This window comes from Convolutriloba macropyga, chromosome 6 (genome assembly GCF_964194025.1).
Source record: "Convolutriloba macropyga chromosome 6, txConMacr16.3, whole genome shotgun sequence".
Classification (NCBI taxonomy): Eukaryota; Metazoa; Xenacoelomorpha; order Acoela; family Convolutidae; genus Convolutriloba; species Convolutriloba macropyga.
This window is the reverse complement of record NC_134473.1, coordinates 72442566-72514654: the sequence shown is the minus strand read 5'-3', so window position 1 is coordinate 72514654 and position 72089 is coordinate 72442566. Positions and strand designations below refer to the sequence as shown.

Genomic DNA, 72089 nt, shown 5'->3' with positions numbered 1-72089 from the left:
TGCTCAATACTGTGATACTGGTATTTATCCGCGTAAAAATTGTCAAACAGCAAACTTTTGAACTAAACCTAGTTGAAAAAATTAACATCAATGTTTTTGATACTGAGCAAAGTTAGACCATTTTTGTTTTCTAGTTTAAGTTCTCTTGTCAATTTAGGTATAAAGCGCCGGAATTACCTTCACTAACGTTTTTTAAACTTTTTTTATTGGATAATAAGCAAAATCTTGAGGCTGTACAATTTTGATTCCAGTATAGCACAACTGGACATTTCAAACCTCTCGCAAAAGACGATTCAGCATGCTCTTGATAATGAAAAATTTCATGGTCTCAAAGAGAATCTAGCTTGTGAGAGAGAATCCGCCCGACTTCTCTCATTTTCTGTTCGACATGCCGAAGCTTGGTTGTTTGCTCCCCCCATTCCAGCTCTTGGTCTTCATATGGCACCAAATGAATTTAGAATTAGTGCAAAGTACAGGTTGGGTATCCCTGTCTAGGACGCCGAAAGTAAGTGCTCGTTCTGTAAAGCAGGAGTTCTTGACATCTATGGGGATCATGCCATTGCGTGTCACGGTCGAGGAGACGCAATTGCAAGACATGACCGGATTCAAGATAAAATAGTGCCTGCTTGCTCATCTGCGAATCTCTCACCAGTAGTGGAAAAAAATAAACTAATTCCAGAAAGCCAGTCACGCCCCGGAGACAGCTTTGTCCCGACTTGGAAAGCGGGGAAACCTGTTGCATTTGATGTAACTGTTACTTCGTCGCTGCAATACAACTCTCTCACTAATGCGGCTACAAAGGCAGGATACGCACTTGATTCAGCAGATGAAAGAAAATATTGTCTCTACGACGATAACTGCGCAAAAATGAGAATCACTTTTGTTCCCCTTGCAATTGAAATCCTTGGCGGGATATCGGCAAACTTCAAGAAAACACTCAAGCGGTTGGCTGTGTTAAGTGACAATTGTTCCTTCCAAGCACAGGGGTTGTCTGTAGCTTTCTGTAACTAATGCAATCCTTGTCAATCACCGCTATTCGGGGATCAGCGGAAATGTTGCTGGCACGGGCTCCCTAGTAGAGTATTTTGCTTTTTGGGTGCTCGACCGCTCGGAGGGGAGATGGTTGATCCAGTACTAATGCAATCATTGTCGACAGGTTTGATCAAGAGGTCTGCCTCAATGATTTTGTCACGCTCTTTTTGGCCAGATTTAACCATTTCAGAATAAGAAGAGTCCAGATTGGTCCTTTAGTGAGGAGTGGCCAAAACGATTGCAACAAACAGGAAATTTATCAATGTGCAGTTCTAGTATTTTTATTCTTACCTGACCAAAGTAAGGAGAATAAAAACATACATTTTACATGTGAAAAATGAAAATGCCGATGAAATGAGATTCATAAACTGTTGATCTGTTGTATTGACAACCACGTTTTGTTAACCGAGTTAATTGTTTTTTAATTTAATTTAAGTTTTTCCAAAAAATTTTTTTTGATAACACGTAAATTACCTACGAAATATTATAAGTGTTTTCGCAATTGGATTTTGTATTTAAAAAGTTGTGAAAAGATTAAAAGATTCCTTGAGAGCTCTCTTCATTTTTCTATAAATTCTTGACTTTCTATACAGAATGTTGCCCCATGAATTTTTGTTTGAAGACCTTTTTTCTGGAATAATTTGAACTGATGAGTTTAAATTTTCTTGATAGTTTTTTGTGCTTCATTGATTTTGATTTTGAAGTATAAGAAAATCTAGGATAGCAGTGCACAAATGAGCCATAAATACCACTATTGTGTGTCAAGTTTCACTAAATTTTCACTAAAGTCTCACCATAGACTAACACAATAGCTTAGACTTTAAAAAAAATTATATCTGTAGTAACATTCAATATCAATCAATCTAAAGTAGACAACATAGAAAAACAGACCTCAACAGAAACCAGAAATTGAGTCTTTAAACACTATTTTCATCGATTTAACGTTTGTCGAAATTATGAAACGTGATTTTTTTTTCGATTTTGGCGCTTCGGATGCTGTACACGTGATGAAAGGCATCTGCTTCCCTTTCAATTTTGTCGAGGGTTCGGTGGAACATTTTTTTTAGTTCTTAACGTCACTATAAACCCACTTGATGACTAATAAAAAAAGGGAATCACTTTTCCGCAGTTTTTTGCCTTTGCAAGACCTGGAGGACGTAAGACAATTCACATATGTCTGCGGTGCTTACGTAAAAGGATGACTCAATGGTAAATTTTATTTTGGGTTTATTTGAATCGAAATTGCGTTGGGTTTGTTTATACCTGAAATTATGTGTCTCGGAATATGGATTATCGTTGCCGATGAAGACAAGCTTAATTACTTGACGGTACATGTACATGAACGCGAATTTTAAACTAGAAGCTTTTTTTACTTTTTTGTCAATACGCGTACATGAGCGGGAATTTTAAGCTAAGAGAATTTAAACTTTTTTTTGTCAAATAATTCAAACTTTGAGCCTAGTTAACTATTGTATTGGAATGGTTATACATGTGATAGACCGTTACAGATAGATAGATACATGTTTGCTTATTCAATAGCGAATTGTGGGAATACAAATTGTTGGTGCGGTGGTTAGAAAGTGGTATAAATGAATGGAAAAATGAATGAAGGCAACTGCTTCCCGTTATGTTTTCCTCAATCCATGCCGCCGAGTATGAAAGCTCTTGTGTACGCACGTATACGTCCGCATGAACAAACATGTGTGAATGTATGTGTATGTATATGTGTATATGTGTGTGTGTGTGAGCAAGTGTGTGTGTGTGTGTGTTTTGTATGCTTTGCTTTATTCCATAATATTCCCAGTGAATGTTGGATGGAAAAAGGGGACAAATTGGTATAGTAGCTATAGCTTTCTAGCTCTGACTCAGAATTCAAGTTTTTTTGTAACACGCTTGTATGCCTCCATTGCCTACTTTATGTACCATTCAATTCGTTCACTCGTTCCCTCTCTTTTCCATAAATTCTTTCCCCTTTTGCCCACGTGTTCGCGCGCGTCAACACATAGTTCTTTTCGTTCGCTCGATCAACATAACGGAGCAGTTGTGATTACATATACCACAAAATCCTCAGTTTAGCCGTGCCTGGTTGCAAAATAGTCCCCCAATTTCTGCAAGTGTGGTAGGAAAACATTTCTAAAACCGGGAAACAATCCCTATCCCTAAAAGAACAAAATGTGTAATTTTGGAGAGAATTACTTACACGCCCTTTTCGGACTGTTATTACACAGCGCGCGTGCCCCTAGTGTGTGACGTATGTGTTATGGTAATCAGCAACCGCTATTCATTGATTGGTGCATATATTTTGGGCATACTGTCTACCTCAAAAATCCAATATCTGACTAAATGACGTATATTTTTTCAAAAATATAGTTATTCCTGCATTATAGCTATTCCTGGATTCAATAATTTCTTCATCAGTTAAATCAAGTTTAGCTATCGACAATTTTTACATAACCACAAAATGGCTTTTACCTGATGTAAAAAGTTACCGACTGCCAATACTAGTCATCTATTTTCTTTTCGGATAAGTATTATAACCACGGTTATAACAATAATTGGTTATTCGCATGCTGGGGTTTTATATGAATGAGTTATTGTTCTATTAGCAGACGATGAAGCTTCTTAGATAGTTCCTGATCGAAAGAAACTATGAAACGAGGAAGCGGTGGTAAGTCCCAATTCAACTGAACAAAATCGCTGAAAAAATTGAACAAACTCGAATCCGAATGAATCATTGTCATTTCTCATTATTCGCTTTGATCCACCATTTACTGATATCAATTATTAGTACTGAACAGTTTTTTAAAGTCTAATCTTGAAACTGTATGTTGCAACAACCTTACTGAGGTATTGGTCAATTTCAGTGGTCATCAAATAATTTCTGCAGTTTTAAATGACTCCATTATGGAAACAGAAGCTGTAGTCCAAAACCGACGGTTAATTTTAAAACGTTTTCCAATCTTAACAGAATATTGCGAAATACTTGCATGATAACCTTTTTTTGCAAGACCCTTGCCACAATCTTTTAAGATTCTTACCAGATAACTACCTGTCTCTTTCTAATTAAAAAATGGTCTTAACCTTGATAGCTAACTTGCTGATTTTTTCTTACAGAGCTGCTGTCCGCGAATCAACTGGCGATATTATAAGTAATGGTTAAGGGACTCTGCTTGAAGTCACTGAGAACTTTTGGCGTATTTAGTCAGAATTTCGAAGTGACTTCTGCAGAGTCACTGAGAACTTCTGGCGTATTTAGTCAGAATTTCGAAGTGACTTCTGCATAGTCACTTAACCATGCTTAAAACACGAAATGCGCACGTTTTAAAATGACCAAAGTCAACGGAATCAACTTCTGGCTAAGTAGCAACTTCTGGCATTTTGACTTCTGGCACTGCAGACTTTCGGTTTTTTAAAATGTGTACTTGAGTGTTTCAAGTATAACATTGCAGCTCTTCTAACAAAACCGAACTGCAAAAACCAATAGATGAGTGACATCTCGTTGAATTTGGATAAGTCAGTGTTTATATAAGCAACTATGCTGTTGCCCTCTAGTCTACTGTTTTACATTACTTAATCGCCCAATCAGAGCGGAGATTGTTTGAATCATTGTCACCTGATGAGTAAGGATATTGATAACTTTTACATACTTTTTTTCTTATCTAATGAGCGGGGGAGTAAAAATTAACTGAGCAGTGAAGTACAATACAACGGACGGAAATTGGAGAGGTCAAGTGTATGTAAAATCAAATTTCATAATTAATAGGCCGTCTCAAACGTCATTAAACTCTTTTAAGAACTTTAGGAGCCCCGTAACTAATTGTTTATTGTTCCTTTTCATCTGAGTGATCAAAATTTTGTAAACCAAGTTGATTTAAACTGATTTTCTATGGGGTTTTATATAGGCAAGGATAGATTTAGAGAACAGTTAACAGTTGAGAGTTAAAAGTCAAACTGAAAGTTTTATCAGTAAGTTACCACTGCAAAAATTCCACTCACTATTCCTCGACAACCTTTTACAAATAATTAGTTTAAAATTCACTCTCAGCAGAAGTTGTTCTGAAAAATGAGGATTTTGACAAACGAGTTTCTATAATAACATTAATCAAATTAATGCTGATCCCTCAGTGGTGAAAAAAACCGTTCATCTTGCAAGATGTTTGCTAGCTTCTTTCAAGATGCCGACTTATTGCAGGTTCTTGCAAGATAAAGGTGTATAGCAAAATGTGGTATGATAGTAATCATAGGAATGTAATACATATTCTTTTTCAAGATTTTTTCCAAGGTTCCGAAATCCTTTTTACTGAGTTATTAATTATGCCGAGAAATTTTCTAAATACTATGTTGCATCAAAACTTCACAGAACTTGCATTTTTCCAATTTTTTAAACCTCAAGCTAAGTTGTGATGAACAATATCAGCAGAAATGAAATTCGGCATGAAATACTTTGTATCGAGACGAAAAATCACACATATGATGAAAAAATTACAACGCATTTACGATTTGTTAAGAGAGGAATCAATATTGTTGAGATTCTGGCTTCCTTAAAAATTATCTACGGCGTTCATAATTTAGTAGCCAATCAATTGATTTTTTAAACAGTGTGATATTTGCTATTGGAAATCGCACACGTTTTCCGAGAAACTGACTTTAAAATACTTATTCGACTTTTGCAACTTCCGAATCACTTTCTGATCCAGACTTTATAACTCTTGTATGTTTCTTTTATTAAATCCTATGTTAATGAAAATTTCCCAATTGAACAATTTTAGGTTCTATTCTGTTTCGGCCTCTCTAGTGTTTTTTGTGACCCCTATAACAAGTTATGTGTTACATAGAAAGTTGTCCACTAGAAAAATAGCGGGTGAGCATAAAGGATTAATAGTTTTGTGATGTAAAAGTTATATTATATAGAATCCAGACCCAAATTTCATTGAGAAACATCTGACAATGATTAAATCAGGTGCCTTTACAGCAAGTTTAACCAACTGAAAATTTGCCTTTAGTGCAATACAGTTTTTTTGTAAAACTCGATGAACTGTAATTTTGAGCAAAAACTAACAATCTTGTTGCAACCACAAAAATTCCCGGAAGTATCCCCTGTTATTAGAAGTTGTAACAACTTCTACACTCAATTAGGTTATGTATTTCTCTAATCACATATATCAATCGTTTTTTGCAATTTTAAGAGTAATTTCTGAAGACTAGATGATGCACTAATTGTTACAATTTTTCAACATTTTTAACATCTTGATTTTAACGAAGAAAAACAACGGAATTTGACGAATATTGTAAATTGAAAAATAAATCAATAAATCAAAGTGCATTTTTTCATTCTATTCAAACTCTTTTGTTGTTCTATTGTATTAATTTGTTGTTCTTAATTTGGATGAACTGAAAGAATGAGGTTTAGTTTCAAACTATTCTGATACCAATTTTGGACATAATTCGGAAAGCTATTTGATGTCAACCACTGGTCGAAATGTAAACGGTTTTGAATAAATAAAAAAGCGAGAATACCTGTGACTGCAAAAAAAAATTATATACGAACATGTTGCAAATTTGAATCTAATTTTTGGAGGTTCTCTTTCAAAACATGCCCACTACAGTTAAAAGCATTTCTCACATAAATGCAGTACCTTTTCTGTGCCGGTAAATTTTTGGCAAGTATTTTAGGCTAAAATTCGGCTAACAAATTATTGTCAATAGAAAGTTCCAACTGTTCGGTTTTTTTTCTTTTTCTTAAAGGCAAATACAAATAGAAATAAACACTAATGTCCTGAAAACGAAATTACAATATTTTTGTTTTATGTCCACAGTAGGATAGAAACATACAAATTTACTTTTGACTGTATGACACTTCTCTCTAAATTTCACGGAATGTGTCACAAACGAATTTTTCGTTTCTTCTGCAAAACTCTGTGAACAAATTCTTTTGTTTATTTGCTCGACAATGATGAAGTATACCACACCTACAAATGATTGATTGATTATAGATTGATTGATTGGTTGGTTGATCTGTAGAACCGCATTTATCATTCTTACCTCAAAATTTTCTTAAAATTGGGTTTGGATCTAAATGGCGTCAGGCTGTATTTAGAAAGTTCTTTGGTTTGACATTGGTTTAAGAGTTTCAAATCATAGTAATTAAAGGTCAACAAAGTTTATCTTTGCGAGTTTTGCATATTTCTGAGTTACTTTTCAGAAACCTTAGAAACTTAGCTTAATTTTAAGCCATTTTATCAGTAGTTTCGTCATAATTGTCAAATTGGCAAACGAGGGTTAGTAAATTAACAAATTTCTGTAAATTAGGAGACAGATTGAAAATGAAGGAAAATTTGTTCAAGCCAATTTCAAGACTCAATACCTTCTAAATCAACATGTTTCATAACTAAAAATTGCATTTTTAATTTTAAAAAATTCGGCAATCAAACTCAAAATATTCTTGTAAAAGTACACTATACTCCAATACAGTTTGTTGCATTTCAATATTGTTATCACTAAGCTATTATTTATGGTGGATAATTTGTTTTCTGTTGTTGCTCGCTAAGATTTTGAATATTTCGGCAGTTTTTTTACCATGACAGAATTTACGAGGGAACAAATAAAAATTGTCATCAAGGCAGCACGGTTTTTTCAAAGCTGTGAAAAATTTTTGTTGGTTTCCCGTGATCAGAACTAACCAAGATCTCATTAATATTTATTAAAAAAGATTGAGGTTGTAAGCTCTTGGTAAGCTGTTTAAAGTTTTTTTTAAGTTGAAAGAGAATTTGAGAACATGCATGTCTTGATAAGGTGCAACAAATTTGGACTCTCTGGGACACTAATAAAATAAACAACTTGTATATATCCAAACTACAAGTTTTTTTTAACTTTTACTTGTTTGCCGAGAGCTGAAAGCTTAAAAATTGTGCAAATTAAAAAATAAAATTTTTTACTAACTTGTTTAAGTTCGAATGCCTTCTGATGAAAAACTAAATATCGCGTTATGGTTAAATGATTATAATTATTTTGCTGTTGATTATTTTTTGTTCCCAAATTAAGCTGCCGGTGGGAAGGAACAGTGTCCTGCTTTTTCACTCCCATCTGTTGAGCCTCTTATCTTTTCAATCCCATTAGTTCGCCCCTCTATTATAGCAGCTCACTAATCGTTTCGTCATGCCGCGCGGGTCGTGGCCAAGCCTCGCTGACCCGTGAGACTTGGTATAACACTATCACAGCCAAACACGGGAATAACTTATCCACTGAATTAGGAGTGACGCTTTCAAACTCAAATGCTTAATTGTAGGAGAAATGATTGAGGGATGAGATATTTTTGATAACATATGAGAAGTTAATTGAATCGGGGTGTAAATACGTAGAACCTGAAGAGACATTTTTGCTCCTTTTCGTTTCCTACGACCTTTCATATAATTTAAGAATAGAGCAAAAAGTAGTATTTCATATTTGAAGATGGTCTTGAGAAACATAATCAACCGGGAACGAGATTTTTGGTAACATTACATTTTTTATGGTAATGGTTTCTCCTAATTTTTGATTATCATTGTAGTCTTTTTTCAATTCCGTATTTTCTTAAAATCTTTTGATTTCACTAAAACTTTGCCATGTTTTAGAGATTAAAAATCTGTTTTGTATACTTTTCAGTTACTTTTCAGAAACCTTAGAAAGTTAATTTAATCTTAAGCCATTTTATCAAGATTTTCGTCATAATTGTCAAATTGGCGAACGAGGGTTAGTAAATTAACAATCATGAGACAGATTGAAAATGAAGGAAAATTTTTTCAACCCAATTTCAAGACTCGGCTTATTTCATTTGGTTGTATAATTGATTAGTGCCCATGATTGAAAACCTTCTAAATCAACATGTTTTAAAATTTCAATATTGAGTTTTTAATTAAAAATTTCGACAGTCAAATTTTTGTGATAAAAGTACGTCATACTCCAATTCAGTTCGGTCAATATTGTTATCACGATTTTTTATGGTAGATAATTTGTTTTCTGTTGTTGCTCGCTGAGATTTTGAATACTTCGGCAGTTTTTTTAGCAAGACAGAATTTACGAGGGAGCAAATAAAAATGCCATCAAGACAGCACAATTTTTTCAAAGCTGTGAAAAATTTTTGTTGAATTCCCTTGATCGGAACTAAACAAGATCTTATTAATATTTATCGAAAAGACTGATGTTTTAAGCTCTTGGTAAGACTAATAAAATAAACAACTTGTATATACGCAAACTGGTAGTTTTTTTACTTTTACTTGTTTGCCGAGAGCTGATAGCTTAAAAATCGTTCAAACTAAACAATAAATTTTTTTTACTAACTTGTTTTAATATGAATGCCTTCTGATGAAAAACTAAATATCACTTTATGGTTAAATGATCATGATTATTTTGCTGTTGATTATTTTTTGTTCCCATATTAAGCTGCTGTTGGGAAAGAACAGTGTCCTGCTTTTTCACTCACAACTGTTTAGCCTCTTATCTTTTCAATCGCAATAGTTCGCCCCTCTATTATAGCAGCTCACTAATCGTTTCGTCATGCCGCGCGGGTCGTGGCCAAGCCTCGCTGACCCGTGAGACTTGGTATAACACTATCACAGCCAAACACGGGAATAACTCCGCTGAATTAGGAGTGAACATGCTTTTAATTTCAATTGCCTGATTGCAGGTGAAATGATAGAAGGATGAAATATTTCATTAATATCATATGAGAGGTTGAATAAATCGGGGTGAAAATCAAAAGAACTCGAAGAGGTATTTGCCCCTTCTCCTTTCTTACGAACTTTCATACAATTCAAGAATAGAGGAAAAAAGCAGTATTTTATATTTGAAACTTAACCTACCGGGAACGAGATTGTTGGTAACCTTATTTTTAGATGGCAATAGTTTGGTCCAAATTTTTATCATTGTCGTCTTTTATGTCATTTCCGGATTTTTAAAAAATTGTTGACCTTTTTATGATTTCACCTAAACTTTGCAATTTTTTTTGAGACAAAATCTGCAAAAAAAAATTTTGCTTCTCCGATAATTTGAAAACCTCCTTTCCTATCTTAACACATTCACGCTGTCTCTCCGCCTAACAATTTAGGATATCTGAGTGCTAAATATTCTACGGTTTTCACATACACTAGCACTCGTTTCAGGGATATTTTGAAAGTCATTATTTTTTAAACATTTTTTCTATAGTTGAATATCAGTTGGATATCTATGTTACTCATATTTCTGTATATCGCAGCCTGTTTCACTGTTGTATCTAGTTATGAGTATTTAAAAGCAGATATTTGATTAATATATACTGTCTGCTTTGCGCTAGCTTTAATAAACACTGCCTTCAAAAGTCAATCCCCTCCCAATCCAGATTTCTGGACAATGTGTTTTTCCTTTCAACACTATGCGGATCAAATTTTTACTAATTGATTTTCTGAGCCTACATTTTTAGTTGCCATCTTTTTATAGTTGCCATCTTTTAACGTTTCATTTCAAGTATTTCAAAAAATTTTTTGTACAACTGAAAAATGTAGTAAAACAAAAAAGCTTAAAAGTGTAGAAAACAATTTTTTTGCGTTAATTAAAGATTTTGGGAGCCAGCTTAATCGGATGTGTTCATTCGATGAATCTAATTTTTTTTTGAGAAAAATATTCGAATTGGATCTGCGCATTGCAACATTGTGAATAGATTTTAATGCGGTTGCGGAAAAAAAACTCTAGGAAAAACCCCCACTTCATTTTAGATAGGAAATAAACCCCCACGGAAATAAACCCCCACGGAAATAAACTCCAATTTACTATTAAAAAGCTGAGCATTTAGCGTGTTTGCCAATGCCTTGCGGGCCATGGCAGAGCCTTAGGGGCCCGTGGGAGTTGATATGAAACTATCTCAACCAAACAAATTATCACCACCGTAATACAATTTTAAATTGGGAGTTTATTTCCGTGGTGGTTTATTTCTGTGGGGCTAAATCCGTGGTTTTTTTCCCCGGGGTTTTTGTCCCATCTAAAGGTTTTAGGTCAAAATATCTAATCAAACTGTTTTTTTTTTCAGAATGCATCAGATTTATATTTTCAAAAACGAAAGCTCAAATAAAAATTTTTTGTTATGAAGTTTTTACTACCTATTCCTCAATTTAAATACAATCAAATGGATTTACCTCGGATTAAAGTGTCTAAAATGTAACGTTTCTATAAGACAAAAAATGTTTTTTGGACATTTTGTTTTTAAATTTTGAGAAAAATAGCGAAGAAATGGTAGTCTTTTCAATGTAAGCGTTCCTTGTACATTTAGTTATCTATGTCATGGCACAGTTAAATAATGATAACACGAGCGTTGGACCGCATTCTAATGCTCTCAATATTGATTGAAACAAATTATAAAAAGTTTTTTTTTCACCTATTTCATTTCTTGCACTAATGAATTTGGTTAGATTACGGTCATAGTCAAGTTCCAGGCAGCCATATTTTTTTTGTTCAATTTTTTGGCTGTTCTTCGCAATACTATTTTTAATATATTGGTAAAATCGACCCATGGCCATTAAGGTCGACCTAAAGTCTGATCATATCCTTTATCGGTCGACCACTGTCTTTCCATACCTAATATCGGTCGACCACGGTCTTTTCATAAGCCGAACTCTCAACAGGGGTACTTAATACCTTAGATTTATATTTGGTTTCAAGTCACTTGCAGGGCTTTAGTATGCAAAATTTTGAGGAATCCATTAGATTTTGTTAGCTTGCTGCTATGAGTCCATTGACTCATTAGAGCTATTTGCAATAAAATGCTTAAATATGTAATCTTCAAACGCATTGATGTGCCTCATTTTCTTTGTAAAAATGATATTTGTTTTTGGCTTAATGAATATTATTTATTAAATTGTTCAAAATGACTTCACATACCAAAACTGAGAGAATTGGTTCAGTGGGTTTAGCGATAGGGTCAAAAGATCTACAAAAAACATTGTTTCAGTTGGGCTTCCGGTGAGTCTGCCTGTGGGTAGCTCTCGACCCCGAAGCTGTTTACCCGAAACAACCGTCACGTCCCGACAACGCCACAATCTAGCCCTAGACGCGCGCCAACTATTCCCCCCACCCGCTCAACCTCGCGCCCAACACGCAGTCTGTGGAAGTCCAGCCGCCTCTGGGGCTGAGACTGGGGAAGGCGGTGGGAACGGCGCTGCCGGCTCTCAGGGTGCTTGTGAAAAGGGGTTGTCCAAAGGAGGAGGGGTGGTGGGGAGTGGTCCCGGATCGGCCCCATTCTCCCAACCCTGTCTGCCTGTGAAAGACACGGGGCCCACTAGGATACTACCGTACCTGTTCCTGGGGTCATACCAGGTTATAATTCGCTCTTTGTTTCTTGCTAGTTTTTATAGTTCATTGAAGTGGTGAGCTCTGTCTCATTTAGGTGCTATACCCATTTTTTGATGCTAATCCCTCAATACGGAAATGATTCTCCATTGATGGAAAATTCTCCATCTTTTCTATCAAAATATTTCTTTTTAATTGAACTTTCAATAAAAACTCAAAATCTCAGATCTCAAAAAAAAATAATAGTTTTACCTAAATTCCCAGGCTGAGGTCCCAGACTGAAAGTCGATATGTCCAGACCGAAATGAACGCACAAGGGGGGTGTCGTGCGTTCAAAATTACACGGTCTGGAAACACGAATGAACGCACGATAGTCTAGACATAGGCAACTTTGAACGCACGATAGTCTGATCATAGGTAATTTTGTACGCCCGATAGTCTCGACATAAGCAACTTTGAACGAACGATAGTCTGGACATAAGCAACTTTGAACGCACATAAGTCTGAAAATAGGCAATTTTGAACGAAGGAAAGTCTGAGCATGATGGATCTGGAGCGCAAAAAAATTTTTTGTATGGAAACAAGAATGTCAAAAACTGATGAGTCCATGTTTGACTAAACACTCCTACTAGAGTGCTCACTGATGTGAAAGCTTTCTACCAAGAAAACTTCAACTCACTTGAATTCAAAAGTTACAAAACATCGAACGCAGGAAAGTTCGCATCCAACCTTTTGCTTTGTTTTAGACAATTTCACACCTAGAATTATACCCCCTTGCTGAAGTTGCAAAACAAATCATGCTTTAATCACTGGGTCGGTCGCTGTCAACCCCTTCAGCCAATACATTCATCGAGGCCAATACTTCCAATAAAAGGAACGCTTCCAACTGCTAGGGCACTTCACCACAACCATCACCCTAATATATCTATACTTAAAAAGAATACATTATAAAAACATAGTCTGAACATGAACGCACGAAAGTCTGGACATACCTATTTTTGAACGCACAAAAGTCTGGACATACGCACTTTTGAACGCACGAAAGTCTGGACATAGGTGTTTTTGAACGCACAATAATCTGAACATGAACGTACAAATGAGAGCACGGATTTTAATTTGGAACCTAAATTAAACCCTGGTCATATAAGTCTGGTCAAATTCAATTTTAAGTAAAAAGTTTTCTTCTAAATAACTGTTTTTTTTCATTTATTGTTCTGACTAGCTACCGCTTACAGCTCGGGCCTTATGCCAAGTAGTCGATATCAGTACTGCAAAAGTTCAAATGAAAGTCAGCTTTCTTTTTCACTAAGGAGTAAGTCTTGACAAGTCTTGGTTTTTTCAGTACGATCCTGCCTTGTTCAAGACCTTGTAAACACTACAAAGTTAAATCCCAGTTCTAAAACAACTTTTTGAAAACGTTCCGAAAAGTAGTGTTTCAAACAGCCACTTTTTCGGGATAATTTTAATGCAATTTCAGCATTGTTTTCAGAATTTTTCAGCCAAATTTGCCGAAGGTTGTTCCAATTTTGGTGTAAAGTTCAACAGGCAGTCAAAAATTTTGAGATAGTCCAATAACTGTGACTCAGCTGTGGCTCTTCTATATACTTCTTCTGATTGAGTCATTTCATGACCCACAGAAACTGTGAAGCACAAATTTTTATTTCTTTACAATTTTTAACAATTTTTTCTATCATTTGTTCACTTTGGTTTGTGATCAGATTTAAGCTCTGCCTGTTCAGTTAAAATCGACAAATTTCGGCTAGCTCAGAAACGTTTCGAATCAGATTTTAGAGCCTTCAAAATTAAGTTAAGTTTTGTTAGATTTTAGCTCGCTTTTAAAACGAGCGCTGTTGCGTTTTGTTTTGAAATTGCCTTGTGTCTTACCAACAATGGTGGGTGCAAGGTCGTCTACACTCTAAATTTTTTTCGCGTAAGATAGCATAAAAAATCATGTGCCAACACAGATAAAAAGTGACACACGAGAAAAATGCAATTTACGTGATTTTTTGTGTAAAATCACACGAATCTCTCGGGTTGGCCTTCACGAGTTTTCATGTGATTCACACGAGTTTTCACGTAATTTCTCATGTAAATTCGCACGATTTTTCATGTGAGTCTACGTGATTTATTGGGGGATTTACACACGAAAAATCGTGTATTTTTTCTTAAAATTTTGCGCGATTTTTTTTTGCAAAAAACGTCCGAAAAATCATGTGAAAAACCCCGAAAAATAATGAGGGCTCACAATAAAAATTGTGTAATTTTACATGACAAATAAGATGAAAACTCGTGTGGATCGCATAAAAACTCGTGAAGGCCAACCCGAGAGATTCGTGTGATTGCACACGAAAAATCACGTAATTTGGAATTTTCTCGTGTGTCAGTTTTTAACTGAAAAATCGCGTGTTCGCACATGATTTTCTATGTAATTTCACACGATAAATCATGTACTGCACTTTTTTAAAACTCATTCAAAAAAGGCGCGGTCGCCCCAAAAGCACTTGTTGTTATTGCTGTTAGGAGAAATTTTTTTCATTTACGTCTCTAACGACCTACTAAAAATACAATTTTAAATCTTTCTTGATTTGAAAGTCTCATCACTATAGCAAACAACCAAGTTTTCAGTTTTCAAAGGTTTGTTTTCAAATAACATCAATCAACGAAGTCTCTTTTTATCCTCAGACATTTAGAGTGTATGATCGCAAGTAATGTCGAGTATTGGCAAAAATTTTCAAAGACTTCTCCCGACAAAATGATAAAAGATGCAGTATAAGAGATCCTGTGCCTATTTTGTAGGATTATTGCTAAAAATTGTCAACCTAGTAATAGTTAAGGAGGACGCTGTTACGGGCGGAGAGGAGAAAGACATAAGATGAGAATAGTAAGCGGCCTGTGGGACTTGATATGAAGCTATCACAGCCGAACAAAAAAACACAACCAATAATGCTATGCGCTGAATATAGGAAATGAAAGCTTAAATCTGATTGGCCATACGCAGCTTGAATATTTTTTCATTCTATTGTCCCAATTTTTGCTTTTGATCTACTTAATTCGGAATTTCTTACATTTACTGTTCTTTAATTTAAACCAATCAGGTTATTTGGCCAATCAAATTCAAGCATTCGGCTCTGAATCTCTTTTTTTTCCATTCCGCTCTGCGGCTGTTCGGCTCCAATTCCTAGCACCAATAGTTAAATAGTAGTAATGAGGGCGCTAGTGAAAATGGCAGACGTACCAAAATATAGAAATTCTATTGCTGCCCAATCACAATTGAGAAAATTGGAGTATTGTTTTCTGATTGGCTGATTGCTCAACAAATTCTCCATGTTTTAAAATAGGATATGAATGTTAACGTAAAGTTGCTCATAAATCGCGATAAGCCGAAAGAGAAAAAATAATTTATTTTGAGGGAAACTGGTCTCGAAGTTCGGTTGTGATAGTTTCATATCAAGTCCCACGGGCCGCTGAGGCATGGCCATGGCCCGCGAGGCATGGCCAGATGCGGTAAAAGATATCATCTATAATTAGGCTATGTCCAACTTAGGCTAATTGAACGCATAAAGGTATAGTGTTTTAAATTTGTCAACCAATCACATCCGTTGAAAATTCTATATTTTGGTACGTCTATTTGTTAAGACGTCACCATTAATGAGGCGTGGTAGGTAAATAATGTTTGTGTTTATTTGTTTGTGTTTGTTTAGGATTCTCTGAATGAGCGTGAGCTGTGCAGCCTGGGCATTAACTTTGTGCTGAACGTGTCAAGAGGGACAATCAAGCCCAACTGTGTCTCAGAGGACTGTTTCATGCGCATCCCGGTGGATGACAACTACGACGCCCACATCACCCCCTACTTCCAACAGGCATTCCAGTTCATTGGTAAGATCACATACGAACTGTAACCCTTTTATCTTCTTCACATATCGCTCTCTATCGCTCCCTCTTTAAATGTATCTATAATTGATAGGCTCTTTCCATTAAAACATTGAAACTCCACACCCACGTCGAAAGCGAATGATCATCTAAGAATCTTGAATGATAACTATTTGTCGGCTCTTTTCTGTTATTGCCCCCCAGCCTTATATAGCCAGTCTATTTGCACCCCCCAAATATGTACTTTTGGTCCTTAGAGATACCTTATTTCAGTCATAATAAATTGCCGGTACCGGTAGACGAATGGATGAATTTTTGTTAGCGGTTGTCAAAAAAATCAGTGCCGTAAAGCTATTCCTGTGAAAGAAAAGCGCAAAAATATTAAAAACACGCATTATTCTTTGTCTGCTTACATTATAAGCAAAGTTTAATTACCGTATGCTTCTTAATTTCAACACTTAGCAGCATAATTAAATTGTAAATGCCGTTTGTATATAATTGTATATGTAATTGTATGAAATGAAACCAATATGCTATAGCATGTATAAGTGGGGGGTGCAAATGGACGTGGGGGGGGGCAATAACAGAAAAGAGCCTATTTGTCTTGCAAGAATCTTACATGACAACCATTCGTCTTGCAAGAATCTTACATGACAACCATTCTAGGATCTTTTCTGCAAGCGCCCCCCCAGCCTTATATAGCCGTTAAATTTGCACCCCCCAAAATCTAAGTTTTCGCGAATTATGAGAGCGATATTTGCATTTCATTGAAACAAAGGTGTCTAGGTAAATTGAAGGCACTTTTAGAATAGTTTCCTTAAAACGTTTCAAAAACTCAAGCCCTTATTGTAGCCGATAACACCAAAAATGATTTAATACAGAAATTTTTATTTATGCTTACGTTATATGCAACAGATTTTGGTTGAATACGTAATACTTTCAAACCATAGCTGTGCTAGCTTTTAGTAAATGCATATTGCTCATATATGTTCACGTATAAGATTACTTAGCTTTAACAATATGTTTACACATTTATAAATGGGGGTGCCTAACTAAGCGGGGGGGGGGGGGCGCTAGCAGAAAAGATCCCCATTCTATCCAAAGATAGCCATCCCGATTTTGGCTCGTTATTTACAAAGTTTTAACTCATTGAGCTGTGTAACGTGAACTCAAAATAGTCTCACAAAAATAGAGAGGACTAAAATATTTTTTCAATTCCGCTCATCCATTTTGTTTAACTTACAACTGATGTAATTGCAACGAGGGTTATTCAAAAACCCGGTTTTTGATCAAAAACCTTACGAGTTTGATAATTTATGGATGGGGATAATGTTAGGGGGTCTATGCAGGTGCAACTACTGTGAAAATGGACCAGTACTGGATTGGAACCAGCATCTCTTACTTGCAAGCCTAGTGTGCTATCCATTTACACCAACTGGTCTTAAGCTCTCGAACTGGGGTATCTGTTATAACCCGTTCTCACGTTCTTTCTTGTTCCTCAACCCGAGTCGAGGTCCTATAGTTTTATGCCCAGACAACACGTTGTCTGGGATGGGGAGTAAACACTGACCTTTTTATAAATGGTCTGGAAGAATTTTGTTGTCTGGAAACTGTATGGTAATAAGTCTGGGAGGTCTGGACATAGATCTGCTAGGTCTGACCATGAGTCTGGAATTTAAGGCTTCATTTCTCTAGCCAAGTATACGTTGAACAAGTAGAGCTTCTTGTCAATCTATGTCAAGCTTATCTTATGCACAATTTACATTAGGTTGTTCTCTCTCAACCTTCTAACAGATACCAACGGCCTGCTGATATTCATTGCAGTCTAAGGGGCACCATTTGAACTTTTGTAACTGTGTTTTAGATAGAGCCAAGAATAGTGGAGGGTGTGTACTGGTCCACTGCATGGCTGGTATCTCCAGAAGTGCCACTGTTGCCATCGCTTACTTCATGCGAGAGCACAACTGCACCCACGAGGAAGCCATGAGGTTAACACTCCCACCTTTTGCAAACACTGAAATGAAATTTGAAAATTCTTGTAAAAATGTCTGACACGACGTGTTTTTGGCAGCCTTAAAAAAATTTCTGACCACTTAGCTGGGAATCGTGAGATGTTAGATGCAATTACTGACGCGAAAATGTCAATGTGTTCAGACATGTTAGATATTCAAAAAGAGGCTACGATTTAAATCATTTTATTAATTTTGAAGACATTTTTGCTTCGCAAGATCGCGCATATTTTAGAAAAGTATAATCAGTTAGTTTCGTTTCACTGGGTCATAGTTTCTACTGCACCGAAACTTTCAATTCCGTACTCAGAAATTTTAAATTCAACAATATACGATATTATTTGACAAAAAAAGTTGAGCGCGAATAGTAGTTCCAATCACACCTTAGCTGGGGTAAGGCGACTAAATATCTATTGAAATATATTTTTTCATTTGGTTAGGTTTGCAGATTGACTTATTTCAGATAGAAGGATACAATAATTACATTATTAGAGAACCCGCATCCACTGATGATCTTAACGGGAGGCAAACTTTTTTTGGAAGAACTTCGATGAAATTTTATGAGAATAATCAACATTTTTCAAAAATTCTTCTGTCCTGTTCTTAAGCTTTCAAGCTTACTATTATACTGCTAGCCAAATATTCAGCTGTAATTTTTCATGATTTCTTCTAAATTTAGAGTTCTAAAGTCTAAGGAAAACATAAACTATATGGAAAAAATTAGATCTGAGAAAAAATATCGGGAAATATTTAAAAAAGGAGGGGTTATTCCAAATACTGGTCTGTATTTGATGGTCTGTAATAAGAGAAATCTTTGTAGAGTTTATTTTGCAATTAGATGTGGAGATTCATGAATGTCCAAGTTATTATTTCACAATAATAACATAAAATGACATACGAAAAAGAGTATAGAAAAGATGGTTAGTATTCAGTGGTCATTTTCCCTTTATTTCTCTACTCCTCACGCAAAAAACAATTCTGGAAAAATTGTTTTTGAACAAAAAAGTCAACAAAATTTTGTTTACAAGAAGCACAAATGGAAGAAGTTAGCTGGAAACCAAAGCGTTTCCTTGTAACAAATTACTTTAGCATGTCAAAATTTGTTAAGATTGCAAATTGCATTAACATTTGATGTTCGTAATAACTTGACAAAACATAAAAAATAAGCAACGAACAACTTTCAGCAACGAGTACTTTTAATTACTCTCGAATGAATGACCGTTTTGGACTTTTTTCTACAACATTATTCTCTCTCAACTGGCTTTTTCCTGCTTCATTTTTGAATTTCTGCGTGATCTCAATTGCTTTCAATCTGAAGAAAGTTTGTTGCTAAACTAAAGATTAAACATGCAGTTTAATTTGCATTGAACGGCGATATAGCTAATTGGTTAAGATGTGGGACTGTTATCTGCAGGGCGCGGATTCGTACAACTCTGGGGTCGGCAATTTTGCGACCATTGAAAATTTCGGATCTTTTCCGTTTGTAACCCCCCCCCCAACTACTGGGCTCATGTAATTGCATCCCATCCATCGCATGCGCCATATTTTTAACTACAATTTGCTATATAATGACACGTGCTCTGTAACTGGGGGTGCGTAACTTACAGGGGGCACAAACGAAAAAGATCCACATCTTTTGAGCAACACTCCCTCTAATTTAAATTGCCCCCACCCTGTTGTGCGAGACCAATTTCTCCCAAGTTGTTCAGTTTATGTTTAGGTCTTACAGGGTTTCGATAATTTTTCAGATCTCAAACAGAACAGAGCAAATGAAATGACTTTGCATAATATGGATATAAAAAATATTAAAGTTGAAATTTGTTTGAAACATTTCTTATACTTGTCTGTTTACAATGACTATCTTGTAGAATAATTGTTTGAATCATGCTCATTGAAAGAAAAACATCTTTTTTTCGTAATTCTTGAAAAAGAAAAACTGTGGGTGTTACAGTTGAAGTTCGATTAGGATATTTTTCCGATTAGGATAAATCTTACTCCAAATTTAAGAGATTTTTCTTTCTAAACATTCAATCAACTTTTGTATCAATTAAATGAAGTTAAAAGGCTTTCGATTTGCAGCAATATTTGTAAATGTTTTTTAAATGAAATACAACATGCTTGTAAACTTCGAAAGACATAAAATTGCAAAGTTTTAGTCATAATTTAATTAACCAATTTATACAGCAGCGATGCGCAAATTTGGGTTTATTTACTTTTCAGGTTTGTGAAAGAGCGCCGTCCCTCAATTGCTCCCAACTTCAACTTCCTCGGTCAGCTGTTGGAGCTGGAAAAGTCCCTGAAGAGTGAACGTATGCAGAGGTACCACCAGACACACGGATCCTCGTCATCTCTCAGGACTGCGAGTGAGAGCCACATTGTGGGGTGGACCGGCTCCTCCTCCAACTCCTCAACCTCGTCAGCTCATGACACGTCTTCAGTCAGCGAAGAGATGCTAGCAGCAGCCACCTCAGGTTCAATGATCTGTCCGGGTTACTTCTAATTTAGAAAATCGGGTCTTTAATTTTATGACAACCACCTGCCCCTCCCATCCCCCCAGGGAGAACATATAACCCTCCTCCTCCTCAGATTAGCGTAATTACACCATTAACGGGCCGAAATTTTGTAGGTAAGGGGCTATAACGGGAAAGGCTATAACAGAGAAATCTAATCTTTTAAACATATTAGAATTCACGGTTCTTAAGCAAAAAGTGCTTACCTTTTTTTCCTTACTGTCGTGCTTTCTTTGATTGGACATGTAAGAAACTATCGAGTTCTTGAGCTTTGAAACTTTGAGGAAAACTTTGATTTTAAATGCAAGAAATCTGCCAGGAGGCTGAAATGGAAATTTCCAACGTACGTGTGTACGTGTACATGTTTATTTATTTATCAGCAGGTAGATCAATGAGTTTGGGCATGGATGAACCCAAAGCACCCAAGAGATCCAGAACAGACACAGGTAGCACAATCACGACCACTACCCCCTCATCAACCGCCCCAGCCAAGGCCAGGCCCACTGGACTCAACCTCACCCTGATGCCCCCATCGACACCATCTCTTCCCCAAATTAACCAGTCTTCAAAAACAAGTTGGTCAACTATTGTGCAGACTTCTCGATCTGATGATCAAACCATTTTCGTATATGCTAAATAATTATTTTTGTATAGCACGCAAAAATGGCAGCTTAATTGATTATCATTTGTAATGTGTTGTGCTTCTAATCAAGATTTTCAAGATTCCTTACATCTAGATTACTTACATTTTGAGATACTCTAAAGAGAAAGCGAACCACAGAGAAAAACGAAAAATTTGTGCAAAAATTGATGACCCGGGCTCTGATCGACGGCGACGACGACGCACCGCTACAGTCTTTTCAAAATTCGGATCTATTCTGTTTCAATAGCACGTGTGCCTGTGGGCATAAAATATATGCCCACTAAGTTGGGGGGAAGGGAAGGGAAGGGAGGGGGCAGAACATGTCGAAAAACTCCTTAAGAAACTAAAGACAATTAACTTAGAGACTTGTAAACAACGCCACCCACGTAGGAAGGCGGGCATTCAATACCTCTAGGCGATAGTTTCTGTCATAGGAATAGATCTGAATGTGGTTTCATTGCAGGTAAAGATCTGGACATCGAAGCTCTAGTCCAGAGTTCCTTGCATGTCAAGACGCCAGAAGCAATCCAGAGAGAGGGTCTCTTGTTGGGTGCAGCCTCAACAGAATTAACCCTTCACAGTCCAGTTTGCGAAACCGGATCCTCTGGGTCACAACCTGGCACTCCTGGAAGTTCAAACAAGTCTAGCACCCATGTTGGAAGCCCCATGGATGACGACTCGGTGTTCAAAATGCCCCTCCCATTGTTACACAGTCCCCTGTCAGATAACGAACCCCCTTTGTTTTCTAGTTTTAGTACAACTAATAAGACTCCACCTAAAACTTTGGCACCCTCGACCAGCAAAACGTGGTCACCCCAAGCTTCTAGAAAAACTGTAAAACTGGGATCGAGTTTCACAACGTCCTTAGGCGCTATTTCAAAACCCCACGCCTCAAAACCACGCAGGAAACACCCCACGACTTTAGAACCCCATTCTGACATTCACGCGCTGGTCTCCTCGGAATCTCGGCTGTTCCAGGCATTTTACTCGAAACCTTTATCGCCAGTTGAAGACTGTTCTCCAGAAAATGCAGCTGGAAGTTCGGCTGGAAAAACTCCCGAGGCCTTTAGTCAAACTTCTCATTTGGACCCTAATACCGGAGTTTTATCTGATTCTAGCAGTACAACAAATTCGAGCGGAACTGGCCAGAAAACCGATGCTGCAGATACAAAATCAAGTTCAATCGTTCGAACAAAACCATTGACAAGGAACTCAAAAAGCTTCCCCAAAACCAAATTGCTCTTGTCTGAGAAACTGAAAGTGATGATACAACGTCAAAGTTATAGACCTCAGAAGATGAGCGAAAATGGGTCAGTGTCCGAGGGCAATATAAAGAGAAACGACGAGAAGAGTCGTGTTTACGAAGTGTCGCCAGTTCCACCTCGGATATCCAGACCCAGACCTAGTTCCTTCTGTCTTCCTGCTGAGTATCTGGACCACTGGGAAGAACTATTGGCAGCTGCTAGATTGTCTTCCAGGTGAGCTTATTTTTCTAGCAGACTCGAGAAATATATCGATTTTTTTTACTTCATACTGTTTTGATCACTAATATTGTGTATGATCATTATAGAAATTTGTTTCGAAAACATTTCCACATAAGATTGAGAAAGCTTTCTGACGTCTAAAATTACGTCTCTTAACTGGGAAGTGAAAACTTATCATGCGAGTTGCGTCTTCCTTCATGAAACAAAGGTTAATCATTTTATGATTGCAACGATTATTAAATGACGTAATGTTTGATTGTAAAAATTTCATGCTTATCTCAAACGAAGCTCTATAAATTTGAGATTATTAAATGCCATTGAACGAATTTTATAGCAATTATAGTGAACGTGTTGGTCTATTTTTTATTCAAATTTTTCGCTTGACCATTTTGCGCTTTTCTTCTTGAACATTCTTTGACTTCTCAAATGACTTTTTCACGCTTTCGTTCTTCATTTTTGAGTGATTAATTGCTCTCAAACGAAGTTTGTAGCAATTATATTAGTCCTGTCGGTCTTTTTTTTGTTGCGATTTTTCGCTTGACCGATTTTTCGTCTGACGCTTTTGACTTTTCGTCCTCAAAAACGGGATAAATAGGTAGCGCCCAGCGGGCATTAAGTGCTCTTAGAGCCTTTCAGCTATGTTTCAGCTCAAACTGTTTTGGAGACTTAAACTTATGGTGTGTACGGCGGTTATTAGAGGTTGAAGACACCCCCACTATTGCCCCCCCCCAACGCGCTGTTGCCCCCACCACAACCAACTGTCGCCCACCATTCTCCCCATCAGCCCACCGGTGCATCCCCCCGTGGCTACGTTCGAACAATCGATCGCTAAAAACACGCAATTTTATAGTAATTTTCACAATTTTTTTCAAGCTTTTTGAAAGTTTTTGTCATTTTTTAAGTTCTTTAGGCTCTATGTGTCAAGAAACCTCCTCTAGGGTTTTATAATAGGTTACTGCACAGTTTCTAGTGGTAATGGAATGGTTTCAACATTTTGACACCAGGAATTTTAGCATTTCTTTTGACAAAATGTTCCAATTTTTTTAAAATTTTTCATGAAATTTATTTTTCATTATTCACATCTTGCCAGACGCAGGGGCCAGGAAACGTATTACGGGTTTCATGAAAAGTTACAGAAAAATTTTTTTTCGCCATGGAATAGCTTTCAATTTTTAATATGACAAATTTTAGCGATTTTTTTTTAAAACTCGCAATTTTCGAGTTTTTTGAAATTGCTTGTCATTTTTGGGTTTCTCCAGCCTGAAGAGCCAAGGAAGCTCATCTAAGTTTTCATAATAGGTTACTCTATAGGTTCTAGATGAAATGGAAGGTTTTTCAAGATTTTAACATCACAAATTTTAGCATTTTTTGTGACAAAAATTGCAATTTTTTTTTGATATCTGTTGTCATTATTCAAGTTTTTCCAGACCTGAGGGCCAGAAAACGTCCTTGAAAAATTTTTAAAAAGTTACTGAAAAATTTCTATTGATGATGGAATAATCTTCAATTTTTTAATATCAGCAAAACTTAGCAATTTTTAGATGAAAATTGCTATTTTTTTCAAGTTTTTTGAAATTTTTTTAAGTTTCTCCAACCTCAAATACCAAGGAACCTCCTCTATGGATTGAGAATCGATTACCGCATAGTTTCTAAATATAGTGGAACGTTTTTCAAGATCTTAACACCACGAATTTTAGCATTTTTTAAAAAAAAATGCAATTTTTTTTTTTCAACTTTTTTGACATTCATTATCATTATTCAGCTTTTTCAACCTAACAGAAAATCTCCTATAGGGTTTGATAATAAGTTACTGCAATTTTTTTTAAGCCATGCATTAGTTTTAGATTTTAATTAACTTTTATTATCACAAATTTTATACAACAATTTTATGTCAGTTTTTGATTTATTCACTAACAGGGCTAGAGAAAACTAAAAGTTGCAGAGTCGAATCAAGCTAAAACTAGCCTCCCTAAGCCGTTCCTAGCTACTGATGAAGCCAACCGCTCGCCGATCGTTTGAGAGCAATTCGCCCGACGTTAGTTGGTTATGTTTTCTATTGGTCTTACACCGAAATAAAGCGTGTTGCTATTATAAAGTCAGTTGCAGCAAAGCAAAGACAAGGGCCTGAGTTGAAAACAGAGTTGCGGCGGATTTTTATATCCCTAACACCTCAATTTTAGGATGAGTGACCTTCCGACTGACTAAAGGAAGAACTAACACGTCGTATTTCGATAATGTGTTTAAAAAATGCTTTTTAAAATTAAAATGGTTCCAAATCCACTGTTTAGGTCAATGTCCTGTAACATGCTGGAGGTTCGAAGCAGACCCTTTGCCGGAACCGAGTTCGCAACATCGTCCTCAAGTAGTTACGAATCACTGTCTCGACCCAGCAGTCTCGAGGCAGTCGAAGTGGGCTCGTGAACAACCCCCCATTTGTCATCTCCAATGTTAACTCAACGCTTGTTTATTGCATTGCTCGTGTACTATTGTTATTAATAGCCGCCCTCATCTTCTCAGCCGGCTATTATAGCGCTCCTATTTTTTTTTACGACTCGAAGAGGAGTATTGGTTTTCTTAAGGTTTTTTTTTTTTTTACCGGAAGTACTATTCGTTCAGACGATGTTTTGACCTAAAAGCGAAAGCGAGTAAAATTGCAGTGTGAACTAATTTTTTCTGAGCGAGAGAAGTTTTTTGATCATGCGCTGCGTTTAGTGAATGACTTTTTGACATTGAAAAGTAGTTTTTGACTGAATGGCACATATAGATAACCGTTTTTAGCCGTTTTTTCGTCTAAGTGGCCTAGTTTTTTTGCTTGTAATATGGTTTTTTGTAGAAATAATTTTTAATCGATGCTATGTTCAAATGTAAACCCCGGAAATTGATAGCACAGTATTTTGCATAGCCTGAAATTGCGTTTCAAATGCGAAATTGGCACATATTTCTTAATTTTTTAGTTAATTTTTGGCTTTTTTTCTATTAATTTCTTCATTTTTGGATCTTTTAGCTGTTTTTTGTCAAAAATCAGTTAATATGGCAACTTCTCTTTGATAATTCATATACTCAACGCCTCTTTCTACCTCGATGTAATTTTGTTTCATAAAATTGTACATTTGCTAATCCGATTTTCGTAGTTTTTTGCCAATTTTTTTTCAGTTTTGTTGTTTTTATTTTGCTTTTAATTACTAGAAATAGTATTTTGGGGAACATGAGGGACTTTACTTTCGTTTCAATAAAGATTCAATCATTTTTTGGTGTTAAGGTTTTGAAAAAAACAGATAAATTTTTTTCATAAATGCAGTCTTAAATATTTTTTGACCCCTTTTTTTGCAAAATCTTTCATTGTTTCGTATGTCTGAATTCTGCTTTTTCTTGTTTTATTCTGTTCAGCAGGTTGAATTTTTGTCTCGAATCACTCGTTGACTTTCCTATGTCTCGAATGCTGATCACTGAAATGTACTCGTTTTTCTTGATTTTTTTAAATTTCATTTTTGACTTTCAAAAATCAAGAATTGGTTTTTTTGTTACGGTGTTCCTAACATTGTGTCCATATTCTTCACATTCTCGTTTGTATCATTCTAGTTTTGTCCTGGCACCTACTTTTGTATTCGTTATATTGATTTTTTCAGTTGTTAAAAAATTGAATGAATTCAGCTTTTTCTTAGATCTTGGTTTCTTCGGTTTGCAATTGATTTAATTCAAATTAAGGCAGTACTGGGAGTTTGCTTGAAAGTCTTTTCCGACATTTCGACTTATTACTTTTCATTGCAATTTTCTTCCAGGCTTGGTATTGTTTTTGGACGATTGTTTGCCTTTGAATATTTTTCTGTTGCTTTTGTTTTTCTATGATTAATTTAATTTTTGAATTAGTATGAAATCATGTTGTCTAGCATTTATACAACAAGGAAGAATCATGTATTATTTTTGTCTTAATTGATGTGATTAGAAATCTAATTATAGTTGTTCTCTGATTCTTAAGTTTGAGCACTCTTTTTAGAATAATTTTGACTTTCCTGTCTTTTTGAAAAGTTTTTGTCTGCCGTTTGCTTTCGCGATCTTTTTGAGATTAGAATCATTAATTATCTGAGGGCAATTGATGGCCCTGTCAGCTTTGTCAGGCTATCAGTTTTTTGACCATCCTAAAAATTTCAGAATTTCTTAACGTTACCAAACGTTTTCAATAATAAAATTTTGCTGCATTTTCTTTCTCTTGGTGACAGTGGTTTAAATTTCACCGATTTTTAGATGAGACCCGCGGAGGTAATGAGTTAATAGTGTAATACAAAGGGTAATGGCTTCAGCTTTTTGTGAAGTTTTGGTGCCTCGAGTCGTTTCCGGAATTCTTCCGGCTATGTTTTTTTACTTCGTCGAATAAAAAAATGTTTCGCTTTACCTCATTTTGCCGCCTTTTCAACATTTTGCGTGAAATCTTTTTGACTTCTCTAGGCTAGTTTCTCTCTTCTCTCATTCTGCTAAAAGTGATTTTGAACATCAGTTGCTCAGCAAAGCAATTCAAAATGAACAGTCAGTATAAAAAATTGAAGTCAGAAATAGAAACGGGATAAACCCATAAAGCCCAATTTTAGATGCCCGCTATTTGAACGTCGGTCCTATAAGTATTAGTTACCTCTCTCTAATGCTTATTGTCATTGATAGTAGCCCCTGTAGCCTCTCTCTAAGAAACAGAAGTATGTTCAACTACGAAATGCCATCAAAATAAATCGGACTTAAAAAAATGTTTTTGTACGAAAATCTTTTTTTTTCAATATCTTCTGTTATTTCAATCCCAGTCATGCTTATTGGAATCAACGGCGGCTATTTTCCGGCAATCTGCCGGGTATGTTTGTTGTTGTTGACAAAAACACGCGCCTTCGAATCGAAACTCAGGGAATACCAAATATCACAAACTTATGTAATTATTCAACCAATTTGAAAAATGTTGCATAATTATTGCATAACATACAGACTGAATTATTGTAACAGAACTAATCACAAAACTTTGACATCTGTGCATTCGATTGTCATTAAAAATTATTATTGAAAAATTTCTGCTTCTATTTCAATGTTTCAATGTCTCGGTGTCTATATTAGTAAAATGACTGAAGACGAACAATTTGATTTTTGTTGAATTTGAGTCGTAATGGTGCTATTTAATTTGCTTTCGTATCAGCAAACCCCCTTTTAAGTGTATACTAATCTTCTCAATTCGAATATAATTTCACAATTCATTTTCAAATATTTAATTCTTTTTCAAGCATTGATCTATTCTTCAAAACTATAGATTAATAGCGTGTCTTCTGAACGTAACCGGGGTCGAGAATTGAACATTAAAAGTCAATTTTGCAGAGAATTTGATTCATTTAGCGCCAATTTTGATCAGGTTTGGTTCGTTCAGTTAAGATCACAATTTGTCTCTGGTCATAGGTCATTTTGATCAATCAACTCGGCCGGCGAAATTGAATCGTTTGTGAATAAATTGTATCAAAAACTTTCGAGAATAGAAAATTTTTGTTTGGTTTTATTGATAGCCGGCTCAGCTTCTCAAACGGCTATTATAGCGCTCCTATTATTTTTTACAACTCGCAGTTGAGTATTGGTCGAGCGCTCTTACCGGTAAATTTGTTGGATTGCATTTGAAACAGGAAGTGAAATGCGTGAAAAGAAAGTGTTTAGGTCAAATTGCTGAACAGCTGCAAAAAGAGAGAGTGGTTTTTCTGTTCATGCTAAATTTTTGAGAGAGAAAAGTAGGTGTGGAAAAATTTTCGTTAAGGGAGTGGATTTTTTTGTGATATATAGCATTTTTGGATTCCTATTGTACAAATCGGCTGTTTCAGCGGTTTTGTGTGGCTTTGCGATATAATTGATAATGAATTTGAGTTTTTCTGAAAGTAATTGAGAAAATTTAATCAAATTTTTTGGATATGTTTTTCTGTTTTTTTTTATTTTTTCAATATTTTTGCTCATGTTTGCTCGTTTTTCTTGTTAATAGCCGCACAGCGATAGCTGGGGCTATTATTGGCCTTCTCTTGGTTATTTACAATTCAAAGTATTTGAATTGTATTGGGGTGATGTCTTTTTTTTAAGATCTGTTCACACATTTTCATGATTTTTGAAGTCAAATTGGAGTAGTGATTTTGGTCACGCCGAAACAGGAAGTGGAGCGAAAAAGCGAGTGGTTTTGTGGCGTGAAATTTTTTTGCTCTAATTTTAAAGTACAGTGAGAAAACGGTGTTTGAACAAAAAATTCACTTTCTAGCTAGTGGTTTTTGTTCACATGCGGCAATTTCACTTTGATTTTTACTGTTTTCGATTTTTTGGATCGGATTTTTTTCTAAATTGTTTCCCCAATCCATTCATAGTCCGTTCTAGGTCTAGTTTTCTGTTTAGTCATTGAAAAATCTTTGAATTGTGCGTCAGGACTTGTCCTGCTATGTTTTTTCATTTCGTCGTCATGTTTTTTGTTACGACCATATGACGTCACAGCCACTTTTTGTTCATTTTTTCATGCAATTTCAACTGAATTGCTTGTGTGACGTCATTTTTCGCTCTTAGTGGAGCGAGTTTTTTCGTTCATGCGCATGATTAAATTTTTGGTCACACTTGACATACCTCACTCTCAAAAATGACTTCTTCACTTTGATTTTGACTTTTATTTACATTAATTCAGAGATAAGGTCAAATGGGTGTGTGTCACTCTAAATGAAGGTTATTTGAGATCAGCTAATAGAGGCAGCAATAATTTATACAGATTTTTAATCAAAATATAACAGATCAGCCTTCAATGAAAAAACGAATTTTTTTGGTCTGTCTTTTTTACTGTTCTTTTTTAGACTGCCGATCTACGAATCTATTGCGGCTATTTTCTGGCAATTTGCCAGCTATGTTTAAATTGTTAGTTTTGATCTAATTTATAGGCTTTGTTTCTAAAAAATGGAATTGAAGGGCAATGAGGGCAGTTTTCACTGGAATAAATAATACTATTTCTTATTAATTTTTTCCGTTTTCTTTATTTCGGTCTCTACATTTCTTGTTGCTTTATGCTGGTTTCCTGTTTTTGCAGGTTTTGGGTTGGTAAGTTCCTGAACAGAAGCAGTAACTAAATTGAATTACTGAATTGTGTATTGGAAATAGCTTTTCAACTTTTTGGGGACAGTTTTGTTCAAACGATCTGTCGAAATTTTTTCAACGCAGATCGTTTCGTTTTGTTTTCCTTCGATTGGTTTTTCTTTCACCGTTTTTCTCTATATGACTTATTTTGTCGTTTCGTTCTCCTTTCACCGTTTTTCTCTATATGAACTATTTTGTCGTTTCTTCTGTTCAATGATATTCTGTTATTGAATAGGAACTAACTGTGCCGAAAGTTTTTTGGCCAGTTGTTGTTTTAAAGCCGCAAATCGTAATGAAATTTTTTACCAGGTTCTGTATCAGTTTTCGTTGCCAGTTATTTTTTCCATTGTTAATTTGCCTGTTATTAATTCAAATTGATTAGCATTATCAATTAGGAGGCCTATTGTCTTGTGTAACGGCTGCTCTCCTTGTGTTTCACAAAGAAAGTTTTACACCGCCCAGTTCGTTCTGAGTGGTTACAAAATCTGTCCGGATACTTCGTTTATGCAGTTCGCTTTTGTAACTGTATATCCGCTCTGCTGTACTTACCGTTGCATTAACTATTTTATTTCGTAACTATTGTCTATTCTTAGTTTTTTCAACTATCAATTTGAACTGGATTGCTACAGATCACACAATACGGGATCTCTTTATGTATACCAGTTCAATCCGATAGAAAAAACAAATCGAAGACAAAGATATATGTCTAAGACCTGTTTGTGCAAAAATATTTAAATTTAAACCTAAGTTGGCTTTTGCTGTTTGTACTCACAAGTTGAGAATACCAGAAGTTGGGGTTGTAACAGTTGAATTTCAGCTCCAATAATTCGTTGATGCAAGACACAGTAACAGAATTTACTGCTCAAGAATAATATTTTGAATACAAGACACAGTAACAATTTACTGCTCAGGAATATTTCTAGTTCAAGACACAGTAACACGTTATTTACTGCTCAAGACAATTTGTTTTGCAATATTTTGTTGAGTTATACTTTCAGCCGTTTTCTGCGGCTACTACGTTGAGTTCTGTGTGTTGCTTTTTTGTTATTTCCCTCTTTTTCTCTTTTTTCTCACGTGACAAACTGTAACTAGAACTAGAACTATAACTATAACTATTAAATGACTAAGACAAGAGAAAGTGTTTTGTTTCTATTTTCCCCAACTACGCAAGCTTGTTATTCCTTAAGCTCAGCTCCAACATCGCCGGCCCTGTTTTCCTTCGTGAAAACATCATCGTCAGTTGGAAGTACTGGAGGGAGCTTCACTACGGACCTCTTGTAGTATCCATCTTTTGTTCGGATTTTCGCTGATCGAATCACTCCGTCGGAACCTTCAAATGTTTCGGTTATTCGACCCAGATTGTAATATCCACGTTTGTCACTGTCTTCCACTAACCACACAAGATCACCCTGCTGAAGACTTCTTTCCGTTGTGGTCTGCCATTTCTTTCGACTATTCAACGTTGGCAAGTATTCTTTACGGAATCTGTCCCAGACGAGGTCTGCGTAAGCTTGTGTTTGTCGGAAGAGCTTTCTATGATCAACAAATTGCTCTGCACCTGATAGATACGGTAAACAAAGGTTCTTGTTGCCAAGTAGGAAGTGGTTTGGAGTAATAGCTTCTAAATCGGTAGCATCAGAACTGACTTGTGTCAGCGGTCTAGCATTCAGCGTCTGTTCAACAAGACACATCGTGGTTGACAGAACATCCTCCGTGACTGATCGATTGCCCAGCACTGCGTACATTGCCTTCTTGCAACTCCTAACCAGTCTTTCCCACACTCCTCCAAAGTGTGGTGCTGCAGGTGGGTTGAACTTCCATCTGATACCTTGTTGAATCAGATGTTCTTCAATTCGCACCTTGTTCCATGCTGCTATATACTCTGCCAGTTCTTTTTCAGCTCCAACGAAGTTTGTCCCGTTATCGCTAATCATTTTGACCGGTTTGCCTCTTCGTGCAATGAATCGCATAATTGCGTTCAGACAACAATCAGTGTCTAGTTTTGGTACAATCTCTATATGTACCGCACGTACAGTAAGGCATGTGAATAGACAGCACCAACGCTTTTCGTTTCTTCGACCAATCTTTACTGTGAATGGTCCGAAATAGTCTACGCCCACATTCGAGAACACTGTTGATGCGACTAATCGTTCTTCAGGTAGTTCTGCCATTACGGGTGCCTTTGTTTGGGCTCTTCCCTTTCGACATCTAATGCATTTGTTTTTGATCGATCTCAAAGCATTTCGTATGCCTAGGATCCAGAATTTCTGCTGAACTATGTTTCTGACATGTTCAGTACCTTCGTGATGACTATTCCTATGTTCATTTCGCAAAAATAATTCAACTACATGGTGCTTCCAATGTGACAGTATTGGATGCTTCGTTTCGAAGCTCAGTTGACTTTTACCTATTCTGCCTTGAGCACGAATAAGTCCTTGCTGGTCTATGAATGGTGAAAACTGGAGGATTTTGCTGTTTTTTGGAATTTCCCTTTCAGCCTTGAGAGATTTCATCTCTTCAGTAAACTGTTCTTGCTGCAGTAGTCTGAAGATGCTTGCTTGTGCATCCTCTCTTTCTTCAACACTTAGTGTTTTTGTTGCCGGTTTGTGTTTTTTGAATACACGATGTACGTATGCCATTGTATTTACTAGTCGATTGAAACTGCTAAATCTTTCCGACTGAATCATCGGCTTCTTCTCTTCAACCTTTGCTGAGAAGACCATTTCGTCGTTTTGTTCGTCTGAAGCAAATGTTAAATTCAACTGTTCAGGCCATTCGTTCTCTCGTTGCTCCAACCAGGCCGGCCCAGTGAGCCATTCGCTTCTCTTAAGTTCGTCAACATTGATCGCTCGTGTCCCGATGTCAGCTGGATTGTTAATACCACTCACATGATTCCACTGTGAAACATTAGTTGTATCCAAAATCTCAGCTACTCTGTTTGCAACAAACACCTGTTGCTTACGGTGGGAGCTGTGAATCCATTGCAGAACAGTAGTGGAGTCTGTCCAGAAGTTACAACTTTGAATCTTCGATTCGTGTTCCTTCACTATCTGTTCTTTAAGTCTCACCGCCATCACTGCTGCTTGTAGTTCCAAGCGTGGTATGGAAAGGTGTCGCATCGGTGCGACTCGGCACTTTCCGATTACAAAAGCTAAGTCTGCTGAGTATTCTTTGGGCTCTGAACGTAGGTATGCCAGAGCGCACATTGTGTCTTCAGATGCGTCGGCAAACACATGAAGTTCCCATTTGTCCTTGGCTGTGCTGAAGTATCTTCTATCAATGCTGGTTTCTGCTACTTCTGGAAGCTGCGCCTTCCACTTCAGAAACTCTTCTTCTTCGTTAGGTTCTACTGAGTTGTCCCAATGTTGTCCATTTTTGGTCCAGATGCTCTTCAGGAGTCGTCTCATATGGACACTGAATGGTGCAAACAGTCCAAGAGGATCAAACACTGAAGAAACTAGAGATAAGATCTTCCTTTGGGTGATTGGGGTCTCAAATTCTTTGCTTGTACCTCTACAAACCTGTAGACTATCATCGGTAATCGTCCACTGAAGCCCAAGCACCGGAGACCCTTCCTGGCTGGGTTCTACTTCAACCTGCTTTGTTTTGCTGATTGATCTTAAGTCCTCTGGGATTGCGTTGGTTACCACGTCGCTGTTGGTGATCCACTTCTTCAGTTCAAATCCATGTTTTGAGAGAAGAGGTTGCAGTTGTTTGAAAACCTTGATTGCTTCCTCAGGTGTTTCGACTGACTTGATGAAATCGTCCATGTAGAAATTGTTTTGGATTGTTTTTGCTGCAATTGGGAACTCGTCCTCGTTATCGATCGCTACTCGCTTCAGAGCGTAGTTGGCACATGTTGGTGAACTCTTTGCTCCGAAAACATGACGCTGATACTCGTAAATTTGCACAGGTTCGTTCATTGTTGGTCGCCACAGGAATCTCAAGCAGCTTTTATCCCGTTCAGGAACTTGCACTTGCAGAAACATTGATTCAATATCTGCGGTTAGGGCAATTGGTCCTTCTCGAAATCTGAATATTGTTCCGATCAATCCGTGTAGTAGATCGGGTCCGGCTAACAGCTTGTTATTTAGGCATACGTCCTTGTATTTTGCTGCAGCGTTGCAAACACGGCGAACTTTACCCGGTTTGTTGGGGTTTAGTACTGGATGGTGTGGCAAATACCATTCTCTTCCGAAAGTGCCTTTGACTTCCGATTTACCAAGGATCTTCACAAATCGCTTTTCAACATCTGTATCAATTGACTGTTGATACAAATCTTTTAACTTTGGGTCTCGTTGGAATCTTCGTTCCAGTGAGTGGAGCTGACCAAGGGCTGAGCCGTAGTTGTTTGGACGACTGGGTTCTGGTTCATTCCAGAGCATGCCCACTTCGTACCGCTCGCCTGTAAACTTTGTAGTGCTCTCTAGAAACTTCTGAGCTTTTTGCTCTTTCTTTGATTGACTTACAACATTTATTTTGGAAGCATAAGTTTCTATGTCCCACCATGATTAGATATTTTCTGCCACTTTCACATCTTCTGTGAAGGCAAAATGACAAACATTTTGACTTTTCTTGCCTGTCATGGGACCACTGACTACCCATCCTAATTCTGTTAAGACGGCGAAAGGCTCACTTCGTGTTCCAATCTTATAGTCCAATGGACGTTGAATTTCGTAGGCATCTTGTCCAAGTATAATACCTACTTCCATCGGTTTGAATGTTCTGTTAGTGAGAACATTCAGGTGTCTGAATTTGTTCTTCAGTTCCTTGTAGTCATATGTTGTGTTTCCCAACAAGATTGATGGGTGTGCAAACGCTTCAATTGAATGCACCTTTGAATGTAGTCCCTTTATTGTGATAGGAACCTTCTCTGTCCTCAAATCTTGCGTTCCATGTATGCCAGCTATGTTCAAGGTAACGTCCGTGCCTTTGGCTTGTAGTTGATTCTTGACACTTCGGTCGATGAATGAAACTGTTGACCCACTATCGAGGAAAGCATAGGTAGTCAGCCTGTTACCACCACTCTGAACCGATACCGGAACTATTTGAAGAAAACTAGTAACTTGGTTACTCTGGTTGATTGTTGCTGCGCTTACGTTAACTGCGTGACTACCCTCGTCCATTCGGTTTTCTGAGTGTAGCAGTCTGTTGTGCTTTTTGGTACATCCGTTTATACCGCACAATTTGACTTTGCAATCTTTGATTGCATGTCCTTTTCCCAGACATCCATAACATAAGCGTTCTCTCCTCACTGCCACGTATCGATCATTCACACTCATGTTTTTGAATGATGGACAGTTCCAAATTTTATGAGTGCCATCGGCTAATGGGCAGTGATCGCTTTGCGTCTGCTTGGTTTCTTGCAGGTTTGAACTTGCACTGAAGTTCGATGTCTTCGAGAATTGTATTTCTCTATTTGCGTTGCGTCGGTCTTCTTCTTTGCGTTCCCCTTTAAACGCTGAAAAACCTTCATGCACGAATGCCATTCGTGATAGCCATTTTTCAAACATGATAAGGTCAGGCCAGTCCTCGTCTTTGTCATCGACGTAGAACCACCATTTTTCTTTAAGAACCTGTGGTAGCTTATCAACTGCCATGTACAATGTCGAACTTGATTGCAAGTCACCAATATGTTTGTACTCTTTAAGCACGTTCACGAAGTTAGATACAATAACAGAAAAATTAATCAGGCTGGTTGAATCATGAGGTTTCACTTGATTAGCTTTTCGTAGGCTCTCGAGCTGCGCATCTATAATTACATGCGGTCTTCCAAAATTTCTTTCTAAAATATTCCAGGCAGCACTATAAAACTGTCCAGAATAGCCCATTCCCGAGATTGCAGATTTTGCTTTGCCTGTTAGCAGAGTCTTCAAATGGCTCATTTTTTCTGAGTCGGGAATCGTGCGTTTATCTACTGTTGCTATGAACATGCTAGACCACTCAGGCCACTCCAGTGGGTTTCCGTCAAAATTGTTTAACCTCATTTTGGGTAAACTACTGCTTGAATGTCCAGTGTTGTAGTGCCTTCCAGCTATCGGCGATATATCCCGCCCTTCAACACTTACTGAGCGTTCGCGAGAGTTTAGGTACCATGGGTAATGCCTCTGCTTATTCCGTTCAGGGCTGACGTCAAAGCGAGCTCTTGGTCGAATTGGCGTTCGCGTGTCGTTCATCGAATTCGCCCACTCCGAGACATCTCTCCCTTTTGGGGTCCAATTGAAAGGTGACTTGTCACGCGCCTTAGTCGATTGAGAACGGAAGTCATCTTTCTCCAACGCTGTTTTTTGCAATTGGCGCTCTAGGTCTCGCTCTTTTTCCCGAAGCTGATGTTGCATCTCTAGTTCTTTCATTTGCATTTCTAGATCCAACCTCTTTCGATCAAATTGTGCTCGTTCGATTTGCAACTTTCTTTCAAATTCAATTTCAAATTCTTTTATTCGTTCTTCAACCTGACGTTTCACTGAAGATGTTTCCGAAGCGTTTTCTGTATCCTGGTTGATTGTCCGTGTAACCGTATTCGTCGTTGCATTGCTTGTGTTACCATGGTTTTGGTTAAACTCTGGAATTCCAACGTTTTGTGCTAACTGCTGCACATTATTCGCAGGCGGTTGCTCTTCATTAGCATGAAGAGTTGACTGGCTTTGCTGGCTTGACATGTTTGTCTCTCCGTGGATATACGGCAACCACTCTGCGTTCAAATATTGAAAATATTTTTCTGTCTCAAGTTTGCGTTTTAAAGAAATATCTGGGTCTCGGAGAGTCTCAGCTTTCTTATTCACGAGTTTTTGAATGCTGTCGTCCAATTGCAGTATCTGCTGATAAAGAGTCTTGAGCTTGCTTGGTCGATCTCGATTATCAATGAGCTCAAAACCTTCTTCCTGTTTCTCAATCCACTTGTTTCGCAAGTTGTTGATCTGGCGGTCCAAAACGCTTTGACTCTGTGACGGAGTCACTTCTTGTGTACTTCGGGACTGCAGCTTGAACCTCTACAGCTCCTTTATTTGTTTGCTTTAATTTAGTTGTTGCTTTTCAACGTTCCTATTTGCTTTGCCTAATTGGCTTTGCGTTGTTGAATTGCCTGTTGAGTTTTGTTCTCGTTCGTCGATGACTTCGTCACTTCGACTGTTGGGTTGGACAGCAGTTTATTCCACTGTCCGGGTCGGCGGACCAAATGTAACGGCTGCTCTCCTTGTGTTTCACAAAGAAAGTTTTACACCGCCCAGTTCGTTCTGAGTGGTTACAAAATCTGTCCGGATACTTCGTTTATGCAGTTCGCTTTTGTAACTGTATATCCGCTCTGCTGTACTTACCGTTGCATTAACTATTTTATTTCGTAACTTTTGTCTATTCTTAGTTTTTTCAACTATCAATTTGAACTGGATTGCTACAGATCACACAATACGGGATCTCTTTATGTATACCAGTTCAATCCGATAGAAAAAACAAATCGAAGACAAAGATATATGTCTAAGACCTGTTTGTGCAAAAATATTTAAATTTAAACCTAATTTGGCTTTTGCTGTTTGTACTCACAAGTTGAGAATACCAGAAGTTGGGGTTGTAACAGTTGAATTTCAGCTCCAATAATTCGTTGATGCAAGACACAGTAACAGAATTTACTGCTCAAGAATAATATTTTGAATACAAGACACAGTAACAATTTACTGCTCAGGAATATTTCTAGTTCAAGACACAGTAACACGTTATTTACTGCTCAAGACAATTTGTTTTGCAATATTTTGTTGAGTTATACTTTCAGCCGTTTTCTGCGGCTACTACGTTGAGTTCTGTGTGTTGCTTTTTTGTTATTTCCCTCTTTTTCTCTTTTTTCTCACGTGACAAACTGTAACTAGAACTAGAACTATAACTATAACTATTAAATGACTAAGACAAGAGAAAGTGTTTTGTTTCTATTTTCCCCAACTACGCAAGCTTGTTATTCCTTAAGCTCAGCTCCAACATCTTGGTTGGGGTAGTCAATGTCTACTCCGATTTTTTTCAGGAGGTGTTCCGCTATGTTTTTTTACTTCGTCGTACTCGTACTAAAATTTTTTCGCTTTACAGCTTGTTCAACTTTTTGCTTGAATTCTTTTTTGACTTCTCTAGGCTAGTTTCACTCTTCTCTCAATCTGTTAAAAATGATTTTACACAGCAGTTGCTCAGCAATGCATTTCAAAATTAACAAAGCTAGTATCAAAAAATGCAATCAGAAATAGAAACGTCATAAATCCATAAAGCCCGATTTTAGATGCTCGTTATTCGAAGGTTGTTCTTAGTTAACATCTTTAATGCTCATTGGTATTGATGCTAACCCCTGTGTTGTCTCACTACGAAACAGGAGTATGTTCAGCTCCAATATGACATCAAAATAGTTCGCACTTTAAAATTGTTTGTGTACAAAAATCATCGTTTTCATTAGTTTTTTCTCTTCTTTCAATCCCAATCTTGGTTATGGGAATCAACGGTGGCTATTTTCCTGCAATCTGTCGGGTATGTTTTTCGTTGGAGAATGAAAGAAGTAGAAAAAATATCTGGACAATTAAGCAGAACAAAATTTGGAACTAAATTTATGTTGATAGAGAACTTTTTTTGAAAAAATTGATAGTATCTTTATTTTTATCTATAATGAAGTGTCAAAAAATGTAGTGCGCGAAATTTCAAATCCTTAAATTTGTCGAAACGTTTTAAGTCGAACTATTTGCTTGAAACTATTCAAAAGCTGAAATCGTTAGACAACGTTAATAACCTGAGAATACATTATAGCCTATAATTAACTCTGGCGAGCTTAAATAAGGTTTAAATTGTCTGGACATTAACCAGAGCTTTTTGGAGCAACTTAAACAATCTAAGTCCAGCACTGAAAATATTGCTTGTGTTTTTGACTATAGTGAGCGATCAGAATTCCATTGTACTATACTGGGTCGGCAATTTTTATTCCACCGCGATTCCTACAACTGACTCTAGGAGTGAAAGTAACAAGAAACTCTTCATAAAATTTTAAGTCAGACACCACTTTTATGTAAACAAAAATAAGGCCAGGCACAGTTTTTATTCATTTTAAGTGAGCTATATTTTTTTAGCGGCGTGTCATTAATACCATAATTCAATTCATGCATTCAACTAAAATTCATTTTAAGGACATCAGTTAAAATTGAGACCTTCTTTGTAAAAAGAATTTTTTTTGAAACCATATGCCTTGATTTTTAGACGAACTATCCATTTTCTTTTTTGAAACATTATAAAAAAATCATATCAGAAAATTTTCGATAAAAAGTTATTAGTCATTGAGTTGTGTTTAAAAATAAAATCTTGAAAAATTAAACTGCCTTCTTGTAGAAATAGAAAAACAAATATTAAAGAGGCACTAAGTCTCATTTTAGGAAGACGAACATGTTGTTAAACCGATGTCATGAATAACTAACTAACTTTGCTTTGCTTGTCAAGAAGGCTTATATCAAAATTTAACGTAAACGCTTTTAATAATTACGGGCAAACATCCCTGTTGATAAAGAGTTCAATATTGAAATTATTGCTAACAGTGTTTGTTAGAAGATTGAGAGATAACAATCTCGTGTAAATTGTTCATAATAAAAGCTTGAAACAGCTAGCTAGACAAGAAGCTCCGCTTGTTCAGTGTATACTTTGGCCAAAGAGATGAAGCCTTGACGAATAATTGAGAGCATCGGAATGGATTATAAGAGATGCCCAAGTTCGAGAGCTTAAGACCAGTTGGTGTTATGATAAGCACACTAGGCTTTCAGGTAAGAGATGCGGGTTCGAATACAGTACTGGTCCATTTTATAAGAATAGCCCCTGAAAAACAGCAGTTGCAGTCGGCGGCCAACAAACTACAACGCTAACTTTGTTCGGCTACCATATTTTGTGAAGAAATCTAGTGTTCTCCTTCGCCCGACAATTTTAACATGCATTTTTGCGACCATGCTTTCTCCTAAAAATTCACTTGCAATCTTCAACAAAAAATCGGAACTATTCTGTCCCCCCCCCCCCCCCCCCTCAGTGTTTTTTATGACCCCCAGTTACAAATTATATTATGTTATATAGCACGTTACTATGTTAGAAAATAGCACCTGCGCCTGGGGGTCATAAAAAATTTATGCTCACTAAGCTGGGGGGGGGGGGGGCAAACAGAATAGATCCAAATGATCTCGAAGAACTCAACTGTGCGAAAAAAGCTAGATTTTCTCAATAATAATTTTGGAATACAATTCAAATTTCTTGGCACAGGAGAAATGCATTGCTTAGCAAAAGCTTTGAACAATAACCTGCGTCATCACTCTTCGACGTTCACTGGCTTCTCTTTCAGTTGCTTCAACTCAACTTGACTTCTACTTGAATAGTTTGGGCAATTTAGAAAAACTCTGCAACCGCAAATTAAATTTATTGTAAATATTAACTCTACTATTTGTTTTATGATGATAAACAGTTTGAATTTAATTATGACTGCTTGCAGTTTTGCAGTTTATAAAATTATAACAGGACATTTTTGATAGTTTTTCTTTCAGAGCTTTGAAGTTCTTGGTTGAAGTCCCCCCCCCTTGTGCCGTGTGAACGAATCTAGCACCTGGTATTGACAATAGATGCTCCATGCTCGTTGTATTCGTTCTTGGAGACAGCCAGCTGGGATGCAAAGTTAGACTGGGCTGCAAACTTGGAGGCACCGTGGAACACAGAGTACTTCTTGTTAGCGTCATCACAAACACTCACCTGTGAAAAGAAATTTAAGTAAAAAGTAGTAATGCCAGGATACGACGAGAGAGAGAGAGAGAGAGAGAGAGAGAGAGAGAGAGATGTGGGGTGCGGGGGTGCGGGGGGTGGTAATCACATTTTTGAACAAACCAACGCCTGAAGAAACTGCACATTGAAAACTTCATATTGAAAAATAGGCGATTTTCTATCCAAAGGCAAATATAATTTGAGACAACGGGGGCAATAACGGAAGTGTCCGCACTTTAAATAATAGCTATTATTCTGTCATGTCGTGTCCCATAAAATCAGGCCACAAACGCACATCCGCAGTTCAAATGATGATCTGGGTCTTTCCCATTATAGCCCCCCCCCCCCCCAGCTTAGTGGTCAGATAACCTATAGTCCCCCCAATCATGGTAATTATACCATAATGGGGGGACTACAATTTCATAGGGGGCTATTGTGGGAAAGACCCCACGATTTAACGAGATTGTGAAAACCGAGATATCAATGCTTTTTGCATTTAGCTAAACTCTAGTTATTAATTCGTATGTTTTCAACTTGACCGCTGGACTTAATAATTTAAAGTGATAATTTTACCGGGCAACCTATACAAGCCAAAAAGTGAGCTCACATTCATGTTGGTCAGGGCTGCCACCTCCTTCTGCAGTCTGGCAGCGAATCCAGGGAATGAAGAGCTCCCACCAGCCACCACAATGTTAGCCAGCAAGTCGTCCTGGACACTGGAACTGCTGGCCTTCACCGCCTCCATTACTGCCTTATGTAAACCTAAAGCAATTAAGGGGCAAACACAAGATCAAAAAATAGCGAAAAAAGAAAAAGAGAATACAAAAACACAAAACGGCGGTAACGGTGAGCTAAGAATAGGAAAAATAAGCTAGATATAAATTTTGCTATGGAAAAACATTTTTTCTTGAATTCCATTTTTATACAGAGAAGAAATATTCAAAATTAAAAACATTTTAGACAGTCTTCAAATTTTCTGTTTCAAACCTCCATAAAACTGATAGTCTTTGTTTGATTCTTTCATTTGTAGTCCCATTATACTATAACGGGCAATTTTCCAATATAAAGTCAATCATAAACTTCATTTTTTCAATGTCATCTTCAGTTTTTACTGAAACTTACAAGTTAACAATTCAGCTTGCAAGTTCTTGCAATATAACCATTCGGTCTCGACTACTCGGGTGGTTTTTGGTTGTCACGTTAGAATATACACCCCCCCCCCCCCCCCCCCCATAGAATGTGCCTACAATCTATTGGGTAGAGTTTTTTTCAACATTAATGGCTGTCCGTTTAATAGAATTTATAAACCATTATCAGTGCAAAAGTGATCAGTTGTTTAGTCACGCATGGTATTGAGGTCACAAAATTTGTTCACAAAAGGAAACAGCTCAGAGCAATGAAAATCTAAAACTTTTGATAAATTTCTAATTGATTTTTAAATTACCAGTCTGTGAAACCTGATAGTTTTTATCACAAAAACTAAAACGGGAAACTGTGTATTTGTGACAATGATGTGATGCTTGTTTTTTTAAATATAATTGGAATCAAAATGGGAAAACATTCTAAAACCTTTTACAACTCGAAAAATAACTCGTCATCTTGCAAGATTACCATCTACTGTCGCCTCGTTACGACAAGACAGGCATAATAATAATTAATAATTTTGGTTTCTGCGTAATCGCAGCGGAACAGCATTAGGCCTACAGTAGCCTGTTTTCAGCTGCCCTTTTTCTTATTATTCCCCACATTTCAGACTGATCTTTTTATGAATGACCTAAATTTCTAAATGACCTTATGCAAACTATGGGAGGGGGTCTAGATATCTTTCCGTTATTCCGAGTATACACATGGACCCTTATTGGGAAAGAATCTAAGTACCTATAGATCCAATTTCAGCCATGGAAGGTTTGAAGAGCGCTTCTGGACATCGGAACCGCTCGCTTGTCACAGTGAGTTGTGAATCATCAGGCAAAGTGTAGCTCTTGGGCGAAGCACTTTCACTCTCGTAGTTCAGAGACACATAGCAGAACTTCTCCTTAATATCTGTGACCAAGTCACGTTCAGCCGATGTGGTCAAGTGGTAGCCACTTTTAGACAAAAGCTTCGCCATGTAGTCTAAACAATTCTCGGATCTTTTCCGTTTGTGCCCCCCCCCCCCCCCCTCCCCCAGCTTAGGCTTAGTGAGTGCATTTTATTTGCACACTCCAAACGCACGTGCCATATTTTAACATAATGATTTACTTTGTAATGGCACGTGCTCTGTATCTGGGGGGGGGGGCATAACGTATTGGGGGGGGGGGGGGGCATAACGTATGGGGGGGGCATAACGTATTGGGGGGGGGGGGGGCTGCATTTCACAGCAGTGTATCACATTCGGGGTTGATATTTGGAAGAGGCTGCGAAGCTGTCAATCGATTTTACAGTATCAAATTTATCAAAAATTTTTCCATCTTATTACCAAATAATATGGAAACTTTCTTGAAAACTTAACAAAAAGACATACCAGAGAAATTTCAAAAGATGTCAAAACTTGAAAAATGTAACAACGGCTCTTGATTTCTGCAAACCTATAAAGAACCTCTTCTATTCCGAATATATCAAAAACAGAAGAAAAAGTGATTGTATTTATCCAATATTTACAAGGAGGCTCAGTAGTGTGCATTCGCACAATGTACTGACAGCACTGATCCGAAATCTTGGCTCGCTTTTTTTCGAAGTCAAGCAGCAAAATTTTGCAACAAAAACAGTCGATACTTGACTTGGGAAAGTATCGATTGTTTTTGTTGAAATCTGGGATCAATTCTGTCCCCCCCCCCAGCTTAGTGAGCATACCATAAATTTTTATGACCCCCAGGCGCACGTGCTATTTTTTTACATAGTAAAGTGCTATATAACAACATATAATTTGTAACTGGGGTCATAAACAACACTGAGGGGGGGGGGGAACAGAATAGATCCGAAAATTGGATGTGCCCTCAAATCAGGGCAAGCAGCGGTACATTTCATAAATGAAATTTTACAAAAAGCAAATTAAACACTTTCGCAATCTGATAGCAGAGTTTTCTACGCTCAAATCGTTTGAAATTAAATTTCAGGCATTTTCTCCAATTTCTCGGTTGAATTAACAGAGATTTGTTGAACCAACAATAAACTTTTGGAAGCAAATAAGGAAGCACAAATTTCGACATCTAAAAACATTTCGCTTTGAATAAACGTGATATCATTAAATCTCAGGTGTTGCATTTTGGGAAAAATGACTAAACGCAGACATTTTTTTGCTAAGCCTCGAGATTTTTAGTAGCATTTAACTGCTTTCAAACAAAGTATGAAGCAAATATGATTATCGTATGCGTCATTTTTTTAATTCCCATTTTTTTTCAAATCGGCCTCATTGAATTGTTTTTGACTGACTTTTCTTCCCTGCCTTCTTGATATACTTCTGTAATCTAAAATGTTCTAAGTTACATTTTAAGCAGATGAACTCAATTCCCAGTAGGAAGTTTAGTGTTAGGGGTCAAATAAAAAGTGTTATTATAAGTCAAATTCAATATAAGAGATCATTGTAATGTCATATAAAACGATCTTACTATTAAGTTTACTATTAAGAATCAAACGAAAAAGAGCTATTATGAGATCTTTTCTGCTAGCCCCCCCCCAGCCCTATATAGCCGTTAATTTAGCACCCCCAAAATCTAAGTTTTCGTGAATCGTAAGAGCAAAAGGATCTATTCTGTCTCCCTCCCCCCCCCCAGTGTTTTTTATGACCCCCAGTTACAAATTATATGTTGTTATATAGCACGTTACTATGTAAGAAAATAGCACGTTCGCCTGGAGCTCATAAAAGATTTATGCGCTCTAAGCTGGGGGGAGGGGCGAAACAGAATAGATCCGAGCGATAGTTGCTTTTCATTGAAACAAGAGTGTCTAGGTAGATTGAAGGCTTTTTTAGAATAGTTTCCTTTAAAAATTCATAAAAATCAAGCCCTTATTGTAGCCGATTGCCAGATTCAACATAAAACATTTCAGCGGAATATAAAACGATCTTACTGACCCTGCTAACAAAAACGGCTGAAATAATATACGAAACAGTACTCACCTAATTTTTTAGAGCGATTGGTTTTCAGTTACTCGATTATGTCTCTTAATGCAATTTGGGCTAGAATTGCAAAATAAAGTTTGACAGCGGTTCCAAACAGTTTGAATTGACTGTATAACTTTCAGTTGGCTAAAATTCTTTTACCATAACAGAGTCAATTATCGAAACGTTATGTAGGCAACGGTTTGTAGAAAACAATCGAAGAACAGTAATTAATTATTTTAACCAATATAATTGTAACAAAACGTTCATCTAGTAGACTACACAAAAAACTCACGAGTAAAGCTCTCAGTGACTGACTATTCAGATTTTAAAAACTTTTTCGACTACTTAAAAATTACTTTTTCAATTACTTTCTGCAAATGCCATCATCTTTTGGCAGAAAAACAATCAAAAATTACCAAAAAATAATATCAAATTTATAAGTAAAAAAAATCATTTCGATCATTCAAAAAGTCAGACATGTCAGCGTAGTTTAACGCAATAATTTTTGTTTAATTTTTGCGTCCTTAGAGCCAAGGTAATGTTTGAGAGCATTTTGCTGAGATACTGTAGAACGTGTTACTACGTCAAGACAAGCCCTCGATTCAGTCCAGACAAGGAAAAAATAATTAATGCTAGTCCAGACTAGCATCAAAATTTATATTTGCTTTTCCTTTTAGAACATCAAAGCATTAGAAACCAATGCTAATCTCAACAAATAATAAATGCCAAGCAATGAATCACAAAAAAAATGAAAAACCTTTAGACCTTACAATTTTCTAATCCCTCCCGAAAAATCAACGACAATTCCGGTTAAAAAATAATATAAAACAATTATGTGATAGAGTAGTTGTACAAAACTTATTATTTTTTTGGAAACAGGTAAAAAAACAAGAAGAATCGTAATTTAAGAGAATATCAGATATGTCGATCGGCGAAAACTGAACAAAAAACCATGTTATCTCTAGATTGAGCCGACTTCCAGCAGATTATGATCAACTATAATCGATGTTTTACGCCCTTCTAATGTAAAAGTAAACTGTAATTCCTAGTCGTACATTTTATTAAGCTATGCAAACCATAGCAAGAGCAAAAACATTCATCAGTTTGTTTACACAAGACGACCTGAAAAAGCTACACAAAATAAAGTTAGGGTAATTTTACCTTAAAAAACCTCCTAACTCACCTTAACTGTTAAGGTGGATCTGCCTTTCCTTAACTCACCTTAACTAACCCTAAGTTTTCCTGAACTTTACGTGAAAATTTAAGGCCTCACTACCTTAAAAAAAACCTCAAAATTTTACTCTAGCTTGCCTTAAAATTACCTTAATTAATTACCTTAATATAACCTTAAAAATTCCCTTAACCTTGTCTTAACCAAGCCAGAAATTTACCTTACAATTAGGGTAAGTTAGGGTAAACAATTGAGGCAAGTTAGGGTAAGTTATTTAATGACAAGCGTACCCGAGAGATCACAACCGGCCATCAGCAATCTCACAGAGGCCTCCTTGACAACCTTGTTGTCGACTACTGGAACCACTGTTGTGACTCCAAATCCAGAATCCACAACCACACCTGTTGATTTCCCAACTCCGAACATGCTCATTTCTGCCTGTTTTCCCAAGTACAGGGCTGGGCAGTTGAATTTTTCAAACATTATCTAAACGAGAACGCGTGATATAACTAACATCCAATGCTACGATTGGGCGCACATGAAGTTAGCATGATAGATATTTATCAGATCAGATTTCCAAATAAAAATTGTTGACACCTCTAGTCCAACGTATAGAAGAAAGTAGAAAAATTTTAACCACAATAAAAATAAAATATAGCAAGAGCTCATCAGTGATTGCATCGAATTCTTCTGTCGGTCGCGCTTTTTTCACGATTTCGACTATTTAGAGTTTGATTTCCGAAGTTTGATTTCAGATTTAGAGTTTGTATCCCCCCGTATGTATCCGTAGGTCTGTTAACTCTTCTACCAATTACGTACAAAATTAAAATCGAGATGAAATAATGCAAGGGTATATAGCAAAATCCAAAATCCTGAAGTCTTAAATTCTAACGATAACAAGCCGTGAATAATCTTCAAGAGTGTGATTATAATCATTTTTCCAAAAACGAAAATTATTGTGCATTTTTGTCTCATCAAAATTGGTTTGAACCACGACTGATTTTTTTTTCATTACAAATGTTTCAGAGAAATTTATGCCGATACAGAACTTTATGCTGATAAGTAATGCAGGCAATTGTTGTTGCAATATTCGAGAAAATATAACACCCGAACAATTGCATAGCGTCCTTTTTAAGAATTAAAAAATTTATGGGCTTTCTGCGATAAAAATGTTTCCTACTTTCGTCAGATTTGTATCTCAAACAACAAAAATTCATGTTGTTACAAAAGTTTAAAAGATGAACATTGATATCAGACTATTGATGTGAAACTAAATTATTAAAAATCAACGAATTTGACGAAATACTCAAATTTATTAGTATTCATTTTTCTAAAAATGTAAGAGTTCTTATTAGAAGAACTGTTTTCCTGAAATTAATGTAATCATATTATGCATAGTAGTAAAGAACTTTTGGAGCAAATTAAATGCATAAATAACTGTGTTCAGATATATTATTATTTTATCTTTACGCAAAAAAGTAAACTTGTTTTTACTTTGTATCAAAATGGGGAAACTTATCATTAATGTAGTTTGAGGTTGGCATAACAGCGTTAACGCAATAATGAACGCCCTATTTGAGCTTTTAGACAACCCTGTGAACTTACAATTTCTTACGAAGGATTGTTAACTTGTAAGAACCTACAAGTCAGACTTCTATTTTGTAAGAATTTACTAGTCTGATGGTTAACTTGTAAGTTTTTTCCACACTTCACCATAAGGGTAGAAATAGTGATTTCATGTCATTTACATTTTCAAATATTATTATGTCATTGATTCGTGCGATAAAAACATTAAGAATTCATGACTATTTGGATCTTTTCCGTTTCTGCCCCCAGCTTAGTGGGTGCATATTATTTGCACCCCCCAGACGCACGTGCTATATTTTTACATAATGATTTACTGTTTAGTAACACGTGCTCTGTAATTGGGGGATGCATAACGTACGGGCAGATACGGAAAAGATCCGACTATTAATTCATCTTGTGTGTGTGTGTGTGTGTGTGTGTGTGTTGTGTGTGTGTGTGTCTTTGTAAACAAAAACGTTCTGTTAGGCAACTATTCAACGCAGAATCGGGAAGTGCTTTAAATTTAACCTTTTTTCTGAAACTTTTAAGTTCTGAGGCCTATTTAATTTTGGACCACTTTGTTTTTGTTGTGACTTGCAATTTTTTAAATAAAAAACGGCTGACATTAAAGTCCACAAAAGTATACCACCCTGTAGAAAATTTGATCTTTTACAAAGTTTTCTGCTTTGGTACCCAGTAACCGATCCCCCATTTCTCACAAATACCTCAACATTATAGTAACCATGCACACATTAGCGTGCGATCAAGAAAAGCTGATATTGTTGTTAGCGTGAGGGATTACCGCTATCCTCGGCCACGAGGCTAGCCGAGCGATTTATACCACAAATCCCGGGTCCGTTATTGCGTCGAAACTCCGACGCGTACCTATGGACCCACCACTTGAAACTACTGGATCTTTTCTGTTTTTGCCCCCCCCCCCCCCCCACGTCCATTTGCACCCCCCACTTACGCATGTTATAGCATATTGTTTGGATTTTATACAATTACATACAATTACGCACAAACGACATTTACAATTTAATTATGCAGCGAAGTTTTGAAATTAAGACGTATACGGTAATTGAACTTTGCTTATAATGTAAGCAGACAAAGAATAATGCGTCATTTTACTATTTTTGCGCTTATATTCCATAGGATTGGCTTTATGACACTAATTTCTTTGATAACCGGAAACAAAAATCCATCCAATCTGGTGCTGGTGCCGGCACGGTATTGTGCCTAAATTGAAGGATCTCTAAGGACAAAAAAGTACATATTTGGGGGTGCAAACAGCCTGGTTATATAGGACTGGGGGGGGGGGGCAAAAACAGAAAAGATCCAAACTACTTATTCTCCCAAATGCCACCGCTTGTTAAACTTAGTTCACAGTGTTGATAACAATATGCATGCGTACAGAAACTCAGTTCCCGTTTATGTTGATGGGTCGATAAATCACTTGCTTTAATTAAGTTCAAGAATATCTCTTTTCCGGAAGAGCGAATAGAATTTAAGCGAGAAATTTATTAACCATTCAAAGAAAACTAATAACTTTGCACGCATGCGCATTCTATTTTGAACTTACAAGAATAAAATAAGCCCTGCTATCTCAATTAGCCGAATTGGAACACAAGGAGAGAAATTCTGATTGCCAAGGCGGTAGGCGCGCTTCCTGAGCGTCACGGCTCCGCCGCAAAAATGGACCCGTTATTGTCAAATTGCATCCCACAGCACACGAGTGGCATGCTCGTGATCAGCGGTCCTCGATTGCACTTAAACTGATGTTTGGCTACCTATACTGTAGGCCAGGCTACATGTTGTGGTACTGCACAGAACGTGGGCGAAAGTACAGTGTAGGGGGAAAAGTACAGCACAGACAACACTAGTGATGAGCGGATTCAAATCTTGCAAGATGATTCAAAACTTGCAAAATTCTCGCAAGAATCTTACAAGATATTAATCAAGGCAAAAAATAAATCGGGGTACAAATGTTTTACGAAACATCTTTGAAGCAAATTATTGTTTATTAAACAAATTACAAAACCGAATTCAAATTTAAAAAATTTTTAGCCGGGATTCAAAATCTTGCAAGAATCTGTGAATTTTTGGTAGCTAAAATTAACTGAAAACCAAATGAAATGGTTGATATCAGAATTCTTGATCAGCACAACTGAACCTAAATGACCTTTTTAGTTCCAAACCCGGAATGAAAAAGGAGGAGGGAAAAATCACTAAAATCATGCCGGAAAATCTCAAAAATTCAGGTTTTAACTTGAATTCAGAAGATTTTCCGACAGTTGATTAACTATTTGAACTCAATCAGCAGCAAAAAAGCAGCCAGGTTACCAGGATAAAAATTGAAAGGCCAGATTATAGTTTTTTATCACTAGGGGACTCTCTGCTAGGTTCTAAAGGGGTGGGGACAACTTTTGAACAATCCAAATGATCTAATATGTTTAAATAGCAAATGTTGTTGTCTTATTTTTGCATGATTATGAAAATTGATAAAATTTGCATCGTTGCAACTAAAATTTGCATCGTTGCAACTAAAAAACGCGTACACTTGCGAATTCATCAATATCTTCGGTGTTCAGAATAATAGCCGAAATAATGGTTCAAATGTAAAAATAAGGCAAATTAGAAGATCTAATTAATGAGATAACTACTAAGAGCTGGAGACGCACAATTATCAAATCTCAATTCAAGACTGGCTTTTTTGTTCGTCTAGTATTGCATTTGGATAACTTTCTTCTCGGTTTACAATTAAGGCACCAGTAATTTGAGAGCTAATGGTGTACTTAAGGACGGATATCGGTATCCGCCGATAGTATCCGCCCAAACTACATAGCTGGTTAAATTTAAATCAGTGAGTTGAGCACAATAACGTTATATGTATATTCTAAATTTTCGTTGGGGGGATTTTTAAATAGATCCAGAACTTTTAGGCTTATATACAAGGTCTACAGTGAGATTATGCCAATATTTTGAATCTAAGTTGTATTTTGCCATTTAATTTACCTGAGTCATTTTTTCGCTTAGAGCAACAGGCGCTGTTGAAAAGTTTGTCAACATGAGAGGGTGGTCACTTGGGGATATTCTGAGCTCATTACTGAATGTATGCTCCCACACCGCCTCCATCTGGTCGAAGTTTGATATAGTGCCCTGCGAGACAGGGTATTTTAAAGCGAGGACGCCTCGCTTGGCTATAGCTTCATCTCCAACGTACGGATAGTCTTTCATATTTCCAAACATGCTCTTTGGTTGTCCCACTACATCCGGGAAAACAGATCGAGGCAAACCCTCACCTAGAAAAACATTTACAATTTTTCAGTGTTTTCAGCTGCGACTAGAATCTACTGAATATTACCACACGGTTGTTATCGCCACCGAGAAGTTATCAAACTCCGAGGCGAAGCCGAGGTGTTATGATAACTTCGAGGGCGATAACAACCGTGTGGTAATTTTTTTAATGAACACATGTAGCGATCATTTCAAGATTGAATACAAATGTGTGTGTTTTATTGGTTTTTCATTTTTATTTTTGTGGACAATTAAATTTTCAAAGGTAAGTGATATATCTTTGGATCTGTTATCCGTTTTGTCTTCATGCCCCCCTCCCACACACACACACACACACACACACACACACGTACACACACACACACACACACACACACACACACACACACACACACACACACACACGTACACACACACACACACACACACACACACACACTTACACACACACATACACACACCCGCGCACACACGCACGCACACACAAACACACACAACACGCACATACACACACAAGCACACACACACTCAATTACACACACTTACACACACACACACACACAAACACACACAAGCACACGCACACACACACACACTTACACACACACATACGCACACACACACACAGAGACAAGCACAAACACACTTACACACATACACGCACCTGGACACACGCATGCACACCCGCACACACACACACACATGTGCGCACACACACACACACGCACGCACACAAACAAACACACACACACAAGCACACACGAACTCAATTACACACACTTACACACACACAAACACACACACACGCACGTACACACACACACACACACGTACACACACACACTTACACACACATACACACACCCGCGCACACACGCACGCACACACAAACACACACAACACGTACACACACACAAGCACACACACACTCAATTACACACACTTACACACACACACACACAAACACACACACACGCACACACACACACTTACACACACACATACGCACACACACACACACAGACACGCACAAACACACTTACACACACTTACACACATACACGCACCTGGACACACGCATGCACACACGCACACACACACACCACACAAGCACACGAACTCAATTACACACACTTACACACACAAACACACACACACACACGCGCGCGCACACACACACACACACACACACACACACACACACTTACACACACCACACACACCGCACAAGTTTTTTAGACTACAAGTTTATCAAACTGTTTCCATCATTAGGCTACGAGTTTATTGCCACTCTTTTATCGTAACAGTAACAGTGGCGACAAAAGAGTGTGATAAACTCGTAGTCTAATGCTGAATATTTTTCCAGTGTCGATCGGGCATTAAAATTTATTACACTGGCAGTTTATTTAACTGCTATTATCGCAACAGGTGTTGATTAAAATTATTAGAGCATTTGCATATGACGGGCGTCATAACACCACAAATGGATACCTATAAATCTTAAGTCAAATTTGACACATTCTGTAACAAATCCGTGGCTCTTAGTTAATACATGAGATTTGCAAAATTTCTGCAGATTTGAGTTACATGTGCAATATCCTCCAATTAGCCGAAATGCGAGAGAGCCAATTTCCATTACATTAAGTCACACCTCTGGGACCTTATGATGAGAATTCAAATAAATCGGTTGTTAAAAGTAAAGGTACTCCCCCCCCCTCGGCTTCAATGATAGATTTTTTGTGAACAATGATTATATAGTGTCCCATAAAGTGGCAACACAATCGAAACGTACAAAAAACACTTAAATTAAAATTAGAGTATTGTATCTAGATTAATATGAATCACTGAGGTCGAGTTAAGTAAGTTCTTGTTAGTTTGCTTGTTTAAAGTGCTGTAAATATATCACAAATACATCAAAATTTTGTAATTTAGACTTTTATAAGTGTTTGGTTGAGGAAAACTTGTCATTTTACTCTAGGATTGAGTCTGGGTATGAGTTAGGGGGCTGGCTATGATAGGAAAGGCTCAAAATTTCTACAAAGACAGCAGCAAAATTTTCAATTAAAGTTGAACGCGAATTGTGCTTGCAAACTTTATTTTAGAAAAATATACCTAACTTTCATACAAATGGAGAAAAAACGAATAAAGATCTTTTGGCTCTTTTCTGTTATTGCCCCCCCACGTCCATTTGCACCCTCCACTTATACATGTTATAGCATATTGGTTTCATTTCATACAATTACATATACAATTATATACAAACGGCATTTACAATTTAATTATGCTGCTAAGTGTTGAAATTAAGAAGTATACGGTAATTGAACTTTGCTTATAATGTAAGCAGACAAAGAATAATGCGTGTTTTTAATATTTTGCGCTTTTCTTTCACAGGAATAGCTTTATGGCACTGATTTTTTTGACAACCGCAAACAAAAATTCATCCATTCGTCTACCGGTACCGGCAATTTATTATGACTGAAATAAGGTATCTCTAAGGACCAAAAAGTACATATTTGGGGGGTGCAAATAGACTGGCTATATAAGGCTGGGGGGGCAATAACAGAAAAGAGCCGATCTTTTTCCTCAACCAAAAACCTATAAAAGTCTAAATTACAAAAGTGTGATGTACTTGTGATATATTTACAGCACTTTAATAAACAAGCAAACTAACATTAAACTTAACTGGATCTCAGGGATTGATTTTAATATAGATACATTAATCCAATTTTAATTTAATTGTTTTTTTGTGCGTTTCGATTGTGTTGCCACTTTATGGGACACTATATAATGTTCATAATGAATATCATTAAAGCCGGAATGTCCTTACCGGCGTAGCCAGCCTTGACTAGCCCCGATCCACAGTCAATTACAACTGCTGCGCACATTTTGATGCAGAGATATCGGAGCTGAATAGTTTTAAGCAACTTGTTCAGAAGAACGACAATAAGGCAAATGATCAAGAATCTTCAGTCTCTTTCGACAGCCCAAATTCACTTAGTTTGCTTATCATTTGGGGGAAGCGATATAATAGAAAGCAAGCTGCTGCATTTTATCTATTTGATCTATAGATTTTGATCGCAATAGCTTCTACGTTGATCAAAGGATTGACCAATAGCTTTTCCATGATCCATTGACCATCCCATCAAAGGAAAAGTTCACCAGCAGAAAGATTACAAACTCATCGTAGCATGCATTCTTTGATAAAGACTTCTCCTTCGTGCATTCACCCTTACCTTTCATACTTCCTTGCATATGATGTCGAACAGTTTTGACACCCAGATGAAGATCAAAGATCACAAGTGAACTCAACAGAGGATGACAGCATTATGGCCACTAACCTAACAATAGGTCAAGCCTCTCGTTGATGTTTAACCTCTCAATCCCACTTAATGCTTCAGTTCCGTAAGTTAAGTGGTCACTGTTAGCAACAAACTCTTAATTTTAGATGCCACTAATTCTGGTCAAAACAGTTGGTTACAACGCTTCACATAAATAATGATCTCTCCGTTTTGCGATGACATACTCGGATCGGGAAAGGGAACAGTTTTCTCCCCTATGTTATGGACTTTCAAAACTGAGCGCGCGGGGGGGGGGGGGGGCAGTACAACGCAAGTTGGAGCATTAGTAATTAAGACCTATCACTAAAAAGAGAAAATCAAGCTTGTACCATACTCCAAAGAGTATTGGTTCACTTTTGGCAAACTGACATCTACTTAAGAAAGAATTAATTTCTCCCAGTATTCAATATACACAAACTTTAACAAACATTAATCTATAAAGAGACTCGGAGGGGACAGACAACGTGACAAATTGTCCTTAACTCTCTGCCTTTCAAAAATTCAATTATGAGATTTTTTATGGTTAAATGAATGCATACGTTAAATAAATGCATACTTGTCTTTTAAATTCAATATTTGGGTTAATTTTTTGCAGAACTGGTTATTTCTTGAGACATACTGGGTTATTGGGCACTAAATCATCCTCAATTAACTCATTTCATGTCAAAAAAGAATCTTTGTAGAACTTTGTACATTATTTGGACGAGACTTAAAATACTTCATCCAATTTCAATTTGAACCACTGTTTTCAGCGTGAAAGAACTTAAACTGAAAACAAGAAAAAAACTCGAAAATTTGATATATTTGTAGACCAATTCACAAGAATAGCGTAACTGACTTCGACATTCTACAACCATTCAATGAAGAGAGAGATGAACCATTCTACAACCAGTCATTCGAAGAGAGAGAGAGAGAGAGAGAGAGAGAGAGACTTGAGATTTGCAGAATTGAGATAAATTAAACTTGATTTGTTTTTCGCATATCTAGCAGAATGATCTCTAGTCACAAATCTGAAGGTTCCCGTCGTACTTTATTGTTGCGGAGCGAAGTCAAAAGAAATTTTGATAGAAAACAAATGAAATGGAGGGCAAATTAAAATGAACTAAATTGTTGCATAGTATTTAAGATTTATTGCACTAAATTAAATAAAGGTGATCAGGTACCACATGCTCCCTAAAATTTTTAAAAAAATTGTACACTTAGAACAACTTTTTAAAAACATTAACATATTTACAATATTAATACGTGGTCCCCGGTTAAACATGTAATAACAATATATGTACTGGTTATCATAGCTAGTGATACTTGAGTGCTATTCAGTTTGGCTTCGTAAAGAATCACCGAAATCATATCCTCATCGGGTGTCGGACTTCTGTAATCTGCAAGGTACCTACTTGGCGGGTCGGGAGGAGATACAGTTCCTATTACAGGTGAGATATTCGTCCCTTCCGGAGTTTATTCTGCCGTTGTTTGAATGGTTTCAGCAATAGAAGTGTTGGGGGTGGACGGTAGAATTTGAAATTCGGGGTCTTCCACTGGATCTTTTAACCGCATTTGAGTTGGCTTGAGTTGGAGATACTTGTTGCAAGGCGGTGCATTTGTTGTAGGAACTGTTTATCTGCCGGCGAGTATTTTTTCAATTCACAAGTTTAATTTCGGATGACAGGGATGTTTGGGATCTTGGGTATGCGACTGATTGCGAGAAGCAATTTGGGCAAAAAGCACAATTTAAAATTTTTTGTGCGACTTTTTCAACTATAATAGGAACGTCTATCAATTTGTGGGAAATTAATCTTAAATGACAGCGTTTCTAGCCTTGCGGGAAAGTTTACATTCTACATTTTATTTTAGAGGGTATCAATGAAATGACTTGGATTTCGCCAAGCAATTGATGTGTTAATTGGTATTTGCGACGCGGGGTATGCTTATTTAGAATAGTTTGAATGATGGCCGGTATTCAATACTGGATTTTATTTGGCGGCTGACAAGTGAGAAGCATGCTTGTGTAAATGGATGTCCAATGTGCTAACTGTATTCATTGAGTTTAGACCACATTCATTCTGTGAGGTGATTTGCGGGTGCCTGATCATGTGTTTTAAATAGACTGTGTAAATAAGGGGCGGGTTGTTTTGAGTACAAATTTAACGATTTTAAAGAGGCGGAAAAAAATTTCTAAATTTGCGACAATGAATTCCTCATCGCAGACATATATATTTTTTAGCTTTTTGGTTTGGGTGTCGAGAAATATAATCCGCGAAGGCTATTTTTCCGCCTGGCATGTGTTCAATTGTAAAATGGTATGGTAATAGTCTATCTATCCAATGGGTTTAACGCCTGTTATAAATACTCAATCAACACCTAAAATTATAATAATGAAATGAAGGGCAATTAATATGAACTAAAACATTGCATAGTATTTAAAATTTACTGCACCAAATTAAAAAAAGATGATCAGATATCACATGCCCCCCGAACTCCAACAAAAATTGCACAGTTAGAACAATTTTTTAATAATAGCAAAATATTTACAATAGTAATATTTGGTGCCCGTTTAAATTTGCAACAACAATATATGTACTGGTTATCATAGCTAGTGATACGTACTGAAATACAGTTTTAAGTTCGTGAGTTCAAGAAAGCCCATTCTGAATTAATATTCAATATCGCTTCCTAAACGGTCATCGAAATCATATCCTCTTCGGGTGTCGGGCTTCTGTAACCTGCGAGATACCTCCTTCGCGGATCGGGAGATACAGTTCCTATTACAGGTGAGACATTCGTATCTTCCAGATCTTGTTTTGCCGTCGTTTGAACGGTTTCAACAACAGAAATGTTGGGGTGGAAATTTTCTGCATCACTGGCTCTACGTTGTCGTTTTGGTGCAGCGTTGATCAGGAAATCAGAGGATGTTTCTTCGAAACCGTGAAAATTCGGGATTCTGCTTCTTCCACTGGATCTTCTACCCGCATCTGAGTCGGCTTGAGTGGGAGATAATTGTTGCAGGGCGGTGCATTTGTTGTAGGAACTGTTAATTCGCCCGGCGATGTTTTTTTCATTTCAAAGTTTGATTTCTGATGACCAAGAAGTTTGGGATCTTTGGTATGCGACTGAATTCGAAAAGCAATTCGGGCAAAAAACTTGATTTTACGTTTGTTGTTCGAATTTTTTAACTATAATAGGAACGTCTATCAATGTGCGGGAAATTCATCTGAAATGATTGCCTTTCTCGCCTTGCGGGAATTCTAACATCCTTATTTTGGTGAGTATCAATGAAATGAGGCGGAATTTGCTTAACGATTGATCTCTTAATTGGTATTTGCGACGCAGGGTATGCACATTTAGATTTGTTTGAATTATACCTGGTATTCTGTACTGGATTCTGTTCGGCGGGTGACAAGTGAGAAGAATCCGTTTGTATTTGGGTAACCAATGTGCTAATTGTATTCATTGAGTTTAGACCAGATTGACTTTGTAAGGTGATTGGCGGGTGCGGGATCATGTGCTTTAAATTAACTGTTTAAATGAGATGCGGGATGTATTGAGTTCAAATTTAACGATTTTAAAGATGCAAAAATACTTCTAATTTTGGGACAATTAACTCCTCATCATCGGCAGATTTTTTAAACTTTTTTATGGGTTTCGAGAAATATAAACATCGAGGGCCATTTTTGCACAAGGCTTGTGTTCAATGGTATGGCAATAGTGTATCTACCCAACGGGTTTAACGGCTGTTATAATCACTCAATCAACACCTAAAACTTGAAATAATGAAATGAAGGGCAATTAATATGAACTATACTACATCGTATTTAAGATTTACTGCACTAAATTAAATAAAGATGATCAGATATCACATGCCCTCTAGAGCTTTAACAAAAATTTTACAGTTAGAAGAATTTTTAATAATAGCAATATATTTGTAATATTAATACTTGGTCTCCGATTAAGTATGTAATAACAAAAAATGTACTGGTTATCTAGCTAGTGATACCTACTAAAAAACAGTTCTAAATTCATGAGTTCAAGAAAACCTATTCTGTTTTGATAATCAATTTCGCTTTCTAAAAGGTCAACGAAATCATGTCCTCTTCGGGTGTCGGGCTTGCTTCTGTTATGTGCGAGATACGTCCTTCGCGAGTCGGGGGGAGATACAGTTCTTATTACAGGTGACATATTCGTCTCTTCCGGAGCTTGTTCTGTCATTGTTTGAATGGTTTCAGCAATAGAAGTAATGAGGTTAGAATTTTTTTACATCCCTGGCTCAACGTTGTCGTTCGGTTGGAGCATTGATCAGAGAATCGGAGTATTTTTCTTCGAAACCGTGAAAATTTACTCTTCCGGACCTTCCACTGGATCTTTTACCCGCATTTGAGTCGGCTTGAGTTAGAGATAATTGCTGCAGGGTGGTGCATTTGTTGCAGGAACTATTAATTCGCCCGGCAAGTTCTTGTTTATTTCAGAATTCGATTTCTGATGGCCGAGAAGTTTGGGATCTTTGGTATGCGAATGATTTCGAGAAGCAACTCGGGCGCAAAGCTTGGTTTGAAATGTGTTGTTCGACTTTTTCAACTATAATAGGAACGTCTATCAATTTGCGGGAAATAACCTCAATTGACAACGTTTCTCGCGTTGCTGGAATGCTAACATTCTTATTTTGGAGAGTGTCAATGAAATGAGGTGGAATTCGCCTAACGATTGATGTGTTAATTGGTATTTGCGACGCGGTGCATGCACATTTAGAATAGTTTGAATTATAGCCGGTATTCAATACTGGATTTTATTTGGCGGCTGAGAAGTGAGAAGCATGCTTGTGTAAATGGGTATCCAATGTGCTAACTGTATTCATTGATTTAAGACCACATTCACTCTGTGTGGTGATTTGCAGGTGCGACATCCTGTGTTTTATATAAACTGTGTAAATGAGGTGCGGGATGTATTGATTTAAAATTTAACGATTTTAAAGATGCGGAAATTAATTCTAATTTTGCGACAATGAATTCCACATCGTAGGCAGATATTTTTTTTAGCTTTTTGGTTTGGGTGTCGAGAAAAATAGTCAGCGAGGGCTTTTTTTGCGCCAGGCGTGTGTTCAATTGTAAAATGGTATGGTATTAGTCTTTCTACTCAATGGGTTAAACGGCTGTTGTAAAAATCCAATAGACTAAACGACACCTAAAAGTTCTAATTCATTAACACTATCTCTGTTTGCATGAATTTGTGAATTTAGACATGAAGGCGATAGGGTTCAACCCGTCTATTGTTAATTGTTCTAGGGCAGCACTGAGCCCGGCAGATGATGCGTCGCATTTATTTCGTGTTTCGAGCTGGGGGTTATAATCGCAATTTTCAGTTGCACTTGCGATGCGATTCTTTATTTCTTTAAAACAATTTTAATGAATATCTGTCCAAACAAACCTAATTGATTTCTTTAATAGAGGGTTTAATAGATGACTAATTTGAGGAAAATTAGGAAAAAAATAGCCTATGGAATGTAGAGAACTATGAAAAGAACCAAGTTTCTATAAAGTTTTTGGTGCTTCAAGTAACTAAATTGCGGATGATTTACTTTTGATGGGTGAAACTCCAGTTTGTGAAATGTGATAACCAAGCCAATATATTTCTAGTTTTGCAAAGTGACATTTAGGAAGATTAACTCCAAGATTTTCCTCATCAAGTCTCTGAAGGCAGTCGAACAAATATTTTTTATGTTCCTCCTCTGATCATTTGCTAACGATCAGTATGACATCTAAGAAACAATAGGTATTTTATAATCCCCATAATGTGTAGTCCATTGCCTTTTGAAATTCCGCAGGCATATCCGTGAGGCCATATATTCCAGCTTGAAATCGTTATGTGCCCTTCATATCGCCACTTAAGTTAAAGTTACAGTTATTGGCTGTTTCGGGGTCTAAGATTTGTTGGCTATATGCATATTTGAGATTTAATGTTGAAAAGTAATCAGTACGATTCGACGCAGGATCGCTATTATACTGAGATGTCGATTCGATTAGTGTATCAATGTTTGGAATCTGCTATTTATTTTTCTGTATCACTTTATTAAAAAATTTATGAATCAAATGCTAGTTTTAGAGATGGACTTTCTTAACCTTGAGTACAATAGGTGAAATAAAGTAATTGTCTGGGCCATTTGTAAGTTTTTTGATGTTTTTTCATCGAATAATTTTTTAAGTTAGAATTTTCTTCAATTTGTAAACTAATAGGGATAAGTCTCCATTTTTGGTGTCGTGGTTGATAATTTTTGTGGAATTTTGATTTAGTTACATTGTTTTTTATCCTCCAATTCGAGATACAAGATTTGGGCACTGACAAGCTAACATTTCCTTAATCTTACAATGTGGTGAAATAACATTTACATGATTACTTTTTTGAGATGAGGATGGTGTGACCGCACGAGTTGGTCGAGATCGCGACATATGAGCGGTTTGAGGCCCGTGGCTGCTGGTGTATACCAGCCATTGCTTGTTAACAGGTTTCGAATTTTACATTCGAATTGAATTTTTCGTTGGAAAATGTTCGTAGTTAAGGTTTGTTGCTTTCACTTACCCATATCGCTTGTGGATTACTTCTGATTACCCGCGCCGCGAAAGACTTATATAAAAAATTGCATGCGCTTCCTGAATCAAAGACTAGAGCAGTTAAAAAGTTTCCGATTTTGATATGAACATTAAGGTGTTCGATTTTCTCGAGATCGATGAATGTGGCAATCATATTGTCACTTCCACTACTGTAGTCTGATTCGTACAATCCTGTCAATGAGTGTAAATAGTTCATTGAATCCTAAGGTTGAGGTTCTTCTGCGTTGGCTGATTTTTTCTTTTGATCTGGTTGATTTCTTGGTTTGTTTTGTTTTCTGCAAATCTCAGCGAAAAGATTTAACCAAACACAATTGTTAGCATGTTTTTCCTCTGGCAATGCATTTTTCTTGGCGACCAGGGACCTATACTACCCCACAGTTAGGACAGTGCAATGGTGATGGTCGAGAGCCGTGTCTGGGAAAATTGTTTGTGAGAGACCAAGTTGAGAAGCGAGTACTGGGCGGATATTGTATTGAGTTAGCGCTTGTCGGGACAAGTTTTGTGGTGAGCTTTTATTTGATGCTGATTTCTCATCCCGAGTTCCATGTTAACTGCCAACTCGGGAGCTTTCCTCGGTTCCACCGTTTGTTTCAACAACTCTTTCTGTATATCAGAATCGATTAAGTTGGTAAGGAAGAAACCTCTGATTAGCTTCTCTTAATTCTCAAGGTAGCAGTTTCCCGTTAATTCGTTGAGTTTTCCATAAAAAAGCTCCACTGTTTCTCCTCGTAGTTTTTTCATGATGAGGAAAACATGTCTATCAAACGTTATATTTCGGGTTCTGATGAATGCCGCTAACTATCTTCCAAATATCTGTGGTGGAAAGAGTATCAGCCATGATGTGCGATTCTTGCTGTTATGAATTCGGCGCCACTCCACATCAATGCTGAGATAGAGCAATGAAACAGTTATTCGGTCGTTGAGTAGCCATCGTTTATCTCAACACATTATGCCAATTCCTATCAGTCGCTGGCATTTATTGTAGCACATTATGCCATTTTTGATCAGTCGCTGGCCAGTTCATTTTCTGCAGAGCGTTTCGGCAAAAAAATCCCGTTCTCACTGTGCAGAAGAGCCGACGATCATTTCTTTGTATGTGGGTTCCAGGGGCAGTTCCACCAATCCTGGTTAAGGGCCAAGACGTGTATCCAAGATGATATTCTCATTAGCTAGCAAGGCTAACTTGTATTGTACCCTCCAGTTTTCCCAACGGAGAGGTGGTTCAGGTGTGGGTTTGTCCCAAAGGCATCGATCCCCATGGGAGATCCTTCTTTAACTGACTGCGCCGTGTCATACTTTATTGTTTGGCAATCGGCTTCGCGGCGCCACGAATTTTAGACACTTTGAATTTTAGAGTGGCAATTGTCAAGCGAAATGCTTACTTTATTTATGAGCTCAGCTTTGCGGAGCGAAGTCAAGAGAGATTTTGATTACTGATTTTGAGTTGTAACGTTAACACATTGAAACTGAAGTAGTCGTCAAGAAATAGCAAGAATGAACAGACGTGGGGATGAACAGGAAAAGGGGATGAACAGACAACTAATAAGCGGGAAACATGAAATGATCTGAAAAAATAATGGAATGAAGGGCAAATTAATATGAATTAAAATATTGCATCGTTTTAAGGTTTACTGCGCTAAATTGAATAAAGATGACCAGGTATCACAGTTCCTTTGCAATTACAATTGATTTTCATCCATTTTCCCAAATTTTCAGAATTATTGATCACAATTGATTTTCATCTATTTTCCCAAATATTCAGAATTATTGTCGCAATGCATACTTTTCCATCAGTTTTTTGTATGTAATCCGACATGTCTTTGATATGCCAAAAATTTCAATTAGAACCCTTCCTTGAATATGTGAACAAATAGTTTTTTCATTAAAATTAGTTTGTCTTTTTTAAAACAGAGGCAAAGTTTTAAAAATAAACGCTTGTATGTTGTAGCCAATTTCTTTCCACTAACTCTCCTAGTTATTGCAACTGTAGAATCTCAAGGAACCAGTAGAAATAAAGCTTAAGATCACTGCTAGATATGGTAAGACGCAAAGAAGTCTAATTCATTTTAATTCTGTAAGTCAAAACAAACAACCATATGTCCAACAAATTCAGTTAATAAGACAGAGTACAAGTCAGTTTTGCCAAAAGTGAACGAAAAGACTCTAAAATACCGTACAATCTTATTCAACTACTAGTTCAGCTAGCGATTTTTTAAGCACATAAAATCAAAACAACAATTGTGAAAATTTTAACGTCGTATTATTTATTGCAACCTGAAACTACTCAAGGCAAGCCGAATATTAAAATAAAAGGCAACCTATAAAAAACTTATCACTACTTTGGATGCAGAGGGACGTACGACATCGCCTTTATTCTATTTACTCCAAACATTTGAGAGTTGCCACTAGCTTCAGCATTAAAAAAATTTTCCCTTCCTTAACTTAAGCTAGAGATAAATTAAAAAAAACATTCACAAGGAAGGAAAAATCTACGGTGTCAGAGAAACATACCTTTGTTTTGGAAAATGCTCTTTTTGGTAGTAAACAGGCAATCAATTTTTCCTATTTATACAGTCAGATCTGCTATCGTCGTCGTGTAGTTTTTCAACTACTGTTTAAGAACATGCGGTAGATTTTCACTACCTGTAATAAATAACGTGTCAGCGCTTCCACAATCAATGTAACTTCATACATCAGAACAGCAGAACCACGCCAAACTAACGAATCTTTCTTTATTCATGCTATTGGTTCCACTAGTAGGCACATGACGACCTCCTGAGATCGATTCTGTCACCTCGATTGAGGTATTACCCAGGCTGAGGTGCCAGACGGAAGCAAGTATGTCCAGACCGTCCCAGACGGAAAGTACCTATGTCCAGACCGTCCCAGACGGAAGTTGCCTATGTCCAGACTTTCGTGCGTTCGCCAGACTTTCGTGCGTTCATGACCAGACTTTCGTGCGTTCACCAGACTTTCGTGCGTTTATGTCCAGACTTTCGTGCGTTCACCAGACTTTCGTGCGTTCATGTCCAGACTTTCGTGCGTTCACCAGACTTTCGTGCGTTCAACCGATTTTTGTGCGTTCATGTCCAGACTTTCGTGCGTTCGACAGACTTTCGTGCGTTCATGTCCAGACTTTTGTGCGTTCACCAAATTTTCGTGCGTTCAACCGATTTTTGTGCGTTCATGTCCAGACTTTTGTGCGTTCACCCAATTTTCGTGCGTTCAACCGATTTTTGTGCGTTCATGTCCAGACTTTCGTGCGTTCATGTCCAGACTTTAGTGCGTTCACCCAATTTTAGTGCGTTCATCCGATTTTTGTGCGTTCATGTCCAGACTTTTGTGCGTTTACCAGACTTTCGTGCGTTCACCCAACTTTCGTGCGTTCAACCAACTTTCGTGCGTTCATGTCCAGACTTTCGAGCTTCAACAGACTTTCGTGCGTTCATCAAATTTTTTTAATTTCACCAGGTTTTAGTGCGTTCATGTCCAGACGTCAGAGGCTTCGACAGTCTTAAGATGAGTTCATGTTCAGATTTTTGTGTGTTCCCCAGATTTAAATCTGGGGAACACACAAAAGTCGGGAACCTGGTGAAATCCGACTTTTTATTAAGCCAAGCAGTCGTCCAAATCAAACCAAACTCTATATGCAGTTCCTTTTTTCTACGTAAAAGAAAGAACAAAAACAATTTTTCCTATTGCTGTCTAGAAAAAAATTTGGTATTCCACACGGAAACTTACGATTATTGTGAATAAATATTTTTGAAATATAGTATTTTTGATCGGGTCAAGGAGTTTTCCAAATCGAACAAAACTCGGTATGCACTATTCTTAGTGTATATGAAGCCTAAAAGAAAAAGAGTTTTTGTTATTGCTTGCCTTGGAAAAAAGTTAACTTTTCATACGCAAATTTGCTATTAATTCAAAAATTTAGTTCTGAAATGTAGTATTTTTGATCGGGTCAAGGAGTTGACCAAATCAAACCAACCTTGTTAGAGAGTACCCGCAGTGTATGTAGAATCCAAAAGCTTTGGTATAGCTTGCCTAGGAAAAAAGTTAGTTTTTCATACGGAAAGTTTCAATTATTTCGAATAAATTACAATTAATCAATTTTAAAAATGGGTCTATTACTTCGGGTTGAGGAGTTGTTCAAATTGAACCAAACTCCGCATGGAGTATCCCCTGTGTACCTAGAGTCTAAAACAAAAAGAATTTTTGTAATAGCTTGCCTAGGAAAAAAAGTTAGTTTTTCAATCGGAAATATCGACTTTCTCGCTATTTCTATTTTCAAAAATATAGAAATTTCATCGGGTCAAGGAGTTGTCCAAATCTAACCGAACTCGGAATGGAGTATCCCCTGTGTACCTAGAGTCTAAAACAAAAAGAATTTTTGCTATAGCTTGCCTAGGAAAAAAGTGAGTTTTTCATACGGAACTTTTTGAATTTCTCGAAAAAGGAATTTTAAATATAGGTCTTTTTTATCGGATCAAGAAGTGGTTCAAATCAAACCAAACTGGGCATGGAGTATCCCAAGGGTATCGAGAGTGTAAAACAGAAAGAATTTTTTGTTTAGCTTGCCTAGGAAAAAAGTTAGTTTTTCATACGGAAATTTGCTATTATTTCCGAATAATTTTGAATAAGTAATTTTAAAAATAAGTCTTTTTGATTTGGTCTTAGAGTTGTCCAAATTGAACCAAACTTGTTATGGAGTATCCCCAGGGTATGTAGAGTGTAAAACAAAAAGAATTTTTGGTAAAGCTTGCCTAGGAAAAAAGTTAGTTCCTCATACGGAAATTTGCTATTATTTCGAATAAATTTGCGATTATAATTTTAAAAATAGGTCTTTTTCGTCCGGTCAAGGAGTTATCCAGATTTAACCAAACTCGGTATGGAGTATCCCCTGTATATATAGAGTCTAAAACAAAAAGAATTTTTGCCATACCTTGGTTAGGAAAAAAAAGTTAGTTTTTCAATCGGAACTATCAACTTATTCGCTTATTATTCGCTTATTATTTAGTTTTTTGATACAGTCAAGGAGTGTTCCAAATCTCACTAAACGTAGTACTACCAATATATGTTGCGTCTAAATCAAGAAGAGTTTTTGCTATAGCTTGTCTAGAAAAGAAGTTGCGATTTGATAAGAAAATATACGATTATTTTGAATTTTTTTTCTGAACTATAGTATTTTTTGATCGGATCAAGGAATTGTCCAAATCTAACGAAATGCGGTAAGGAGTACCCCGAGTGTAGGTACAGTCGGAAACGAACAGAATTTTTGCTTTAGTTTGTCAAGAAATGAAGTTGTCGTTTCATACAGAAATTTACGATTATTTCGAATTATTATATTTCAAATATATTGTTTTTGATTAGTCCAAGTAGTTTTTCAAATTCAACCAAACTCTCTAGAGAGTACTTTCATTGCATGTAGACTCTAATGTAAAAAATTTATTGCTATATCTTGTCAAGAGAAAAAGTGGGTATTTCACAAAGAAATTTACGATTAAATCGATTTTTTGTATTTTAAATATAGTATTTTTAATCAGATCAAGGAGTTGTTCACATCTAACCATACTCGGCATGGAGTATCGTCAAGGTTATTAGAGTCTAAAGCAAAAAAAAGTTTTGCTATAGCTTGCCCACACAATAAATCGTTTTGTCACAATTCAAAAAAGTCTCGTTAATTTTTGTCGGAGTTTTTGTTCTTATCAAGAAAACTATTCATTTTGGAAGAGAAATATAGCAAACGTATACTCATTTTTTTGCTCATTGCCTCTACTTTCCAAATCATTATACCCGATTAATCGTTGCATTATTTTTTGGATAATAAAATGCAAAATAACTCAAAAAAACTTGAAAAAATCGCCCTTTTTGAGGTCATTTTCTGTTTTTAACTTATGTTTCAGCTTCAAAACTATACTTTTTTGTAATCTCCGTGCAGCTTATCAACTAACCTTCACAAAACAATGATTTTTTAAACTGAAAATTTTTGATTTTCTTGAGAAACAGGCCGAGGAAGGCCACCTAATCGAGATGAAAAAATGCAAAAAAAACGAAAATTCAAAGTTGTTTTTGTTAATAACTACGAGCACAGAAAGAGTTAAGATACGTTCTATAGCCCAAAATAAAGCTTAACTTCTCTGCTTTACACTCATATATATTGTTTGAATAAGTTTTGCGACCCGAGGTGAGTTTTTTTGTCTTTCCCGAAGAATGCTAAAAAACACCTGTTTTGCATCAAGGGGTCAAAATCATGATTTTTTAAAGCTGTTTTTCAGAACATTTTTATGCTTCAGATGATAGCATTTTCCCTCCTGATTCCAAAACACTTTCATTTTTAAGAATTGGTTCAGTCATCATCGAGATATTAAGCTTTAAAAATAGGTTGGGGGGGTTGGGATTCCCATAGTTCCCATTATTCTCTTTATTCTCTCTTTATTCTCTCTGTAATCTCTTTTTTTTAAACTACCAACTAGCTATATATATATTCGGCAGCTCGAGGGCATCCGAAATATGTAATTTGAATGCAAGTTGTATTTCGCCTCTCTACAGGTAAGTTATATGTGTTGGCAATGTGAAATATTCGAATGAGCTGCCTCATTGTCACTTGACCAGCTGCATACATTCTGAGCATGTCATCTGACAGCAGGAGGAGTGCTATGAAGCGCTGTCCGGCTAGACCATTATAATTAACCTGCAAAGAGGTGCATATGAAATGAAATGTATCGGAAACATTCAAATGGTAATAGTAAGTTAGTGAAAGCAATGAGAAAGTGTCAGAGAGCCCCCCCCACCCAACCCCCCCAGATAGAAAGCGGAGAAGGGTAGAAGCGGAGAAGGGTAGAAGCGGAGAAGGGTAGAAGCGGAGAAGAGAAGCGGAGAAGGGAGAAAAGGGCAGAGCACCGGCGAGGAAGCCACAGGGCGCAGTGTGAGACCCCTTTTAGAGCCTATAGCGACTGGAATTGAGTATTTTAGATCGAGACAAATGTCAGCAAGTACCTCTGATGATGATGTACCTAGACAAGATCTTTATGACGATGAGTTTGTTTACCCAGGGGGAAAGCTTAAAAAGATAAGAGCCAAATGCTTGAAGGATTTGAATTCGAAAGACGACAAGTGTTTGTTTAAGAGACGTCGTGAAGTTGATTTGGATCTAGCAACTTCTATCAAATTCGTAAATTTTCGAGCCAATTGTCAACCCGGGAAAGTCTTAGCAAAAGTTTCTAAGCTATTTAAAGAGGCTAAATCTGTGAAAGTAGGAAAACTCAGGCCTAATCAAAAAAAGGGATTGAAAAATGAGTGGAAGTATAATGGCTGGGTGAATTTTTTCGGCATCGGCGATTGCAAGCGGGCTAAGAACAGAATCCAGAAGAAACCCGAAAAGTTCGGTGGCATGATAATCGAAAAAGTTGGCAGAATAAGAAACATCGGACTGGACAGCAGAAAAAAACTATTGCGCTTCCGCGATACAGAATTCCTGCCAAATTGAATGTCCCTACCCAGTACTCGTGCTGGGGCAAGAAGTTACCCCCTAGAAATGATAGTAGATTTGCTATTGACGATTTTACGTGCTTGCCCTTTGACGTTGTGCTTGTTTATGATTAGTTTAATGTTGCGTCAATGATTTGATTTAGTTTGCCGAGTCTGATTACCTTGTTTAGTTTGATACTTGATGTTTTCATAGTTTTATAGCGAATTCACAAAAGATGATAGTAAACAGCGTTTTTACCCTAATTTGATGTTGATTTTGCATTCTAATGTTCTATTTATACTTCACATGGTCTGTTTTCAAGGATTCTGCAGGGCTAGCCCTAGATTACAAACAGAATCGTTGAAAACACCCCATTTTAATCTTCAGTCTTCAAAATCTGATTTTTTTCAAAGTAGATTACTATCGGTTCAAGGTGTTGTTCAATTTAGACGAAACTTGGTATGGAGTAACCCCAGTGTATGTAGAGTCTAAAACAAAAAGAATTTTTGCTATAGCTTGCCTAGGAAAAAAGTTAGTTTTTCATACCGAAATTTGCGATTATTTCAAATATTTTTTTTTAAAAATAGGTCTTTTTCGTCGGATCAAGGAGTTGTCCAAATGGAACCAAACTCGGTATGGAGTATCCCCAGTGTATGTAGAGTCTAAAACAAAAAGAATTTTTGCTATAGCTTGCCTAGGAAAAAAGTTAGTTTTTCATACGGAAATTTGCGATTATTTCAAATATTGTATTTTAAAAATAGGTCTTTTTCGTCGGATCAAGGAGTTGTCCAAATGGAACCAAACTCGGTATGGAGTATCCCCAGTGTATGTAGAGTCTAAAACAAAAAGAATTTTTGCTATAGCTTGCCTAGGAAAAAAGTTAGTTTTTCATACGGAAATTTGCGATTATTTCAAATATTTAATTTTAAAAATAGGTCTTTTTCGTCGGATCAAGGAGTTGTCCAAATGGAACCAAACTCGGTATGGAGTATCACCAGTGTATGTAGAGTCTAAAACAAAAAGAAATTTTGCTATAGCTTGCCTAGGAAAAAAGTTAGTTTTTCATACGGAAATTTGCGATTATTTCAAATATTTAATTTTAAAAATAGGTTTTTTTCGTCGGATCAAGGAGTTGTCCAAATGGAACCAAACTTGGTATGGAGTATCCCCAGTGTATGTAGAGTCTAAAACAAAAAGAATTTTTGCTATAGCTTGCCTAGGAAAAAAGTTAGTTTTTCATACGGAAATTTGCGATTATTTCAAATATTTAATTTTAAAAATAGGTCTTTTTCGTCGGATCAAGGAGTTGTCCAAATGGAACCAAACTTGGTATGGAGTATCCCCAGTGTATGTAGAGTCTAAAACAAAAAGAATTTTTGCTATAGCTTGCCTAGGAAAAAAGTTAGTTTTTCATACGGAAATTTGCGATTATTTCAAATATTTAATTTTAAAAATAGGTCTTTTTCGTCGGATCAAGGAGTTGTCCAAATGGAACCAAACTCGGTATGGAGTATCCCCAGTGTATGTAGAGTCTAAAACAGAAAGAATTTTTGCTATAGCTTGGCTAGGAAAAAAGTTAGTTTTTCATACGGAAAGTTGCGATTATTTCGTTTAAATTGCAATTGTTGAATTTTAAAAATTGGTCTATTTCGTCGGATCAAGGAGTTGTTCAAATCGAACCAAACTCAGCATGGAGTATCCCATGTATACCTAGATTGTAAAACAGAAAGAATTTTTGCTATAGCTTGCCTAGGAAAAAAGTTAGTTTTTCATACGGAACTTTTTGAATTTCTCGAAAAAGGAATTTTAAATATAGGTCTTTTTTATCGGATCAAGAAGTGGTTCAAATCAGACCAAACTGGGCATGGAGTATCCCAAGGGTATCGAGATTGTAAAACAGAAAGAATTTTTTGTTTAGCTTGCCTAGGAAAAAAGTTAGTTTTTCATACGGAAATTTGCTATTATTTCCGAATAATTTTGAATAAGTAATTTTAAAAATAAGTCTTTTTGATTAGGTCTTAGAGTTGTCCAAATTGAACCAAATTTGGCATGGAGTATCCCCAGGGTATGTAGAGTGTAAAACAAAAAGAATTTTTGCTATAGCTTGCCTAGGAAAAAAGTTAGTTTTTCATACGGAACTTTTTGAATTTCTCGAAAAAGGAATTTTAAATATAGGTCTTTTTTATCGGATCAAGAAGTGGTTCAAATCAGACCAAACTGGGCATGGAGTATCCCAAGGGTATCGAGAGTGTAAAACAGAAAGAATTTTTTGTTTAGCTTGCCTAGGAAAAAAGTCAGTTTTTCATACGGAAATTTGCTATTATTTCCGAATAATTTTGAATAAGTAATTTTAAAAATAAGTCTTTTTGATTAGGTCTTAGAGTTGTCCAAATTGAACCAAACTTGGTATGGAGTATCCCCAGGGTATGTAGAGTGTAAAACAAAAATAATTTTTGGTAAAGCTTGCCTAGGAAAAAAGTTCGTAATTCAATCGAAAATATTGACTTATTCGCTTATTCTATTTTCAAAAATATAGAAATTTTATCGGATCAAGGAGTTGTTTAAAGTGAACCAAATTGATATCCCAGGCTACCACTACTATTTAGGTTGTAATGCAAAAAGAATGGTCCGCCTAACTTTCCTAGAAAAAAAGTTCGTATCTCAATCGGAAATATCGACTTTTTCGCTTTTTCTATTTTCAAAAATATAGAAATTTCATCGGGTCAAGGAGTTGTCCAAATGGAACAAAACTCGGTATAGAGCATCCCCTGTGTATATAAAGTGTAAAACAAAAAGAAATTTTGGTATAGCTTGCCTAGGAAAAAAGGTAGTTTTTCATACGGAAATTTGCTATAATTTCGAATAAATAATTTTAAAAATAGGTCTTTTTCGTCGGATCAAGGAGTTGTTCAAATCGAACCAAACTCGGCATGGAGTATCCCATGTATACCTAGAGTGTAAAACAGAAAGAATTTTTGCTATAGCTTGGCTAGGAAAAAAGTTAGTTTTTCATACGGAAAGTTGCGATTATTTCGTTTAAATTGAAATTATTGAATTTTAAAAATTGGTCTATTTCGTCGGATCAAAGAGTTGTCCAAATGGAACCAAACTCGGCATGGAGTATCCCATGTATACCTAGAGTGTAAAACAGAAAGAATTTTTGCTATAGCTTGGCTAGGAAAAAAGTTAGTTTTTCATACGGAAAGTTGCGATTATTTCGTTTAAATTGAAATTATTGAATTTTAAAAATTGGTCTATTTCGTCGGATCAAAGAGTTGTCCAAATGGAACCAAACTCGGTATGGAGTATCCCCAGTGTATGTAGAGTCTAAAACAAAAGGAATTTTTGATATAGCTTGGCTAGGAAAATGTTAGTTTTTCATACGGAAAATTGCAATTATTTCGTTTAAATTGCAATTGTTGAATTTTAAAAATAGGTCAATTTTGTCGGGTCGAGGAGTTGTCCAAATCGAACTAAACTTGGCATGTAGTTTCTCTTGTGTACCTAGAATCTAAAACAAAAAGAATTTTTGCCATAGCTTGACTAGGAAAGAAATTAGTATTTCATACGGAAATTTGCGATAATTTCAATAATTAATTTTGAATTATAGTATTTTTGAATTGTTCATTGAGTTCTCAAGTTTGAACCCAACTCGGTATGGAGTACCCTCCGTGTAGTTAGAGACTAGGCGTAAAGGATTTTTGGCTATATTTTGCCCAGCAAAAAAGTTAGTTTTTCATACGGAAATCTGCGATTATTTCAAATAATTAATTTTGAAACAGTGTTTTTGAATTGGTCATAGAGATATCGAAGTTTAGCCGAACTAAGTATTGAGATGCCACTGTGCTAGCGAGTTTCAAAGGAGTGCAACGTCTTGAATTTGATTAGAAG

The 72089-nt window shown here is 36.7% G+C and overlaps 2 protein-coding genes across 3 annotated transcripts in view; one reads left to right on the top strand and one right to left on the bottom strand.

The window, feature by feature from the left end:
• LOC142340591 (uncharacterized) overlaps positions 1 to 28080 on the top strand; it is a 32562-nt gene extending 4482 nt beyond the window's left edge. The window contains exons 2-10 of one of the 2 annotated variants that reach the window (XM_075391266.1): positions 3642 to 3700; positions 11987 to 12351; positions 16026 to 16200; positions 18059 to 18182; positions 20424 to 20674; positions 21094 to 21288; positions 21820 to 22834; positions 25129 to 25334; positions 27683 to 28080. In XM_075391266.1, coding sequence (XP_075247381.1) covers positions 3682 to 3700; positions 11987 to 12351; positions 16026 to 16200; positions 18059 to 18182; positions 20424 to 20674; positions 21094 to 21288; positions 21820 to 22834; positions 25129 to 25261 — 2277 coding nt within the window. In that variant the 5' untranslated portion in view covers positions 3642 to 3681 and the 3' untranslated portion in view covers positions 25262 to 25334; positions 27683 to 28080. Of the gene's footprint in view, positions 1 to 2868; positions 3701 to 11986; positions 12352 to 16025; positions 16201 to 18058; positions 18183 to 20423; positions 20675 to 21093; positions 21289 to 21819; positions 22835 to 25128; positions 25335 to 27682 lie in introns of those variants that run through there. The other variant, XM_075391267.1, reaches the window with a different exon arrangement.
• Positions 28081 to 40327: 12247 nt separating this feature from the next.
• On the bottom strand, positions 40328 to 53814 carry LOC142341194 (actin-1-like). The gene is made up of 6 exons (XM_075392108.1): positions 53624 to 53814; positions 50515 to 50801; positions 46224 to 46419; positions 42560 to 42796; positions 41289 to 41443; positions 40328 to 40672 (listed from the first exon to the last, which is right to left on the bottom strand). Exons 1-6 carry the CDS (start codon positions 53679 to 53681, stop codon positions 40523 to 40525), a joined length of 1083 nt encoding a protein of 360 aa, XP_075248223.1. The 5' UTR covers positions 53682 to 53814; the 3' UTR covers positions 40328 to 40522.
• Positions 53815 to 72089: the final 18275 nt, after the last annotated feature.

What these genes read in the sequence shown, in the direction of transcription:
- LOC142341194 (XM_075392108.1), bottom strand. Translation starts at nt 53,681, where the DNA reads ATGTGCGCAGCAGTTGTAATTGACTGTGGATCGGGGCTAGTCAAGGCT. An exon ending in GGCCGGTTGTGATCTCTCGG is followed by an intron (nt 42,797 to 46,223) that starts GTACGCTTGTCA and finishes AGAATTGTTTAG; the next exon opens with ACTACATGGCGAAGCTTTTG. An exon ending in GGCTGAAATTGGATCTATAG is followed by an intron (nt 41,444 to 42,559) that starts GTACTTAGATTC and finishes TAATTGCTTTAG; the next exon opens with GTTTACATAAGGCAGTAATG.